Source organism: Nicotiana sylvestris, chromosome 10 (assembly GCF_000393655.2).
Source record: "Nicotiana sylvestris chromosome 10, ASM39365v2, whole genome shotgun sequence".
NCBI classification, from domain to species: domain Eukaryota; kingdom Viridiplantae; phylum Streptophyta; class Magnoliopsida; order Solanales; family Solanaceae; genus Nicotiana; species Nicotiana sylvestris.
In genome coordinates this window covers 109,259,188-109,331,276 of record NC_091066.1, presented here as the reverse complement: position 1 = coordinate 109,331,276, position 72,089 = coordinate 109,259,188, and the positions used below count along the sequence as shown (strand labels likewise).

The window sequence follows — 72,089 nt, the reverse complement described above, 5'->3', positions numbered from 1 at the left end:
GTTTATATATAGGGAACAGGTCTGGCAGAGAATTTCAGGTGTTGGAATTGGGTTCTGAGCTTATTGTATGGATAAAAGAGGATATCTGCAGATTTGATCAAACTAATGGGTCCATATGAGTTATGGTAGCACAGGAAGGTGCACGAGGTGTTAAACAGTGATTTCAGATAACTTAAGAGCAGTTCTTGGAACTTTCGAGGACGAACGTCTATTTAAGTGGGGGAGAATGTAACGACTCAATCGGTCATTTTGAGCTCTAGCGCGTCGTTCAGCAGTTGTAAGACATGAACAACTTCATTTCAGGTATATTGACTTGTACGTATGGTCAGAGTTGAATTTCGGGAAATTCGGAGTCAAATTGGAAAGAAACTTTTCATTATGGCAACCTTAAGTTGAAAAAAATGGCTAAGATTGGAATTTTGAGTAAAAAACCTCGGAATTGGGATCTGAAAGTTCCAGCATGTTCGTATGATGATTTCAGACTTGGGCGTGTGTCCGGATTTGGTTTTGGATAACCCGTGAGCATTTCGGCGTATATTGTGGAAGTTAGTATTTTAGAAGAATTTCATAAATTTGAGTTGGAAGGCATTTCAGAATTATAGATGTCCGTTTGGGATTCCGAGTCTGGGAATAGCTCTGTATGGTGATTCTGGAGTTGGGAGCACGATCGGAAGTGAATTCGGATGTCCGGAGGTCATTTTGAAGTCATTTGGCTAAATATAGAAATTTAAAGGTTTTTGAGAAAATTCGACCGGAAGTGGAAATTTTGATATCGGGTCGGAATGCGATTCCGAAAGTTGGTGCAAGTCCGTAATGTCGAATGTGACTTGTGTGCAAAATTTGAAGTCATTCGGACTAGTTTTGGTAAGGTTTGAGACACTTAGTCTCTTTTAAGGAAGCTTAAGTTGGAAAAGTCAACCGGATATTGACTTATGTGTTAGAGGGCTCGAAATGCGAATTTTATGGTTTGGATAGCTTCGTTAGGTGATTTGGGACTTAGGAGTGTGTCCGGAATATTTTTGTGATGACCGGTGTAGAATTAAGCTTGAATTGGCAAAGTTAGTATTTTGGCGAATTCCGATTGATCGGTGAGATTTTGATCCGAGGGTCGGAATGGAATTCCGAGAGTTGCTATAGCTTCGTTATGTCATTTTGTACTTGTCTGCAAAATTTGAGGTCATTTGGACGTGGTTTGGTTGGGTTTTTGATCAAAAATAGAATTTGGAAGTTTTTGAGATTCATAGGCTTGAATCCGATGATTATTTGATGTTTTGATGTTATTTTGGGTGTTCCGAAGGTTGGGATAAGTTTGAATGATATTGTGGGACATGTTGATATAATTGGTTAGGGTCCCGAGGGCCTCGGGTGGATTTCGAAAGGTTAACAAAATGGAATTCTGACCCAAAAAGAAAAGAAAAAGCTACTGCAATTTCTGCTGCTAAGCTGTCTTTGGACAGCAAATCTACAAGGAATTTTGAGATAATTCAAAAACAAAAGTTGTAGCCCTTCGTGTCTAGTTTCCAGAAAGCTATGGAAATCGTAATTTGAACATCTGTAGAGAAAGTTATGATCGATTGAAGATGACTGGTGGAGCAGTTTCTCCAGAATTTTCTGATTTCATGGAGCCGAATTTAGAAGCTCATATCTCGGGATATATAAAGCGTTATATGGTGTACAACCTATCAAATTAAAGATCTTCGAGTCTAGTTTCTAAATCTTCAAACCGTTTGTAATTTGGATATTTATACAAGACGTTATGGGTGTTTAAACAGAAGGTGTCCGACAAGGGAAAATTTTAATAGGATGTACAACTTGTATAAAACAAGTGAAAGGTACAACTCGACGAAGCACGGGCAGATTCTTTAAACACGGATTTGGCTTATTTATTTCATTTCTTTCATTTGGCTTGGATGATTTTGGAGAGAATTTCAAGGGAAATTTTATCAAGCATCAAAGGTGAGTTGTTTCTACTTATTTCCAAGTTAAATACAAGATTATATGTGAATTAGAACATGAAAATCAGTAGAAAAGTGGGGTTTTAGGGTTTGTGCTTTTGAGATTTTCTAGGGTCGATTTGAAGGGTCAAATGAGCTCCGATTTTTATGTAATTTATATGTACGGACTCGTGAGAGGACAAAGAACATTTTATTATAAAAATTTCTGAGTTTTGAGACGTGGGCCGGGGGCTCGGGTTTTGTCAAATTCGTGAATTTTGATATTTTTCGATTGCTTTCGATTGGATATTGTCCCTTTAGCATAACGCGACATATTCATTGTGATTTTGGGCAGATTCGACGCACGTGGAGGCCAATTCGAGGTGCAAAGGCGTCGCGAGCTAACGAAGTAGCCGGTTTGAGGTGAGTAATTGATGTAAATGATGTCCTGAGGGTTTGAAACACCGGAATTTCACATCGTAACGCTATATTAAGGTGACTTGCACGCCGGATAACGGGCGTGGGGTAGAGCACCATTGGGGATTGTGACTTAGTCCATCCCGAGAGATGTTTTTACCGTGTTTTCTACTTGAACTAAATTGAAAATCATCCTTACTTGGATTTAATTGTTACATTTGGGCTTCTTGCCAATTATTTGAATCCTTCAGGGATTGACATCACTGTTTTCGCATACATGCATATCATTTGATCTCAGTCCAAGGTTTTAAATACTGTTTTGCAAACTCAGCCATCTTTCTAAGATTTGAAAACTTAAATGATATTTCTAAATGATATTTCGGGCTGAGAACTACTGTTTTACAAATGCCCAAGGGGCTTATTATGATTTCTGGACTGAGCATGGATCGGGCTGCGCGCCGCAGCAGATTTGAAACAGTGGTAACAATGACACTGTATGATGTGACTTGAAACAGTGGTAACAATGGCATTGTGTGATATAAATTGGTTAGGTAACAATGACTGACCAGGACTTGATTGATGCCACGAGATGGCTTGTTATTGCACTTGGGCTGTAGGAGCCCCTCCGGAGTCTGTACACACCCCCAGTGAGCGCCGTCGACGATAAATAAATATGGATGGCTCGGGCTGCACGCCGCAGTGGGTACCAGAGGGTACCGTCATATGCATTGCATTGCACTCATGCATTTATTCCTCATCTGCATTATCCGCCATAATAATTATGTGCTCTTATTTCATTGACTGGTTGCTTCATACTGTTCTGAGCCTGAGGGGCTGATACTGTTCTGAGATACTGAGCCCGAGGGGCTGATACTGTTCTGAGATACTGAGCCCGAGGGGCAGATTTCTACTTATTCTTTTGATACTGAGCCCGAGGGGTAGATTTCTACTTGTTGTTTTGATATTAAGCCCGAGAGGAAGATTTCTACTCGTCATTTTACTGCCAAATTATCTTTTTTTTATGGTTTAAAAGAAATTTCACATGATGTTTCACTGAATTGTTATTTTAAATGATTTCACTGCTTCTGTATAGAGTATTGTGTGCCTTAACGTGTTTTCTTACCTTCAGTTATTATTTATATTTATTACCTACTGGGTCGGAGTACTCACATTACTCCCTGCACCATGTGTACAAGTACAGGTATTCCTAAGGCATAGAGCGAGTTTTCTGCTGTTCAGTTTTCATCGGAGTTATCGAGGTAGCTGCATGGCGTTCGCAGACCCGTTTTCTCCCTTATCTTCTGTATTTATGATATCTTCAGATGTCGTTCCTAATTCCATACTTTGTAGAATTTTAGTAAACTCTGTAGTAGCTCATGACTTGTGACACCCTAGTTAGGGCTGAGTTGGGTTGGATTTCCGTATTTTATCTATACTTCCGCTATTGGATATTATTAAACCATGTTTATACTATAATTGTGTTAATTAATTGTCTTAAAAGAATGAATTGGTTTGAATGGCTGGCCTTGTCTTCATGAGAGACACCATCACGCCCAGATCGGGAATTGGGTCGTGACAATAAATAATATCAAAATTTTGTTATTACATGCAATAATTAAAAAAAATTCATTTTATTTAAGTAAAATATGAAAATAAAATTAAAATGTACTTAATTCTTGTAATATAAGTTAAATATATTAAAATTCATTCAACAAATATAAAAGCATTCACCCCTAAAGTCACTATATATTAGAATATTTTTTAAAAATAAAAAGAAATATTTATAAATTAATATCCTAAGTATTAGGTTTAAGGGTTATTTTTGGTATATACTATATTTTGTTAAGGGTATTTTAGATAAGAAGAAAAGCCAAAATTGCTTCTGCTTCTGCTTTTGGAAAGAAGCTACTTTTTCCTGCTTCTCTGAGACTGCTTCTGCTTCTTCCCAAAAGCACTTTTTTCCCAAATAAGCTTGGCCAAACACCTCAAATTAGGGAAAAAAGTGCTCTTGGGAAAAAAAGCACTTTTTTTGTCTTGAGAAGCTTGGCCAAACAGGCTAATATTGTCCTTAACTTTTGGGCTTCTTAGCCTAAGTTCAGGACCTATTGTCTTTAACTTTTGAGCTTGTTAGTCTAAGTTCAGGAGTTCAGGACCTATTGTCCTTAACTTTTGAGCTTGTTAGTCTAAGTTCAGGACCTATTGTCCTTAACGTTTGGGCTTGTTAGTCTAAGTTCTGGACTTCAGGACCTATTGTCCTTAACTTTTGAGCTTGTCAGTCTAAGTTCAGGACCAAGTGTCCTTAACTTTTAAACTTGTAATTCTAAGATCAGGACCAAGTGTCCTTAACTTTTGAATCTGAAACTCGAAAATAATAATAATAATAATAATAATAATAATAATAATAATAATAATAATAATAATAATAATAATAATAATAATAATAATAATAATAATAATAATAATAATAATAATAATAATAATAATAATAATAATAATAATAATAATAATAATAATAATAATAATAATAATAATAATAATAATAATAATAATAATAATAATAATAATAATAATAATAATAATAATAATAATAATAATAATAATAATAATAATAATAATAATAATAATAATAATAATAATAATAATAATAATAATAATAATAATAATAATAATAATAATAATAATAATAATAAATACTTTTGCTCAGCATTAAAAATGTTTGATAAAAAGTAAATACCACTTTAAAAAGTGGATACCCCATGCCATTTCTACTATAATTTCACATTATCGCGGCTCACGCATAAGTGTCACGACCCAATTGAACATACACTGCTGGACACGGGGGATTTGCATCTACAATCGCTTTTTGGGTTGCGTTTTACTTGTGCCCGCTTTGCAAAACAAATTGCAAGCGTACCCACGTTTCGCGTAATTTCAGTATACATGGCTGAAGTAGCAAAGGCAATTACGCAAAACATCAGTATTCTAGTAGACAGGCCTGAAGTAGCAAGGGCAGTGCTGAAGTTGTTTTGTCCTGGATAAGATGTTGAAGTTATATAATTTATTTGTAAAAATTTAAGCACTAAAACAACTAAAGTTTTTTTGTCCTGGATTCATTAATTTTGTCATAAAAACTTTTTCAAAAACTTCAGCAGAAGATGCTGAAGTTATTTAGTTCATTTGTAAAAACTTCAGCACTAAATAAGCTGAAGTTTTTTTGTCCTAGATAAGCTTTTTCAAAAACTTCAGCAGAAGATGCTGAAGCTATTTAGTTCATTTGTAAAAAACTTCAGCACTATATAAGCTGAAGTAACATTTTGCAGGAAGAGTGAAATATAAATTGCAAAGCTTAAGTTGTTGGAAAGGAAGTATACGTCTTCCCTTGATCGTTCAAATGCAGTCAATTTTATAGGAACTATCAATCTCATTAATCAACTCTTTGAAAGGTTGTTGCTTGCCTCCTTCGCAGGAAATAAAGCTAGAGGAACTTACGAAAGAGATTCTTTGGAACTTCGTACGGGAAAAAATCACTTATTTTTGCTAAAATGGAAAAATTATTTCGAATAATGAAGCTGAATCAGGGTGGTGGATCTTTTAACTAAAAGTGAAGATTCTTTTAAATCTTGACGTCATTGCATTGTGGCCACTCAACAGAACTCACACTAGGCTGCAATAGGAATTTTTGTATTCTTGGGTTTTAGAACAATGTTAAAAACAAAATGAAAATTTCTCTTAAGATGGTGGTAGTATTAGAGAATTAATCATAGTGTCTTTCAGTTGTTAATAGAAGAAGAAGAAGAAGAAGAAGAAGAAGAAGAAGAAGAAGAAGAAGAAACGAAGGAGGAGAAGGAGGGGGAGAAAGGGGCTGAAGTTGTTTAAAAACTAGGTACAAGTTAAAACTTTTTTAAAAAATGGATATAGGTTAAATGAGGGCGACCAAATAGGACGCCCCGTGCAATTTTTACGCTGGACACCAATAGCAATAGTCTTAATGTCCATTTAAACACCCAAACGAAAAGCACTGCCCGTTAGAGTGAGGCCAGCAACCCAATTACGACTTGTAACCATTGATCATAGAATTTAGCCACTGTTCTATTACGAAATTAATAAATCATATCTGATTCCACGTTTTACGTGCTAGGAAAAGAAATTAAATACAATAATCATCAAAGTATCAAGGCTTGCATTCAAACTCTAAGCTAAATAAATTTCAGTGTTTACAACAATGGCCACTTCAACTATACTACTTGATAAAAATACATTCTCATCCAAAATAATATTACAGCCCAAACAGGAACATTTATACTTCTACTTAAGCGAGACGACCTACAATGGCTCTAAGCACTTCTAATATTCCATTTTGGCTTTGAAGTTTACAGATCTGACCAATCAGTGACCAGATCTATGAATTACAGCCATATTCATAGCAACAGTATCCCTTCCTCATCATTAATTACTACAACAAATCACTTAACAAATACAAGACATTACAAACACATCTGTGTCGAAGTTCATATCCAATCAGATCACGATATAGAAAAATTAATAACACAGGTTGCTAAACTTGACAAAGAAGAACATGATTTCACATTTTTACACACTATCATTCCGTAATAAGCATGTTTTTATTGATTCAATATGAAAGTTACATGATCAGGGTTGATACCTTGACTGTAATAATAAGATCCTAAAATAGCCAAATAAAAGCTAAAACAGCTACAGGTTGGAGCTCGGCTACGAATTGAAGGAAGCAACAACAAACATCAAGAAATCCAAGATATATCCATCTCGAAACCCAAAAACTGCAGAAGAATTTGTTTTCGAATCAACAGAAATCACTACGGCTCCCTTTTGTGGATATTTTGAGTGAAAAATGACCCAAAAACTATAACAACCTGGCTAGTAATTTTGAGTATTTTAGCCCCGATTCTGTAAGGCCCCGTAAAATCTTACCTAGAACCCGAAGTTTCGCGGTGACGAGGTACGCTAATGTGTTTGAGAGTTGTCGAACATGCCCACCTACTGTTTGATGAGATGCTTAAATGAGCTGAACCCACGAATATCTTCCTAATTATGGTTTGATGAGATGCTTAAATGAGCTAAACCCACGAATATCTTCCTAATTATGGTTCAATTTTGTTATGCTTCTAAATAGATTGAAGTTGCTAGGATTGCCAGAACATTGTACTCCCTGCGTTCCAATTTATGTGAACCTGTTTGACTGAGCACAGAGTTTAAGAAGAAATGAAGACTTTTGGAATTTGTGGTTCTAAACAAATCAAAAAGGGGCCCAGAGTATTTATGTGGTTATAAAAACTTCTTATTAAGGGCAGAAATGTAAGTTTAAGCTAAATTGTTACCAAATTTAGAAAGGAGTCATTCTTTTTGGAACGGACCAAAAAGGAAATAGGTTCAGATAAACTGGAGAGGGAGTAGTAACTTAAGAAAAGCTCAAAGAGAGGTATGTTAGTTAAACTCTTCTCCTAGAATCGAATCTCTCGGTATTCTTGTAAGTTTCAAGTATGAAGGGCCAAGCTCTTATTTCTTATGTTCCGAGATATTCCTTATAAACTTGACTATTTCGAATAAGCTTGTGTTGAAAGATATATACTACAAATCTGTGCCAAATACTCCTATCATATTGTTTTCTCCTTCGGGAATGTATTCAAACGTGACCAATGTGTCGGAATATAATGATTTCAATCATGTTTCAATTGCAACTTATTATGCCAAATTGTGGAAGAAAACTCAATGCACTTAAGACTATTATTGCTCATATGTATACTTAAAGTATTTATTAGAAATGCATGGTTGTTGGTAATCCATGATGATGTCTGAAAGTGAAAGGACTGAGGTTCCAAGAACAAAATTACACTTGTGGCCACTAGTGCCAATGCAATGAAAAGACGAGTGAAAACTATGAAATGAGCTATAAATCCCTTTTATAATAAATTTTTTTGGAGTATCATTTTAAACATATAAATATCTTTACAAAGGCCAAACGGCCTCAACAAAAAATACAGAAGTGCAAAAACAAAGAAAAATCTATAAGGCACCAAAGATTGATCTTTGTCGGAGCCCGCCTCATCACCGGGACCATCGGGGTCTTCTCCACCCTCGGATCCGCCAGAACCCTCGGAGCCTTCCTCGTCCTCGGGATATGCCAACTTCTTGGCCTCAGCCTCAAGCCTTTTAGCATTTTCAACCTTGGCCGATAGGTCAAAACCCCAAGGCTCTTCCTTTTTTCCCTTCGACAATTTTCAGGTTTGTTTCTTTTGCTTTTTCTTTACGATTGCAAAGATTTCGAACGCCTTAGCACGTAATAATAAGATCTTATTCATAGGTTCGAATAAAACTCGTTCTCGATGCAATTTTGCTTAAGACTCGTGGGGCTGTGTATGACCAGATGTTTTCCCTGAAGTACTTACTTAAAAGAAATTTAGATTATAATTTCACCAGAGTAGCCTTTGAACCAGTTCGTAAATTTTTATGGCCTTATGTTTTAGTAACGGGTTTTGGACCTCTCCGAGATGTTTTAGGATGGCCATAGCCTTTTAAGTTTGGGTTCTTCCCAATAGGCTTATTACCCCCGATTTCGATACCCGAGCCGTCTGGGCTTACCCAGGACGATAGTCCTTGAGTGGGGTTGGCCATTGCCTTTAAGGTTCGGGCACTGCCTAATAGGTTTTTATACCCCCGAGCTCCGACAACCCGAGCCATCAGAGTTTTTTTCGGACGACAGTCCCCGAGTGGAGGTGATCTCTTGGATCCGGATAGAAATGGCCCTCGGGCCGATGATCTTAAGGAAAAAAATGTAGTAGTTTTTAAGAGACAAAATATGTATCTGCAAGATAGAAACTTTCTTTTATTTCTGTGCGCAACATACAGGATTGTATATGTGTACAAGTGTCGTGTTATGGCTTAAGTGGTCTATGTGGGCACAGTTCATTTGACCGGTTGGCTCTTACAATAAATCCTATCCACCGAGCCTAGACTCTTCGAGTGCAAAGTTTCCTTCCTTGCTAAAACCAATATTCGAGGGTGATGGCCACCAGTATTTGAGGCCGATCGTAGAGAGGGTTCGGATACTATTGATGTGATCTTCGACTCTGGTGCATGAGCGGTCTTCAATTCTAAGTTTAGCATGATCCAATGTTGCCTCGTTAAAAACCTTGCCGGAAAACTGATTTGGGACAAAATTGATTCAAGGGAAAAAGAGTGAAACACGTGCTTTCATGCCTAAGAGTTGCATTATTCCTTAGCCATTACCCGCAAGCGTTAGTCCAATTCATAATATACGTAAAGAAAAGTAATGAATGGGGTCGTACCTTAGCAGTAGTATCATTTTAAGTAGGTTACGTTCCAATTGTTCGGTAGTCGCTCACCGTTCATCACTTCGAGTTGGTACGATCCTTTGCCGATGATCTCGATAATTCAATAGGACCTTCCTAATTCGGTCACAGTTTCCATTCGTTCGGGTTCTGGGTGTTCAATGTCACCTTTATTAACACGAAGTCCCCGATATTAAATTGTCAGAGGTTGGCTCTCCGATTGTAATACCTTTCAATCTCTTGCTTTTGGGCGGCCAACCGGATGAGGGCAGACTCGTGCCTTTCGTCCAACAGTTCTAGGCTCGCATTCATGGCCTCGTCATTTGACTCTTTGGTCGCATATCGGAACCCGAAACTTGGTTCTCCTACTTCGACCGGTATTAGCGCTTTGGCACCGTAGACAAATGAGAACGGGGTGACCCCGGTACTAGATTTTGAGGTCATACAATATGTCCATCGGACTTCGGGAAAAATTTCCTTCCATTTTCATTTGGCATCGGTCAACCTCTTCTTAAGGTTTTGGAGTACGGATTTGTTCTTAGACTCCGCCTGCCCGTTCCCACTAGGGTGATAGGGTGTTGATAGGATCCTTTGGATCTTATGATCCTTGAGAAATTTGCTCACCTTACTGCTGATGAACTTCTTCTCATTGTCTCACACGATCTTGGCCGGCATTCAGAATCGGCATATTATGTGGTCCCAAATGAAATGAATAACTTCTTTCTCCCTGACTTTCTCAAATTCTTGGGCTTCCACCCACTTAGAAAAATATTCAGTCATAAACAATATAAATTGAGCCTTACCAGGTGCTCATGGCAGAGTACCGATGATGTCCATTTCCCATTTCATGAATGGCCAGGGTGACAAGATCGAATATAGTAGCTCCTCGGGATGGTGGATCATCGGTGCGTGCCTCTGACATTCATCGCATTTTCATAGGAATGCCTGCACGTCTTTTTCCCTATCGATCCAGTAGTAGATGACTTTGATTTTCTTATGAACTAACGATTCGGCACCCGAGTGGTTCCCGCAGGTGCCTTCGTGAACTTCCCTCAAAACATATTCGGTATCTCCTAGTCCCGAACATATGACGAGCGGGCCATCAAACATTCTCCTGAATAAGGTGTTGTCTTCGGACATGCTAAACCTAGCCGCCTTTTGCGCAGAGCCCTCAATTCCTTAGGATCCGAGGGCAGCTTTCCGATCTTCAAGTAATCTATATGCTTGTTTCTCCAGTCCCAGGTTAAGCTTGTTGAGTTTATCTCGGCATGGCCTTCCTCCACTACCGATTTCATGAGTTGCACAACCGGTCCTGAGTTGAATTGGGGGTAAATTGTGATACCATATCATAGCTCCTTTGACAAGGTCTCTCCGAACTTTTTCAGTAGGATAAATTCAATCTCGTCATCTTCCAAGTCATTTCCTTTGATGGCGCATGTATAGGAGGTCACATGTTCATTTGGGTCAGTTGTTCCATTGTACTTAGGAATTTCGGGCATGCAAAACTTCTTTGGGATCGGCTTCGGAGCTGAGCTTGGAGGAAAAGGTTTTTGAACAAACTTTTTGGAATCTAGGCCTTTCAGTATCAGTGACGCTCCTGGGATTTGGTTGACCCTGGAGTTATAGGTCTCCACCTTTTTGTCGTTAGCTTCGATTTTTTTTCTCCTGTTTCTACCCATTTTATCAATTCCTCGAGCATCTTTATTATCTTAGGGTTGGTCCCGGATTCAGCCTCACTTGGCCTATCTGTGGCTAGTTCGTTTCTGCGAGTGTTTTCCCGAGATGGTTCAGGATCAACTCTACTGGGAGCACGACTTTGGTTCTGCAATTGGTCTATTGCTACTGTTGAGCCTGTAGCATCTCAAAGATCACCCGCAAGTTGATCCCGTATCTTTCACTGTCGTGTGTATTTTGGGCTACCAATCGAACTCCCCCACAGATGCTGTTCTCAGGATTGGTAGGCAAATTTGCGTTAATGGCAACATGTGAGTTGGCATCGATTTAGTCCGCAACTGGAACTCCGTTGGGATTGGAAGGGGGCACCTCGCTACTGTGTACCATATTATTGTTCCAGCTATGGTGTCCTGACTCAGCATCCATGTTTAGAGGGGTAGATTGAGAGTTCAACATTTTAAACTTTGACCTGAAATTAAAGACACTTCAAAGAACAAGTGTGAAGTAGGGTGTGTTATAGAAATTTGTATCAAATTGCCACTATTATTCTTAGCCCCACGGTGGGCGCCAAAATGTTTATCCTAAGAAACAGATAATAGTTAAATTTGTAAGTGGTTTTAAGGATACCTGGATTAATTCAATAGAAACGAAAAAGATTGCTAGAATGATCATATAAAAAATATAATAAATTGTCAAACCACTTGAAAATAAAGGGGGAATGATTCTGGACTCGAGGGCAGCCTCAATAAGGTATCTTCTTCGAGCCGGGCTCACAAAGACCAGCACTGATGAACAAAAGTAAGAACAAAGAAAATAGTAGTATATTGCCTTAGTATGCGTGTGTTACAATATTTTTAATGAATAATCAGATTCCCCTTTATATGGTAGGAGAGTTTTACCCTAAGTACAATTCTATAAAAGGTAAAAAATCTTATGTTCAACTAATCACCTATACGTGCCGAGATCCACGCCCTGATATCCGGCCGATCGCGGATATTACAACTTACTGATGGCCGTGCTTGGTTGCTTGACAACGTTCTCCGAAGCCTTTTAATACTTGGAACGATCATGGATCATGGCCCCGATATTACCGAGGACAGGCGTCATACTCCCGGACTTTGACTTGATGAAACCCTTGCCTCGATTCCGGTCACTTATCATCATGCCTCTAGTTCGGTTTATCTTATCGGAGGCCGGGGTGTATCATGAGCTCAGTTTTACCCGTATACAATTATGTAAGCTTTTCTAAAAGCTATACACAATATTTAAAATTATGCAATAAACTCTATAGAGGCTACCATTAAAAGAGCAGGGTTTAAATACGTCCAATTATTTTCTTAGAAAAAACATAAAGCTCAGTGTAGCCGTCATTACATTGTGCTTCTCTATAGGGTTCTTCAGCTAATACATAATCTATAATAAAGCATTTGATTAGTTTAGCCGGGAAGACTATTTTCTTTTAGTGAGTAACCTAAATACAACAACAACAACAACAACCCAGTGTAATCCCACTAGTGGGGTCTGGGGAGGGTAGTGTGTACGTAGACCTTACCCCTACCCCGAAGGAGTAGAGAGACTGTTTCCGAAAGACCCTCGGCTCAATAAGACAAAAGGACAAAAGTACAAAAGAACAAAAGAAAACAATATTAGTAACACCACAGAACAATATGAAAGAAATACATATATATATATATATATATGAAAAATAAGAACAACGTGAAATCAAGAGGCATGATACCAAACAAAAGCAAAATAGTATCCTTACCAAACTAGTCCCCCAAAGCTATGACATAAGACAATACTCAGCTACCTCCTAACCTACAACCTTAATACTCGACATCCACATATTCCTATCAAGTGCCACATATTCCACATATTTAGTGAGTAACCTAAATAGAATCGATATATATTATTTTTAAGAATTTATGCTATTTTAAAATTTGTATTTAATTACTTAATTATATTATTTAATGCCTTTATATAATTTTTAAAAAATTTATATTCATTAATATAGGACACTTCACTAGTATTAGTAATAAGATGTGAGGGGAGGAATAAATGGTAATTGACAGAAGCAAAGAAAGTGACAAATAAAGAAAAAGAAGGTGAACAAGTTGCAAAGAAAAAGACAGAAGTTTTGTTGGTGTTGATATCTCTCAATGGTCCAATGGCAGGGGCTGAAAGTCTGAAGTCTGAAAGCTGACAAAATGAAATCCGTAATTGAAGTGCCACTTATTTAGGAGGAAAATACTTCAGCCCAAGGTAACTGACAAAAACAATGGCTTAGTATGTAAATAAGAACAATTTGGAGGGGAAAGTCAGAGCAAATGTCATCGATAAGATATTGGTAAGCCCAGCAATAGATTAAAGAGAGAGAGGGGGGAGAAAGGGGTGTACTGTACATAAATATGGTGGGCAACAAGATGCGGAAATCTTTAAATATTCCAAGGCGATAATTAAGTAATGTCGATAATGGAGCTGCTCTTTGCAATGGCGACTTGTTGAGTCAAAACTGCTTTTCCACAAAATAGCTTGATGTTATCGTATACAGTTTCATATAGAAGATGAACGCGATTGGTGGATTAAGCGGAGTTGAAAAAGAGTACATAAAGAAGCATCACAGTCACGATCCTGCCGAGAATCAATGCACTTCTCTTTTGATCAAGCACATTAGAGCACCTCTTCCTCTTGTTCGTTAATCCTCCCTCCCTCCCTCCCTCCTGTCTATATTATTCTCCTTGCGGTTCTTTTCAACTAATTAAATGTTCTTGCCATGAACATCTCTATTCATAATTTGGTGTCAGTGCCTCTTCTTTAAATTAAGATCTTGTTTTTTTCTGAAATTATTGTTAGTTTTACTGTTTGCAAATAGGCCAATGTTACAAGGTTGTATAATTCTTCAATATTTAAATCAGGTTTGGTCGTTGGTTAGGAGATTTGATCAGCCAGAGAAGTACAAGCCCTTTGTCAGCAGGTGTATTTCACAAGGAAATCTTGAGATTGGTAGTCTTAGAGAAGTCGATGTCAGATCAGGCCTACCTGCAACAACTAGCACTGAAAGGTTGGAGCTTCTCAATGATGAAGACCACATCTTATGTGTCAGGATTGTTGGCGGGGATCACAGACTAAGGGTATTCATCTATTCTTTCTTATTCTGCTATCTCTTTCATCCTCCTATATGTTTTTTTTGGTCTATCAATTTAACCATTTTTCTTTCTATGAGAGGTTCTTGATAAGAAAACATTGACATATTTTGTTAATTTGTCCAACTCTAAAGTCTGAACTTGTATTGAGTAGATATAGATATTTTCATGATGCTTCTTGCCTACAAATTTAGTCTACCAATGTGAGGCTAGGCTGATAGGATTTAGTCTTAGACTGTTAGTGGTTAGTGTTGTGTTTACACTTCTCTTCTGTTTTCATAATGTCGGGCCTTATGTACTGGTCATTATTTCTGCTTTCCATCTATTCACTGGTTCTTGTGTTGTTGTTATTATTTCCATGATGATACTGATATATTGCCTCTTTTCTTCTTCTTGAGCCGATGGTCTATCGGAAACAGGCTAGGTCTGCATACACACTACCCTCCCCATACCCTACTAGTGGAATTATACTGGGTCATTGTTGTTTGTTGTTGTTCCTGACTACAAATCCTCCATCTCTGAATCCATAAATAATCAATAGAAAAGGGGGTTGCTACGATTTTAGTAGGTCAAAATTTGAGGTCATCTCTCTGTGTTCCTTGTAAGTTGATACTTTTTTGAATTCTTTCTGTCTTGTAAGGCATAGTCAGTGCATTTTTTACAGTTGTCGCTTTATTCTTTTAATGCTCTCTTTGACTTCTGTTTTGAAAAAATATTAGTTGTTAGACTTCTAGGGAACAAATAAATGTGAATACTTCTGATGTAAAGCTTCCTCAAAACCAACTCTGACTCGTATGAAACTACTTTATTGTATATATAGGTTAGGTGTAGAACTTAGTTTAAGGAGTTTGACCTGAAAAGCTTATGAACAACTCTAAAGTCTGATGTTTTTGTGTAAATGTGATCTCTGACAGTTTAACCTTTTAATTAAGTTGGTTCACACAACTAAACATGGTGTCAAAACAAGCAAATCCAAATCTCATTGCCACCCATCTATAGAATACTTTCGCGTGCTTGGCTCATGAAAATTAATCAGGCTTGCATGTGAATGGCCGTTGTTGTAGGCCAAAAATAAACTTATAAAAAGATATGTTCTCTGTCTAATAACTTCAGGTTTTAGATGAGGTGATTCACCCAATTCAGTGGTTATTAGTGCATCTGGAAACTAAATAATCTATACTTCAATATTTTTATATCTTTATCTCTTGAGTCTTGAGGTTACTGTTTTAGAGTGTTTGACTATGCGTATTTCAATTTTGACAATCTTGTTGGAAGGTCTCCCCAAAGGATGGAAATCACGTCAAATTACATCTTTGTCATGTTAAGTTTTGAGCATCTCACTAATTAGTGATAGAAGGATGAGATATGCTGTAGGCACAATAGGAGTGGTCTGTGATATTAAAACTTTAATTTATTTGAGCTTGGATTTTCATGTCATTTCTTTTTGGAACTAGATCTACTGAAAAACATTTACTGCACTAGAATTTGTGAGGTCATGTCCTGTAATGGTAAGTGCACTTACGTAATATTTGACGGGACCTGAACACATATTTTTAGTCCTTGTGATTGTGCTTCCCATAAATTATGTGCGTATTTAGGCTCTTATCTTCTTTCCCTTCATCTTTTTCAGAATTACTCGTCAATTATATCTCTCCATCCAGAGGTCATTGATGGAAGACCTGGGACACTAGTGATTGAATCGTTTGTGGTAGACGTGCCTGAAGGAAACACCAAAGATGAGACCTGTTATTTTGTTGAAGCTCTAATCAAATGCAACCTGAAATCGCTTGCTGATGTTTCTGAGCGGCTTGCTGTGCAGGATATGACAGAGCCAATTAATCCCATGTAAAGGTTCCAGAGGCTATATTCACCAAGGATGAAGCTTCCTCAAGGTTTTTGGTTCTCCGAGGCTTTGGAGGTGTACTGGATATAGCTGCTCCCTTCCATATTCCACATACATTCGGTGCTCTTTTCTTTTTGTGTGCTTAGTTTTCAAGCCATGTTACATTGTTTGTAACATCACATAAGCACAAATTTTAAAATGGATGAAAGAGGCTCTGATTGTTGAACTTCTAGAATTTTGACAGTGGTAGTTTGAATGTCAATTTGTCTCAGCCTAGTATCATAGAGGGAAGTATGTATTCTGTACTATTGCGTTTGTTAAGCTGCATTTTGGAGTGTTAGTTGCCTTAGAAGGTGAAATGCATCAGGGATAATGGTCTCTTTGTCAGCTCTATAACTAGTTAGAGTATTATGTGGGGTCATATATTCTGATCCGTGAACTTGTATTATAATCGTACATCAGTTCGAAATGTTTCTTAATGAATTATGCCGTAATAGGAAAAGGTGAAGACTAAGGTGCTTTAATTTCTAGCCACCTATAGAAATGCTCGAGTTTAGTATCAGAAGGATTATAATTGTGTTTGTTAAGCTAAAGTGAAATGCAGCAGGGGATGGTTTCTCTGTAAACTAGTTAAGCTATCAACATTGGGCTATATGTTCTTGCTTCTCGGTGTGATACTTGGGATTTTTACAATGTAATTTAACCTATTGCTGCAGGTTGCTTGCTTATTTTTCCGGTAACAGTTTTACTAGTGGCTGCGGAAGCTTGCCTTATTTTTCTGGTAGATAGTTTTACTTGAGGGTGAGTAATAATTAGTGGTTGTGGAAGCTGGTCTCGGGTCTAAACGCTGATAGCTGCCACTGCTGATTCATGGAACTAAATAACATGTGGATAGAAATTGCAACACAAGATTGTATGTATATCTGGTCTCGTAGTCTCTCCTATTGATTGTAAATCAATTTCTCGGGTCTAAACGCTGATAGCTGCCACTGCTGATTCATGGAACTAAATAACATGTGGATAGAAGTTGCAACACAAGATTGTATGTATATCTGGTCTCGTAGTCTCTCCTATTGATTGTAAATCAATTTCTTACGCCTACACCTTGTTTGCCCGTAAAACGGTACATTTGAATTTATACGTGGTTTATAGACAATTAAATCGATTTGATCCTAAAATAATAGATGAATTGGACAAAAATGCAAGACTTAGCCTTGAGATGGAGATAAATAGCAGAAATCGTAATTCCGCGAGCAGGGTTTCCGGGGACAATAATAACGACATAAATGAACAAGAAGATAAAATTTTATTGAGCCTTGAACTGAGTGTAGCATATGTTTGTTAGAAAATTCGTGTCCTTACAATGATAATAGAGCTCACTATTTATAATTACACCTAGGGAACAAAGTTTTATGATCAAGCCTCTTTAAATGATAATTATAAGGGCCATTGAAGAATGTGTAACGGTGGGCAGTGAATGCCATATTCTCTGTACCATGCACTTAATTCTATATAATATTCTTCATTAAATGCTACCAGGTGATAGACATTTATTTTGCCTTTATGAATATCATTCTCTCCGATGACAAGCGAAATCATTGCCCCCAGGTCCGACTATCTTCTGTCTTCGACTCCACGTGTCGCTTTCTTATGCGATCATTAAATATGAAAATATTTCACCCCATACAGATAGTCTCCATGCTTTACGGTGGCATAACTTTGTGTCACTGGGAAGTTGGCAGAGATACCTTTTTTGGCGAGAAATTGCCTGACCCCCTCTACAAAGTTCCTGACGGTTGATTAAACGCACGTCTCTCCGTATTTAATGTCCCAAACAAGCATTATCCCACGATTTAACATCACTTTTGCCGGTTATCGAGGTAATTATGTCCACGATTTTAGTTGCATATTCTCTTACTTATACGCATCAAACTTCGTCATTTACACTTCTTAATTCTCCAAACTTTCTCAAACTCTTTTTACTCAACTCGTACTTGCTCTAACCTTCTACTTTAGAGAAAACCTTTTCCTCTCTTCTGATAAAATTAGCTTCTTCTTCTAAAAACCTAGTTTCTCAAAGAACAAAAGAAAAGCTGATGATGCTGCTTCTCCTACGGTGAGCACCATCATCCTGAAAAGCCTTATCACAACTAAAGACTTCAAAGAGAAGTATCCTTCTGCTAAACCTCGTACGTGGGTTGTTGGCGGGTACCCTTCTTTCATTCGTCCTTCCAGTATTCTTATTGTGAAGAAAGACTTTCATTTCCAAGATTGAGACATCATCTCTCCTGATCTGGCGGAGCGGATAACCTTACCCAAGAATGGTTTTACGTATTTTTATACGTATTCCTTCACTTTGGGGCCGTTCTCTTTGAGTGGGGAGCTTGACTTCATTATTGTGCAGTTCTGCATCTGCTACCAGGTATGCCTGGCACAAGTAAGTACTTCTGTGTGGAGGACAATCGCTTATCTTCGGTGTTTGTGCCAGGAGAAAGGAGAGGAGCTAACCTTGGCTCGATTAATGAACCTTTATTCCCTCGGGATTTTCCGTGGGAGAATGATAAATTTCAGCAAGCGTGGCCACCATGCTCTGCTATCCAGCATGGATGATGACAACGGCCATGGGTGGATGGAATGGTTCGTTGCAGTTGCCACCAGTGACATCATTCCTACCATGACTTTATCCTTTTCGAAATTATGGAATCGCACTCGTAAGTTCACCATTTGTCTTTTCTTTCATTAAAGATCGCCCCATATCATTATTGACCCTTTTTCTTTCACTTATTTTAGCAATTCGGTGGGTACCACTAGGGTTGAAGGCTTGGACAAGTGGGTCCAAAAATTTTTGGACGTTACTGTGCCCGAGATCTACACGTGGATAGAATTGGCCCTTAAATACAGGTGGAAGGTCAAAAATTATGGTAAGTCAAACTCATCTTATTTTTACCTTTCGTATAAGGAAATCGATTAACCTTTCTCTCATGTTAAATTCAGGTCTACCCCAGGGCTCAATCTTCATCCCCGAGGAGGATGTTTTGGCTAATCCTACTGACACGGCGAGGCTGCTGCAAGAGGCTTTTACCCGAATAGGTGTCTCCGGGCTTGCTTCTGGTGCAAGTACTTCTTCTCGGAGTCCCCGGCTAGAGAATATGAAACTAAAAAGAAGACGCTCCTCCGCGGCTAGGGGAAAGGCAAAGAGTGTCGCACCCGAGTCGTCTCCAAAAGTTGTGATGATAAGCCCAGTTCCCGAGCCGGCTATATACACCGTGGTTATCGACACTGATGGAGAAGCCAACGAGGAAGGGGCTTCTCTAAATAGAAGACGACGACCTTCCTCAGATAAATAGAATGCTCAATCTATTGAGTCAGTTACACCAACCGAGGACGATGCCTCGACCCTCTGGGGGGAGTTTCATATGGTAGAAAATGCTAGCTCCTGTTTCCAAGTCCCAGTTACTGCGCCCGGTACCATGAGGATGAGTACCGAGTCCCTGCCATCTTCGGTTCATGAGCAACCAACAACCAGCATTGCATTTATTGTAGCTGCTTTGCCATCAACTTCATCTCTTTCTTCACCAACTATGCATTCGCCACCAGCAACCACTACATCATCTCCATCAGCCCCAAGTACCCGAGGAGATGATGTCCCTCTTCCCTAGTACCCAGTTCATGGGAACCTAGGGAAAATTTATGGTGTCCCCTCAGAAAATCCCAGAGGAGGAGAAGTGTTACTCCCTCGGTTTCTACCGAATGCCATCTGGTGTCCCAGCCAGTGGAACTTTCGATTCAATATATTTCTTAACACCCGGAAAATTATATGCCTCTATAGTAGCCTGCAATGGAGTGCAAACTATCTGAAGCCTTTGGCTCACAAAATGATAGGGAAAAATACAAATTCTCTTGGGAGAGTGTTTGTTGAACAATGTCATGCACAACGTAACAATGGTATAGTCTTTGTTCACTTTGTTTCTTCTATCTTTGTTATGGAATGGTTCTAAATTTGTATATTTTGTTTTGCATGCCAACTTTCTTGCTTCCGAGGGCCTTCAGAGGCAGATTTGCAATAAGGAGGAACTTACCTTTGAGCGGGATCAACTTTTGGCCGAGCGAGATCAGACTGCTGTTCGCCCATTAGAACTGGAAGCACGAGCTGCTGAGGCCATTGAGTTAGAGGCTCAATTACAGCAAAACGAGCAAGAAGTAGTGGCCCTTATCCAAGAGGTTTCCCCATTAAGGGCACAATTTGAAAAAACTAGGGCCAAATGGGTTGAAGTCCATAATGTCATTCTTGTTGTAACCGATCGTGAGGTTGCCTCTGCTGAAAGACTGAGTACTTTGGAGAAAGACCTAAACTTCAAAGCTTAAGAGCTTGCTGCTGCCGATGAAAAGTATGTCTGATTGGAAGAGAAGCATAAGAAGATCATAAAGCACAATAAAATCTACAGCTCTACTACTTATGATTTTGATGTCAGCCTCCGATTCATAAGATCCGCGAGGGATAACCTTTCTGCTGAGGTTGGCCAGCTTAAAGAAGAACTTTAGCGTCGAGCGACTTCCCTCATTATTGAAAAAATATATTCTATGTACAACAAGAGGATAAAAACCTTGGACGAGGCCAAAGCGGGTGTCATTGACTTTAATGCTGAAATCGCTAAGGCCGGTGAGCTAGAGTTAGCTGCAAAAATGGGCCTTCCGGCCCGGCCCGATACTACTGATTCTTTTGATTCTGTTCTGAGTTCTCAGGAACTAAAGAAGAACCAGAAAGTAATGATGATAAAGGCCAAAATGATGAAGGCCAAGATATCAAAACGGCGGCGAATCTACCCACTTCTCCTGGGGGCGTAGATTCTTCTCTTCTTCGGGTTACGGAGATGCAGTAACTTAGTTTTTGCTTTCTTTTTCACACTTTTGTACTAGTGCTGTTTGGCACATTTATTGTAAATAGAGACATTTTTTCGTTCAAGTATAAGTTTTTCTCTTTACGTCTTTTTGTTTAAGTATTTGCGCAAGTTTGCTCTTTGCGTCTTTTTTCGTTTAAGTGTTTGCGCAAGTTTGCTATTTCTATCTTTTTTCGTTTAAGTGTTTGCACAAGTTTTACTGTTTGCGTCTACTTGAGCAAGGCTTCAGATGTATTTTACCCCAAAAGCATTAAGATTTCGGGCATAAGTTCTTCCAAAATCAACCCTTTAACGTGAGGGTTTTCATAAGAAAGGGCACTCTTATGTTTACAGTGCTCTTGAATAGGATGTATCCTGTTTATTATGGCACTAGCATTTGAAGTACTTATTTAACTTTTAAATGATAAAATTAATTCTTCGTTCAGATAAGAAACAAGATAGAAATAATAGGACTTTACTTTATTCCTTCCATTTTTAAAAGTAATTAAGCATTCGTTGTGCTAAAAAGAAATTGCCATTTCTTGTGGCTAACTTCTACAACTTGTTTCTACGGGACTGGCCGCGCAGTCCCCAGTCCCGATGATATAATGATGTTTTCGATTTTCATATTCCGGTCGACGTGGTAGTCGTTGTTGTCGTATCCTCATATCATTCCCCCTAGTGTTCGAATGCGAAGAATGTGAATTTGAACACTGGAAGTTTTGTTCCTTCGAGGATTCCACTAGTGAATTGCTTGATAATCTTCAGTTCGATAGCAAACTTCATTTCCCCTTAGGAATTTATGTTATCGAGCCAAATATTATCTAACATTCCCCCCAGTGGCTTGCACTTGCGAATGGTCGGGTAATCTCTATTTGACATCAAACTTTACTTCCCGGTAGGAACTTTAATATTGAGCAAAAGGCTATCTAACCGCTCCGTAGTGGTTCTTTGCTTGTGTTCCTTTACATTTAGGTCTTATTGCTGCTACGAAGCTTCTTTCTTAGTATGCTTTCCGTTGCTGCCTCATTAAAAAACTTTCCAGAAAATTTCAATTGGGACAAAAACTAGATGAAAGGAAAAAGAGTGCAGCACATACTTTCAGTGCAGGCAATATTTATCAGGAATAATATCTCTTGAGGTGTGCCATGTTCCAGTTGCTTGGCAACTTTTCTCCATATTGATTTTCTAACTCCTATGACCCTTTTCCGGTGACAACTGAAACTCGGTAGGGGCCTTGCCATGTTGGACCTAACTTCCTCGCACTGAGCTCCCGGGTGTTCTGAGTTACTTTCCTTAAAACCAAGTCTGCTACTTCGAAATAACGGAAGTTGGCTCTTCGATTATAATGTCTCTCTATTCTATGCTTTTGGGTTGCAATCCTTTTATGCGCTAAGTCCCTGCGTTCATCGAACAACTCCAAATTGATTAACATTGATTTATTATTTGCTTTTTTATTTGCCCGAAAATACCTTAGGGTAGGCTCTCCTACTTCCACTGGGATCAAGGCTTCTAACTCGTACACAAGAGAGAAAGGAGTCTCCCCTGTGCTTGGTTTGGCCATTGTTCGGTACGCCCATAGTACACTTGGAAGCTCTTCGAACCATTTACCTTTAGCTGCTTCCAATATTTTTTTGAGATTTAGTATAATCACCTTGTTTGTTGATTCTGCTTGGCCGTTGGCACTCAGATGATAGGGTGATGATGTGATCCTTCTGATTTTCAAGTCTTCAAGAAACTTCTTGATCTTTGCACCGATAAATTGTGGCTCGTTTTCGCAAGCTATCTCTTTTGGTATCCCAAATTTGCAAATCATATTTTCCCACAAGAAATCTACCACTTCATGTTCGCCGATCTTCTGATAAGGACCTACTTCAACCTACTTAGAAAATTAGTCAGTTAAAATCAAAAGAAATCTTACCTTACTGAGGGCCGGTGGCAGTGGTCCGACGATATCCATTCCCCACTTCATGAATGGCCATGGTGAAAAAATTGAGTGCAATGGCTCTACCGGTTGATGTACCAATGGTGTGTGGCGTCGACATTTATCATATTTTTGAACATAAGCTTTGGCGTCCTGTTCCATCGGGGGCCAATAGTATCCTACCTTAATTTATTTTAATACTAAGGAATCAGCGCCTGAGTGATTTCCGTAGATCCCTTCGTGAACTTCTCGCATAACATAATTAGCTTCGGAGGCTCCCAAACATTGGGCCAACTGGCCTTGGAAAGATCTTCTGTACAATTGACCTCCCTTGAAGCTGTATTGAGTTGCTTTAGTGCATAGTGCCCGAGATGCCTTAGGATCTTTAGGCAATTTTCCGTGCTCGAGATAGTCAATAATCTCGTTTCTCCAGTCCCAGTCCAAATTAGTCACGTTTACCTCGTAATAGCTATACGCGTCCAATACCGAATGCATATATTATACTACCGTATCAGAGTCTGATCCTTTAATCTCTGCGGACAATCCAAGGTTGGCTAGCACATCCTCTTCTACATTCTCCTCCCTTAGGATATGCGTAATTGACCACTCCCGGAACCGAGTGAGCAGAGCCTGGATCTTCATTACGTATTATTGCATGCATTCCTCTTTGGCTTCGAATATCCCATAGACCTGATTGACCAGAAACTGGGAGTTGCATTTGATTTCTATGACCTCAGAATCCAGTCCCGTGGCTAATTCGAGCCTGCAATCAAAGCTTCATACTCCGCTTCATTGTTAGTCATAGGAACAGTTCTTATGGCCTACCTTAGGGTTTCTCCTGAGGGAATGATTAATAATATGAAGAGCCTGGACCCTTTCATATTGGAAGCTCTGTCCATGAACAACGTCCAAACTCCTGATGTCTATTCCGAAACCATTACTGTTTCTTTGGTAGCCAAAACGTGTGACTTAATGACGGCTCACTTGGCCAGCCTACCTGAGATTTCAGGTTTGATAGATCTTAAATGCTCTTGCCTGATGTTTTGATGATCTAACAAACTTATGACTAAGAACCAGATAGGGAACCTGACATACTTGGATTACTGAAAGCGTTAACAGATTTCAGCTAAAGATGAATTGCTACAACTTCAGGAACTAGGAACCAAACAAAGACCTGATGCTTTTGTGGTCTCTGTCACACCTCCTTTTTCCTACACCGGAAGGGCATAAGGGAATTTTTCCAATTAAAATGACAATCGAAACGGAATTATTTTATTGAGAAATCAGAGTCGCCACTTGGGATAATTTATGGTGTCCCAAGTCACCGGTTCAAATCCCGAATCGAGGAAAATTGACTCTGTTTTACAGTCCGCAAATACAGAAATCTGGGTAAGGAAGTCTGTTAACCCGGGAGAAGGTGTTAGGCATTCGCGAGTTCCGTGGTTTTAGCACGGTCGCTCAACTGTTAATATTGGCTTATTTATCTGATTAATCACATGTTTAAAACCTATTGTTCATTCTATCTATTCAAACCACTTTTAATTATTTTAAAACGCTTTTAAGAAGATTCAATGTCATTTTAAACATGCCTTGAACCACGCCACATGAAATGCACCCGCGGTTCGCGACATGTTCTATTTAACGTTGTTAAGAATTGAAATTGGGTCACATGAAATGTACACCCGAAGTTAATAATTAAAGAAAATCAATTTAAATAGCGCGCCTAAAGCAACTACGAAATTTCAAATTAATAACTAGTTTGCGAGGGCCATGGAAAATTCAATTGATGACACACCCCGAGTTTTAGAGAGTTAGTACTAATTACATGAGGTCCATGGGTTATAAATTTGTTTGGCACGGCACGCCTCAAATTATTCTTAAAAAAGATTTCTTGATCTAATCTTCGAGGGCCATAAATTATAGGTTTTGCTAATACAACGCACCTCGATCTAATTAAAGGAGTCTAATTAATTGATTAAAAGACTAAGGGAATTCTAATTTATTTTTTAAGCTAATGTTCAAACTAAACCTAATAATTAAAGGATTGGTGTTGAAAGAAATCGGGCATTTGGTTGTTTGAAGGGCCCAAGCTGGCAGCAGGCCCAATTGCCTTTTGAAAGTTTACATGTCAAAACACGAAAGGGGAATCAGGCTCGCATGAAGCCCAGAATGCTCAAATGAACGTCAAAGAGGCATTGGGCACAACTGGGCCAACGACAAAGGCCCAGTTACGTGATTCAGTACAATCAATTGAGCAAAATTACAATCCTTCATGAAAACTTGAGATTAAGATGACTACTGACAAACTCTTGCAAATTTAAAACAGATGCAAAGCATATTTTTAATGCCAAGTCACATTCTATAATAAAATGCAACCCTTAATGTTATAATAACTCATACACAATTATCTCATCATTTAAAATCTAATAGAATTCAGGACTTCAAACCAAACACTAGCATGGTCCAAATAAAGAATACATTTATTAATATAGGCTCAGCTCTGTCTACTTTCAAACATCGGATCCAATTCCAAATAACCTTAAACAAGTATTGAATTGCCAAATGCATATATTCAACTACCCATAACAACATTTGACTTCTAATATAACATATTTGGACAGTATTTATGCAGTCATATGAAATGTCTTCCATAATACAGACAACATGGGCCGAAAACTCATCCTTCAAAATGACAAACAAACCTCAAAGCCATTACAAATGTTCAGATCCTCCTTTCAATGAATAATAAACAATGAGCTGATTGTACTATGACTTTAAACAAGACTGCTATATAAACTCACTACTCTCAGCATGCTATTTTGAACATATACCACAGAACAAACTCTATTCACAAAAGAAACATCACATCAAACTTAAACATAATAAACAAAGAGATGGACAAGGGAAAATGGGATAAAATCTAAATAGCCTAAAAGAGATATGGAAAATAAAACCCCAAAACAAAAGGATCCTCATTAACTTCAGCAGAATACGTATCTTCCATACAACACATATTCAAGCTTCATTTGCCATTCATGGTTCAAAATAATTCCTGGAATAATAAGAACAAATAACAGAGTTTCTCAGCAAAGCAATAATAGTAGCCATGACATTCAATTAGCAGTAAAAAAACAAATTTAAACAGCTAATGCCATCGTTTGAACCCAAGAGAATAGCAGTATGATTGAACTTTTAAAATTCCCAGAAATATGAAAAGGCAAACCTATAATGGAACAGTGATTGTGAGATTTTCTCCTTTATTTCTAATTTTCAAAGCTTTTTTTTAGTGAGTAACTATCTTTCCGCCGTTTCTAAATTTTCTGATTTTTTAATCTCTAAAAATATCCCTTGGCTATGAAGGAACACGCTTTTTATAGAAAGCCTCTAGGGCAGCATAATTGGTTCTGCCATTTAACCATTACCCCTTCCCCAATTTCCAATTTGTTCACTTTAGACCCTAATTTTCTAGTTTGCTTGCTAAGTCAGTCCCAATCCCCACTTTCCTAGAAGTTTCCCAATCAGTTAATGAAGATTCCCTTATACAAACTCCCCAAATTACCCCTCGAATTCCCATTATTAACCTTCTTATAGCCTGTTTGTCCAAGCTGTAAAAATCAGCTAATTTTGAGAAGTGCTTTTTTTTTCAAAAGTGCTTTTCTCAAAAGTACTTTTAGTGAGAAGCAGTTTGTGTTTGGCTAATTAGTTTGAAAAGCACTTCTGAGCAGCAATTAGTGTTTGGCCAAGCTTTAAAAAACTGCTTCTAAGTGTATTTTTCACAAAAGTGTTTCTCAAAAAAGTGCTTTTGGAGAGAAACTACTTTTTTTTGCTTCTCCAAAACTGCTTCTACATCTCCTCAAAAGCATTTTTTTCCTTCCAGAAGCTTGGCCAAACACCTCAAATTGAGGCCAAAAGTTCTTTTGGCAAAAAAAAACATTTTTGCCCAAAAATAAGCTTGGCCAAACAGGCTATTAGTCTGAAACAAAGTAGGTTACCTGAATCTCAATCCTGGGCCTAAACCAATGGGCTCTAATGCCCCAGGTTTGGACCACCATAAACCCCAAACATGATCCCAAATCAGTAAGGTAATGAAACAAATCGAGTAAAACCCAAAAAGATCAAAATAATCTGTAGAACCCAACGTGATGAACCCAAACCCAATGACTAATTCAGCCAGAAAGAAAAAGAAGAGAAAAGAAGCATAGTAGAATTGGGCATACTGGTACCATTTACAGACTTAACGGAACTCTGATTTAAACAAAGAAAACAAGAGGAACTTGACCTACTAATTTGAATAAACCGTGGCAGAAATAAATGAATGAAGGAATGGTAAGAAGAAGAGGTGAAATCAGAAGTGGGAGGCAAACAAGTTAAAGAAGAAAAGGGTATACAATCAAAAAGAGAAAACATGTACTATCTTACCAGAAACACATGAGTGAGGTTTGCTTTGGAAAGATTTGCCAGTCTTTGGACTTGCATGAGGCTTGTGGACTTTGAAACAAGTTGAAATCCATGCTAATCGCTCATCCTTGAAGAGAATAATCGACTGGCATAGGTCTCGACTCATTATCGACCCAGGAAAACTGCTTCAACTTGGAAAAGGGGGCAAAATAAGGTTTCAAATTTGGGCATCAGATTTGGGATTTGAGGTTAAGAGTGGGGATTTTGGGGATATTAGTGTTAGATTCGTTTTCCATGGGGTGTTGGGATTGTGTGGTTAAGTTTTGAGAGGATTTGGAAGCCGCCACCGGCCAGAGATGGTGAAGGATTTCAAGGGCGGCGCTAGGGTTAGAGGTCTGATGAGGAAGATGAAGTGGAAATGACCGGGTCCTAGGTTGTTCGGACATTTTTAAATTAATTCAATGAGGCTTCTCTAGCCGTTGGATGATGGAAGACGAAGGGCCAGGATCTGTTAAAACCAAACAAAATCAAAACAACGTCGTTTGGTTAAGCTGTGAAGACTGGACCGGGTAAAGGCGTGGGTTTGGGCCGAATTTTGAACGGGTCTTGGGGAATTTTAATTGGGTTGGTTGAATTGGCCCAAAAATCAACCTTCTTATTTGAATCTTTTCTTTTTCTTTTATTTTTTAATTTTCCTTTTCTTTTCCAAATTAATTTAAAACCTAAATTAACTCTTAAAACTAAATTATTTTACCAAATTAAGCTAATTACTAGTCATAGTATTTACAAAAATTAAATAACTCCTAAATTAAAAAAAACTATAAACTCAAAATTAAAAAGTTAAAATGCAAAGTGAGTTATTTTTTTGAGATTTTTCATTTTTCTATAAAACAAATGATTACTGATTAATTCAAAAAATGTAAAAAAAAAATCCTAAATGCAATGCATGATATTTTTTGGTACTTATTTTTATGGTTTAGATAATAATTAAACATGCGCAGAAGTTCAAATAATTAAGAAAATTCTACAAAAATTCCTAAAATGGCAAATAATTAACAGAAATCCAATTTTCTCGAGATTTTATAGGAGTAATTCATATAGGGCAAAAATCACGTGCTCACAATCTCCTCGTAGCAGTACAAAGTTATTTGGACACAACTGGAAATGAAGCGACCGACAACACTGTTTCTGCCGCACTGCACCACACTGTCAGCCCACTCACTCTCTAACCAAACAAAGTACTCACATCATTTCAAGTCATGTGATCAAGATGTACAAAATGTGCTTTTATAAAAAAACATCACTGGAAGGTTTCTATTTCTCATTCAAGCCTCTTGCAAAAAATAGAAAAATCATCCTCTCAAGCTTGAAGAACAAGGTTGATCGCCATTACGGACCAGTTCCTAAAAGATTGATGCTTGCTGTCCTAGTTGAGTTGTAACCTTGTTATTGTACTTACCATATCTACTAAATCACTTATCTAGAAGCATACTGATTAGGAATCCTATTGTAAATCTGTAAACTCGTTGAGTTTATGTTGTGACTAGATTTAGTCATAAGGAAAAGTCTTTGTAACCGGAGAATTACAAAGGGGCTTGTGGTGATAGCACTACAAGTTAGAAAAAGCCTTTGTAACTAGGATAGTCACAAAGTGGCTTGTTTTAAAGGTACCACAAATTAGTTGAGTAAATTTTTTGCAATAGGTAGTATTGTAAAGTGGCTTGTAATAGGTAAGATTACAAGTTAGTGAAGTTAAAAGCCTACAAGGTAGATCGTATTTTTTTAATCCCCTTGTGTGGGATTTTTTCACGTAAAAAATCCTATGCCTCATTTACTTACTACTTTACTAAGTGCTCTCAGCAGTATCTTGTAGAGGACCAGGTACTCTACGATTTGGTGGATCCATACAATCTAACAATTGGAATTAGAGCAGGTTCCTCCTATCAAGCTAACACCTAGGAAGGATCCTCATGGCGGCTCCACTAAATTTTGAAGAAGGTCAATCCATATACCACCCACCCAAGTTTGATGGAAAATGTTATTGGTGGTGGAAAGCTAGAATGCATGATTTCATCATGGCTGAGGATTGTGAGCTTTGGGATGTCATCTATGATAGTCCGTTTGTTCCAATCAAGGTACTAAATGAATTTCCATTTTCAATAAAAAACAACAAAGAATACACTGAAGCAGATAAGAAAGCGGTGGAAAAGAACTTTCGTGCCAAGAAAATTCTGGTATATGGTTTGGGACCTAAAGAGTACGACAGAATCTCTACATGCGATGCTGCCAAGGAAATATAGGAGGCTTTGCAAATAGTTTATGAGGGAACTACACAAGTAAAACAAGATAAATCTGATACTGATGATAGTTCCACGATGGCAGTTGAAGGCGAGGAGATTGGATATGACTCAACGCTTGCTTTGATGGCTCAATCAGATAATGATGAAGACAATGTAAACGAAGAGGTAAACTTTAGGGATGTTCAGAAAAATCTGAAATCCTATTCTCCAAAATAACTCATGTGTTTAGCTGATGTTTTATTTACTGCCTTTTGTAGTCTTGTGGAGGATAGGGATTCCCTGTTCTTAGAGTTAGAATGACAAAACAGCATCACCCAACTTTGTTATGACGAAAAATAAAAATTTTGACACATTTTGTTTTGTTATGAGGGTTGCCTACGTATCCCACACCTTGTGAGAATCAAACCGGCGTATTTCGGGCGAATTAACTAACTATATTTTAAACACAAGGCCCCTTTTTTTTTCATTTTCCATGGCAAGACAAACTATTTTTCCTTTTCTATATTTTTTTTAAAATCAAGACGAAGTAACGACTCTTTTTTTCATTTTCAGTAAACAACCTATTTTTCCCAGACTAAAATAAAGACTCTTTTCTTTTTCTTTTCAACAAACAATTTTCCAAAATAAAAGACTTATTTTTTCTATTTTCTTTTGCCTTTAGTAAAACAGACTGTTAAAATAAAGCATTTTTCTTTTTTGTTTTCTCAAAATTTCAGCAGAGTTTCGACAGTGTCTGGGCATTGGGTTTTTCTAAAATAATCAATTAATCCCCCTAACTGTTATTTCTCTCTTTTTCTCTTTTTTTTTTCAATTTTCCAACGTTCCCGAGATTCAGAAACCGGTCAACATACAGGTTCAGAACAAATAAATGCACAACACAAGAGAATGCATTAGGATGGTCTTTTCATTTCAGGTTGCTAGTCCTAGACGGACCCAACCCCTGTGTTGAGTCCCCTAAGTCAAATGCAACGTGATGAAAATAAGCGTTCCTACTAGGATCCGACATGAAGTCATGTTATTCTATGTTCAAAACCTGAGTCGGTGTTCTAGACTGTGTACCCGAGCGGACAACTCGAGTCGAGGAGGGGGCAACTTACCGGGAACCAAAAGGCCATCCGGCTTCGTAACTTGTCCGGCCTCTTTCTTATTTCAAGGTATGACACTAACAGAAAAGGGAGTCTCAACCAGTAAGCACATCCCGGAGGTGAAGAGAGAAGGGTGTCGGCACAGTTTATATACAGTTCAGATAATATCAAAGCGGTAACATTTAGCACATTCAACACAAAACATGTAGGAAAATCAGATACAATCAAATACAACAATTTATCTAAGCTCGAATTCTGAACCCTGAACCAGAGATTCTGAGTTCGGTCCCCAGCAGAGTCGCCAGAGCTGTTACACCTCCTTTTTCTACCTACACCCCCAGAAGGGCGTAAAGGAGTTTTTCCAATTAAAGGACAATCGGAACAGGATTTAATTATTAATTATTCAGAGTCGCCACTTGGGATATTAATGGTGTCCCAAGTCACCGGTTGAATCCCGAACCGAGGAAATTTATGACTCTATTACAGTCTGCGAACCAGAAATCCAAGTAAGGAATTCTGTTAACCCCGGAGAAGGTGTTAAGCATTCCCAAGTTCCGTGGTTCTAGCACGGTCGCTTAACTGTTGTATTTGATTTTATCTAATTTTAATACACGTTCTAGCTTATGTGCTTTTTAATTTTAAAACCGCTTTTATTGTTATTATTATTTTTAATAAGAATTGCAACGTTGTGAAAAATATGTCTCGGACCACGTCGCAATCAATGCACCCGTGATTGTCAACACATTTCGATTTCGTCGAGATTTGGATTTGGGTCGCATCAATGCGCACCCGAGTTTAAGAAGGTAATTTAATTAAAATCGTGCCTAAAGATTCTGACGTAATATTATTTTGGGGAAGAGCCGTGAAGTTCGCTAAATGGCCCTCCCAAATTATAATCATTTTTAAATAACCAATTATTGAGGGTCCGCAATTTATTTTATTCGGCGAGGCTTGTCTCATCAATTCTTGTTAAAAGAGACAACCTAAAAAATGACGACAATTTTCTACAACCTAAAAAACGTACAACCGGTCTTGGGCCTCAAAGGGCCCAGCACAATTGGGAAGAAAACTATTGTGAATGCAAACGTTGGGCCTGGAGTGGCCCATAGCAGTTGAGCTCGCAGAGGTCTGGGGGTCGATCCCCTGGATTGACAAACCACCAATTGGACCCATCTCCTAATTAAACCCATATCACATACCCTCATTGAACTAACATGCTTTTAGACCACAAATGACGAACTGCGGGCAATCATTTAACTATTCAATTATTGAGTTACCTTAAGCATTATCAAAGTGATAAATTAAGCCAAATGTAATCCTGAACTTGTCATACTTATTATGTCACTAAGGTACTAGAACTCACAAACTAATCATTAACAAACACCTGTTGACATTAACAATTGCAACAGAGACATTGTTTAAAAATACTACTGTTTCGATGCCTCATTTCTGTTTTCTGTAAACCACAATATACTATACTGACAACATTTATTCTAAAACTAAAGTTAACCACCATGATGACTCAGTTACACTACATCATGTCTATATGTCATATATCAATTATACAGTTATACAGCCTAGTTAGAGGTATTGTATATACAATTCAATTAAGACAACTGTGAGTATCAAACAAACATGGAAATATCTAAACTTAATCCTTTTTGTATTGCAATTCTAGGGCAATAATTGTATTCCATGTTCACATTACATCAAATAGACTGAGAGCGTGTACCTGAGTTTTGAAAGGAAATAAAAGAAAAATGGATCAGAAGCTGCAATGCAACAATGTAGCTCAGGAGCAAATTCAGCAATCCAAATAGAGGAAACAACAACCCAGCAACTCAGAATCCGAAATTTGGACACAACACTGAAATTTAAACAGCCAGGACATCCCAAACTCGAAAATTCAACAAATGGAACCAAAACAGGCTCACTGAAACTCCAATATTCTTGAACCAACCAGAAATTGCTCTGACCACTCAAATCACCAGAAAAGGAACTGAAATTTGTAATTTAGCTACTAAAACTAGAAAATCAATTTCATAGTCGAATGAAACAGTACATGTTTTTGAAATTTTTTATCTATTTGCTTTCTGGTAGTTAAATTTCTAACTTCTACTTGGCATGTGGAACTAGAAAGGAAAATTTCTGGAAAAAAAAACTAAACCAGCTATGAAATAGTGAACTTTTTTTTGAAAAGGACCCCTTCCTCAAGGCATTTGATGCCATTTTATAGGTGCTACCAAAAGGGTTAATAAGATTTTGGTTTTCTTTTTAGTCTTTCCCCTATTTTCAGTTTAGTCCCCCATTTCTTGACTTGTTTCCCAAGCTAATCTCCTAAGTTGGCTGAAATCTACACTAAAATACCCTTCTAGAAGGCCCTAGGGTGCTCTTTTACCCCTAAAATACCTATACTACCCTTACCCCTATTTTGAAATTACTATCCCCAAAGAAACTGCCCTTTTCTATCCCTAAAATGCCCTTCTACTAGTTTGGAATTTACAGCCTAATGCTAACTGATCCCAACCCTTTTAACCCTAGCTAAAATCTAACTAAAGTTAACTAAAAACCAAAGATTTGCTCAGCTATAACCAACCGGGTCCAACTCTAAGGCAGAATATCAATAATACAACTTATCCTAATGCATATTCTAACAATTTGTTAACCAAACGAGAGCAATCGTCAACATTTAAACTAATCGTCTAAACCCAGAATCATTAAACAATCAGAAAAAGAAGAATAGGTTGATTAAAACAGTGTATCCACATGAGCTAACATTAATATTAACCAATTAAATTAATAACTATTATTATCTATGAATGACATTTAAATATGATCGATAAACAACCAATCCAACTAACCAAATAAGGGAATATGAGACTATATAAATAAAAAAACGACTCAGAGAGTTGAAGAAAAACTTACCAACGGAGCTAAACCTCCGACTAATCACTTCTTGCTCAAATCTTTTCCAAATTTTTGACTTGTAACATCCCTAACCATGTATTCTCACAATAAACACATGGTTAAGGATAGTACGGTCCAAAATCACAAGATTTTGTGTTAGGTTTTGACCGAAAATTTTCAGATTTGAAATCCGAGCTACTTCACTAGGATTCGAAGGAAAATAGTCATGGATTTGGGTTGAGGGAAGTCTGGGGATTGTGGGGTATGATTTTGGATGGGTTTGGACCAACTTGCGACTTGGCCGGAAACTTCAATCGGAGATTCGACGAGCTCCGGCCATATTCGAGAGAAACCAATGGTGGGAATGGAAGAGGAGAGTGAGGAGGACGAGGGGTGTAAATTTGGGGGTGATTAGCGTCGGCGCCGCCACCGATGATCTAGGGTTTTCAGGGCGGCGCGGCTAGGGTTGTGGGGGGTTGAGGAGGACGATGATGAGTGGGGTGGGGGGGACCTTCGGACAGACTTATAGGACGCCTACCCCGCCTCTGAGCCATTGATCTTGCTAACCTCGACGGTTTGGATTAATCGACGCCAAACGGCGTCGTTTTGATCTTATCGAATTGGACCGGATGGGAAGAGGGTTCTGGACCTGGGTCGGAAGCTGATATGGGATGCAGTTTGTGTTTAGATAAACCCAATTTGTTCTTGTTTATTTTCTTCTTTATCATTTTGTGTTTTTATTATATTTTTTTTTATTTTATACAATTGCAACAATTAAAATAAAGTCCTGATATATTTCAAAACTAAACTAATTAAATTCTAAAATTATTAAAAACCTATTTTACGCCAAATTTACGATTAAAACAATTAAAATGCGAAAGCGAGCTATTTTGTAATTTTTCATTTTTGGTTCTAAAACAAACTAACCCCTAATCGGTCCTAAAAATATAAAATTATATCCTAAATGCAACTGCATATTTTTTGTGTTTTATATGAATTAACATGCACAAATAAAATGCAACCATTAGTAGAAAATGATACCAAAATGCACAAAAAATTGTAAAAATAAGAAAAAATTATTTTATTGGAATTTTGGGAATGATTCATATATAGGGCAAAAATCACGTGCTCACATAAGTAACCACACCGACCCCGTTTGAAGTTGAAGTAACAATGCCCTCAGCTACACCAACTCTGTTTGAGGTGGACGTGATCACTCCCTTCACCATGATAGTAGCACCTACACCATCTTTAAGTCCATTGCCATACCTTGGGAGTATGCTATAGAGGCGAGAAGGAAAGGAAAAGGGAAAATGGAGGAAACAGGTGCAACACAAGCTATGACCAGGACTGGTAGAGTTTACACGCCCGAGCATTTGGGAGGAACAAGTAAATAAGCCGCTCCCAAGCAGCCTATCATTGAAACTGGCCGAGATGATCTTTGGAGAAAGGTGAAAGCAAGAGAGTATTATGTGGTTGATCATCTAAACAAACCCCTGCTCAGATATCTATTCTATCACTACTATAGAATTCTAAGGCCCATAGGAATGCATTGATGAAAGTGTTGAACGAAGCTTATGTACCCAATAACATCACTAGTGGAGAAATGGCCAACATGGTGGGACAAGTGTTGGAAATCCACAAGATCACTTTTCACGAAGACGAGTTGCCATCAGAAGGACTGAGTCACAATAGGGCACTATATATCACAGTGCAATTTCAGGACAAATTCATCGTTAGGGTCCTGATAGATGTGGGTTCAAGTTTTAACATATGTCCATTGACTACTTTGAAGAGATTGGGTAAAGGTTTGCATGAAATACGAGGAGGAACTATGAACATGAAAGCATTCGATAGGTCCCAAAGAGCCACAATTGATGATAAAAACCTTTGTTTGCAGATGGGCCCGACTTGGTTTGATGTTGAATTTTAAGTATTGGACATATCTGCCACATACAATCTGCTGTGGGGACGGTCGTGGATACATGTTGCTGGGGCCAGAGTGTCACGACCCAAACCGATGGGCCGCGACGGGCACTCAGTACCTTACTTGACTGAGTACCAACGTAATGTACCTTTATTATTACATCATTATATACATGTGACATATGGGCCTAATAGGCTAACATAATCATTTATAAACACAAACATAGGCCGACAGGGCCGTACAATCTTCCACGTACACGATATATGTCTACAAGCCTCTAAGAGTACATAAGTGTCACAAAGGTAGGAACAGAGTCCCGCCATACCAAACAATAGACGTCTAAATCATACTAACCAAATACGCAGCTCCGAAGCAAATGGAGCGCACCAACATCTTCTGCTGAGCTGATAGCCTACTTGGAAGGCTCTCGACCTATCTATCAGGACCTGCGGGCATGAAACGCAGTGTCCCCAGGCAAAAGGGACGTCAGTACGAATAATGTACCGAGTATGTAAGGCACATAAATAAATACATAGGAGACATGGAAGACATATGGAGTACATGACTCAACCCGTACGTCTGAATAACTTTGTAAATCATAAATTACTTTCAGCGTCATGCATATGCGTATGAATGTCATGTCGTGCATAGGTATATGTTTCATAACATCATCAGCCTCTGAGGGCATCCCATCATATCATATCGGCCACTGTGGGCAAAATCATCATCGTATACCAGCTGATCAGGTGGTGGTGTGTATATAATGCCATAACCTTTCCCATATCCCATATACATATATATACCTACATATATACGCGTATATAACGCCGTTTGAATACATACATATATATGCGTATATAACGCCGTTTGAATCGTATTTCAGCCACTGTGGGCAACAACATCATCATATACTAGCTGACCAGGTGGTGGTGCGTATATAACGCCATAACCTTTTCCCATATCCCATATACATATATTTACATATATACGCATATATAACGCCATCTAGTCATGGGTCAGTGCACATGAATGCAGTGCATAAAAAGTACGTCAATAAAATTATTCGGAATGTCATAAGACCATTTTGCCTCTGAGTAATATCATAAAGTAAACTCTTTTCAACTTTCATATTTTTCTAAGACTCATGAACAGATGATAAAATATTATGACACATGCAAATTAAAGAACATAGATATTTCTATTACTTCTATGAGTAGAGTCACTTATGGAATTTGTGCATTTGTACGTTTCGTTCATATCTTATGGATAATGCCAAAAGAAAGAAGGGATAGCCTTAACATACCTGTAGTAGAAAATAATCCGTGTGATATTCTTGAGAAAAATTACACTGTACTTTTTTTTAAAATTGCAAAGGAACACAGTTCATGTTCATCAGTGCGATACTTCAAGCTCTAGAAGGATCGGTCATTTCCCAATTCAAAGACGTCCATTTGAAGCCACTCACTAAATAAATAACCAACCAAATGTAAATTCCCAAGCACACCTCCAAAGTAGTATTGTCCATCCATTTTTGGCATTGGATTAAAGTTGGAATTTTTCTGTAAGAAGTCATGTTATTTGGAAAAGCTCATGTTTTGATTTTGTATTCAAATTTTAAAAGAGAATGTCTTGTATATAGATTGTTAAGTTGCCAGCTAATTAACAAAGGCTAAGAGTCATACAGATGTGTAGTGGCTTGCTGCCACGTTTTGATTTAATACTTATCCAAACATTTGGATTAATTAGGTAATATCCTCGTACCCGGTAATTAATCAATTACCCGCATAATTTAAAAATTATCTCAACTTAATTAAATACTACTCTCTTTAACATACCTTTAATACCTTACTATCATGTCCATTTAGTGCTTTGTATGGTACTAGTCCATAAATACTGGGTATTTTAGCTTTTGCCCTATTTTATCCCAAAATGCCAAACTTTGACCAAATTCGTTTTTCTTAGACTTGCTCCCTCTTTCACCTTCATGAGTTTACTAATCACTTGTGAAATAGCATAATTCCTTATAATCCCCAAATAATCTTTTACTTGGACTGATGTTAATTACCTTACGACAAATTCAACGTAAAATACTACAGGGCGCAACATTATCGTAACTTAATACTGCAAAGCATAACATCACCGTAATGTAATACTGCAGAATGTAATATCATCATAATATACTACTGCAGAGGGTAACATCATCGTATTATAGTATTGTAGAGCATAACGTCGACGTAATACTGCGGGGTGTAACATTATTCCCCCCTTTGGAACATTCGTCCTCGAATGTTGACTGATGCACTTATCATTTTTATAACTTATATCTTCCGAATACTTTTAGAACTTCCATTGGCATCTAGGCGATTGTTCTGTGAATAAGTCCAATGTCTAAGGCATTCCTCCTTTAGGCCTCCTTCTCATACCACAACTTGTAGTCAGAATCCTTTCAATCTCGTAACTATTGCTACCTTTCATCATGCAGCCTCTATGATACTGACCTTGTAAGTGTGCCTATGCGACTCTCCTCTCATTTTCCTCCGTCTTTTAGCCAATCTCTAGGCGTTACTTTGTAAATATAGACAAGGCTTAATAGGATGCCCCTCTGGGAATTTATAGGTGTACTGAAGTCCTTCACTCGGTACTTTGTTGAACTTACGAATATTGCTATACCTGTTTTCATATATCCATTTATCCATCCATATGACTTTACTACATCAAGATAGGTCATATTATACCGTAAATCTTACCTCGATTTCTCGTTACTGAGGTCTCTACCAAATTCTAGGTTACTTTCATTACTTATCCAATACGTATAAATTTATGTCCTTTAATGCTTCCACATTATTGTCCATCTTAAGAATGACGACCTACTCTCATCTCATACTTTATAACTTTTATCCATCCATTGTTGATTCACCTTAATATTGATCTATAATCTACCCCTGATAACATAACCTTTTATGTAAAACTATGCTAGGGTTCATGTTTCATTGGGGAACATCTGAAATAATTAGACTGATCCACCTAGGGGATACCATGCTTTCATAACCGTATCTCACAGTATCCCAATGTTATTCACCTTGCGTGGGTATTTTAATCCTGTCCAATTCATGATATCTCTTTCTTTTCTTCGTCAGATCATTACTCAATCGAAGGCCCAAATTATACCCTCATTTTATTACCAGGGCAGCATTCCATCTCTTCTAAATGCCATGAGTCTTAGACTCTTTTGAGCTCATTCAGGCTATGTTGAGTTTTTTATAACTTAGAGGAACCATCAACTCCTTTGTTTTCACGGGCTTAATCCCAAAGGTTTATCCATTTTCATCACCCTCTCCATTGCCTTCTTCTTATCCTTACTCTTTTCTTTCTAAAACCTTGTCATTCTATCATACTTTAGCTTGCGATCGATTCCCTTAGGCTTTTCTGGGACATCAAGAGAGACATCGCATCGTCTCTAACTCTTCTTTTACTCTCTAATTAGACCTTTCGGTACTTAGAAACCATAGGCTGGAAGGTATGCTATTGATGACGCTGCTATCATCCCTGGATACTGAATCCCAGTGCTTCTAATCTTTTACCTGAAGTATGGACCACTCTCATCCTTCTATACTTGGTATTTCGTACGTTGTGCACCTTTATCTTACTTACTTTAAAGTACTACCTTACATTCTTCTATATTTGTTTCATAACCTCCCTCCCACATAGGTATAAATCACATTCACCATTTGAAGCTCTATTATAATACTTGCACCTCTGGTGCCTATACAATCCGGTGGGAGCTCCATACTAACTTCTTATGAGGCTGGTACTTCTTCTAACTAGCTTTATCGTAGAGCTGTTATAGAATATAGTTGTTGTGCTATCTCTCTTGCACCTCTAATATTAAGAGTGATTATGATATGCTCTTAATCATGATTCCTATCACTTCTAGTTCCAATAATCGAATTCCTGATTTACTTCGTTGATGTAACTCTTTAGTTTCATCCTTTTCCTGATCGGCCTTTATGTCGACTTAAGTTAACTCCAGATTGGGATTCATGGTATTAGTTATTTTGTTTAGCCTCATGGGTGCTGATGAATATGCATGATACAATCCTTTAACAATTTAATCCCTCGTTTATGTCATGGGTTCAATTCTTTCTTTTAACATATACCAAAATCTTCTACGGCTTTATATGCTGCATGCATAAAACTCCAAACCCTCAATAGCATCCATAACATAACCAATTCTAGATCATTGATCGAATAATTTCTTTCATTCCATCTTATTTTTCTTTCAACGTAAGCTATTTTATGGTATTTCTGCCCCATTGTTGCGTCCATACTTAGCTTATCTTAGTGCCCACACATGCCAGAGTTTTTGTGCAACTCATATGGGCTCGGATATTACTTTTAATATTACTTCCCGTTCATTAGCCACGGTAGGAATACCACTTTCCTTTGGACTGCTTACAATGTTGTTGTGAGACTATTGTTACACGACCATTTCCTCTTTAGGTCCTTGTGCTTAGGTTGAAACATTCTCCCTTATTTCCCCAGCTAGTCTTTTGTTGTAGTACTTAGGGAGAACCCTTGAATCTTGTAAAAGATGTGAGCTTATTACAGACCTTTTGATGTCCTTCCTTGCCTATAATTATCCGTAGTTGCTTACTTCCATGCCCTTGTGCTTGTATGGTTGCTTCTGAACTGATATTTTGACTACCTTCCCAGTGGCATTTTCTTTTATCCCTGTAACACTCATACGGTACCTTTAACTATCCCGACTCTTGTTTGGATATATCTCGAGTATTATAATGACATCCTTCGAGGCTGAATTCTTCATGTTGGGTTCTACTATGTTTATCTTACACGATCTGATGAATCGTCTATAACCTCATGTTTAGCCATAACTGAGATCTTCCTGGCCAATTACTAACTACTCATTGGCCCATTCTCATATCAATATTCCTCTTAATCTTTCTTGGGTTATTTACTTTGTTTTAACTTATGTCTCGCACTGGTTGGTTATTTATTAATAACAGCTCGGGCATGAACCTTTACTTCCTCTCCTTGACATCATGCTTGCACAATATTCTTGAATTGTAGCGTATCTGTAAGATTTGGATAAGTGCCATCTCATTCCTATTTCATTTATTGCATTCTTCCTTTACCATTCCATAGTCACTAGAACCTCTTAATTCTAACTTAATGCCACATCACTCCATATTCCCCCCTTTAGGGGTGTACTAAGACTCGGAGCTATGACGACCTACCTATAGATGTTTTTCCTCTTCTTCTTTGGCGTCCTTTCATATTATCAATGACCATTACTCGCCTTGCGGTAATCCTTCTAGACCAAGGATAACTAAATCCCTCGCTCGTGATGGTGACACTTAGTGTAACTGACACATACAGTATCTTAGGCTTAACTTTGCTCACCTTGCTTGCTTTAGGGAAGCGTCTCCCTGAATGACCATTCTCTTAATTTCTCATGAATCTTCTTTTGTCGTCCATTCTATTATTGGCGGAACAAAATCTGAAGTTCTTATGATGGAGACTATTACCAGTCACTCAGTCCCTAATTCATGTTTAATTTATCTTGTTCACCAATCTATACTGGTTCTATTACTCTGGGGTCTAACTTTTCCTCTTGGTAATCACGCTAGAGTTGCGAATTTATTTCTTGAAATAAGGACATGATTGTATGGCCCATACTTTTTTTGTTGTCCTAAGGCCTGTCACTTCTCGTTTCTTCCTTCACTTGACTATAAATTTTGTAATATTGTCATCTTTTGATATACCGTTGTCATCCATGTATCACATCATACTCATAATGCTTTATTAACTCTTTTCTTATTTTCCGCTAACATTTATGCCTATCACTTTATTCTGAAAACTTGAACAAGACATTCTTTTGCTCTTAGCTTTCCTTTGCTTTATCCAATGGCTCTTCAAGTTGCTTAACGTTCTCGCTTTACTAGGGATGCGAGCCACACTAAGGTAATATTTATCCTTTCAAGGCTTATAGTGCATGTCTTTGTAGTATTCATATCTGGCTGCACTATTTCAGAGTGCACCATCTGGTGTCTCATAAAGAGATCTATTAGCATATTTGCAATATCCTTCGGAAATGTCAACTGACGCAAACAATTCATCCATCATATCTTCTTATAGTACTTCTGCTAATCCCCATAGGGAATATCTAGAATGGATGCAACCAATTGTATATATCTTTGTTACTGTTGAATATAACTCGAAAATCTTATGTTCCTCTGCCTTATTATAAACGTTGTTAACCTTCATTAACTGGGTGTTTCGTACCCTTCTTCATCTTGCTTCTTTTACTTGTTGAAACTTGTATTTATATTCTTAATCTCTCGTTGTTTTTCACCATAAAGATGGATAGACACTCTTGCCCTAAGGCTTCTTATCAAGAAGCTTACACCTTTCAGTACACCCATGATTTGCTAGAGACCTCATATTTACTTATCGTAGGCATCATATAGAAATTCAATTCCTCTAACTCATCTCTTCCGCAAACATCTCTCTTTCCAACCTTCTTTCCGGATTTAGGTATCGTCTTATCACGAATAAAATAGAATTTCGAAATTTAAATTCTTATAAATGAGCTCTACCACACGATCTAGAGTAAGAAGAAAGAGTGGCAATCCTAAATGCCTTGTAGCCTCCTGCTTATAAGTGTGGTGCACAACACACCCATAAAGAAGACTCTACTAGACAGGGCTTGTAGACTCCCTAGGACAAAATTGCTCTGATACCACTTTTGTCACGACCCAAACCGATGGGCCGCGACGGGCACTCAGTACCTTACTTGACTGAGTACCAACGTAATGTACCTTTATTATTACATCATTATATACATGTGACATATGGGCCTAATAGGCTAACATAATCATTTATAAACTCAAACATAGGCCGACAGGGCCATACAATCTTCCACGTACACGAAATATGTCTACAAGCCTCTAAGAGTACATAAGTGTCACAAAGGTCGGAACAGAGTCCCGCCATACCAAACAATAGACGTCTAGATCATACTAACCAAATACACAGCTCCGAAGCAAATGGAGCACACCAACATCTTCCGCTGAGCTGATAGCCTGCTTGGAAGGCTTTCGACCTATCTATCAGGACCAGCGGGCATGAAACGCAGTGTCCCCAGGCAAAAGGGACGTCAGTACGAATAATGTACCGAGTATGTAAGGCACATAAATAAATACATAGGAGACATGGAAAACATATGGAGTACATGACTCAACCCGTACGTCTGGATAACTTTGAAAATCATAAATTACTTTCAGCATCATGCATATGCGTATGAATGGCATGTCATGCATAGGTATATGTTTCATAACATCATCAGCCTCTAAGGGCATCCCATCATATCATATCGGCCACTGTGGGCAAAATCATCATCGTATACCAGCTGATCAGGTGGTGGTGCGTATATAACGCCATAACCTTTCCCATATCCCATATACATATATATACCTACATATATATGCGTATATAATGTCGTTTGAATACATACATATATATGCTTATATAACTCCATTTGAATACATACCCATATATGCGTATATAACGCCGTTTGAATCATATTTATGCCATTGTGGGCAACAACATCATCATATACCAGCTGACCAGGTGGTGGTACGTATATAACGCCATAACCTTTTCCCATATCCCATATACATATATTTACATATATACGCGTATATAACGCCATCTGGTCATGAGTCAGTGCACATGAATGCAGTGCATAAAAAGTACGTCAATAAAATTATTCGGAATGTCATAAGACCATTTTGCCTCTGAGTAATATCATAAAGTAAACTCTTTTCAACTTTCATATTTTTCTAAGACTCATGAACAGATGATAAAATATTATGACACATGCGAATTAAAGAACATAGATATTTCTATTACTTCTATGAGTAGAGTCACTTATGGAATTTGTGCATTTGCACGTTTCGTTCATATTGTATGGATCATGCCAAAAGAAAGAAGGGATAGCCTTAACATACCTATAGTAGGAAATAATCCGTGTGATATTCTTGAGAAGAATTACACTGTACTTTTTTTTAAAATTGCAAAGGAACAGTGTTCATATTCATCAGTGCGATACTTCAAGCTCTAGGAGGATCGGTCATTTCCCAATTCAAAGACATCCATTTGAAGCCACTCACTGAATAAATAACCAACCAAATGTAAATTCCCAAGCACACCTCCAAAGTAGTATTGTCCATCCATTTTTGGCATTGGATTAAAGTTGGAATTTTTCTGTAAGAAGTCATGTTATTTGGAAAAGCTCATGTTTTGATTTTGTATTCAAATTTTAAAAGAGAATGTCTTGTATATAGATTGTTAAGTTGCCAGCTAATTAACAAAGGCTAAGAGTCGTACAGATGTGTAGTGGCTTGCTGCCACGTTTTGATTTAATACTTATCCAAACATTTGGATTAATTAGGTAATATCCTCGTACCCGGTAATTAATCAATTACCCGCATAATTTAAAAATTATCTCAACTTAATTAAATACTACTTTCTTTTAACATACCTTTAATACCTTACTATCATGGCCATGTAGTGCTTTGTATGGTACTAGTCCATAAATACCGGGTATTTTAGCTTTTGCCATATTTTATCCCAAAATGCCAAACTTTGACCAAATTCGTTTTTCGTAGACTTGCTCCCCCTTTCACCTTCATGAATTTACTAATCACTTGTGAAATAGCATAATTCCTTATAATCCCCAAATAATCTTTTCCTTGGATTGATGTTAATTACCTTACGACAAATTCAACGTAAAATACTACAGGGCGCAACATTGTCGTAACTTAATACTGCAAAGCATAACATCACCGTAATGTAATACTGCAGAATGTAATATCATCGTAATATACTACTGTAGAGGGTAACATCATCGTATTATAGTATTGTAGAGCATAACGTCGACGTAATACTGCAGGGTGTAACACGTAGCCTCTACTCTATACCAGGCCGTGAAGTTCGAATGGAATCATAAGGAAGTAATCATCCACAGGGATGGAAGTAATCCCATTTACACCAATCAAACTGTTTTGGTTGTCAAGAATAGAAGGAAGTTGGGTGGAGAGACGTACCATCGCATCGAGTACATCAATGCAATTGAGAAAGACAAATGATGGAGTAATAAGATTGAAAGCATACTATTATGGATATGAACCAGGCAATGATCTCGGCAAGAATCTCCAAGGGATCACCAAATCGATGTAGCTAAAGTGTCACGACACGACTTTTGGGCTTGGGTATGAATACACTTGGCACGAGTATCAGAATTGGTTGCCATGATGGCATGGTCCTTATTACCCTCTTGAACAGCCAATACCACACTTGCACCAGACATTTCAACAAACTGACAAGATATAGGAATCTGAAGAAGAGGAAGCTTTAGCTGGCTTGAGGAATCTATTTCTGGACGATGAAGACATGGATTGCAATGCAATAGTTGAGAAGGAGGCAGAGTAAGACCTTACAATTCCGACCATGGGAAAAGGAGTTGTTCTCAAGATTTGGATTGCCACACTGTCCCCGGCCCGTCGAGTTCCTTGGTAACCTCGCAATTAGCACGATCTATTTTAAAAGCAATTTCAAGCGTTTAAGACATTTTCAATATTTTGTTTTTAACGAATCTTGTTTTGAAAATAATTGCTCGAGTCATCGAGCTGTAGTTGTTTTAATGTTTTCAAAATCTATCTAATGCATTGCTATTTTAGTATTCATTATTATCCTTTACATTTCTCAACAGCATTATTATTACTTATCCTGATGAACCAACAACTATGACATATAATGAGACAATGCAACCTAAGGATAGTGATTTAGAGGAAATAAAAGAAGAACACATAATACCTGAGGAAATTGTTAGAGAAGTGGAAAATTTTGAGAATAAGCCTAAGTCCAATTTGGACGAAACCAAGATAGTCAATCTGGGATATTTCAAAACAATCAAAGAAACTCACATAAGCATTCACCTATCACCGTCAGAGAAAGAAGAGTACACCCATTTCCTGAAAGAGTATGAAGATATTTTTGCATGGTTTTATGATGATATGACTGGTTTGAGAATGTATATAGTGGCTCATAAACTACCCACCAATCTGATGTGTCCACCTATAAAGCAGAAGCTCAGAAAGTTCAAGCAAGATATGGGTCTAAGAATAAAAGAGGAAGTCACCAAGCAGATCAAAGCTAAGGTTCTTAGAGTGGTCGAATACCCTACCTGGTTGGCTAACATCGTGCCAGTTGCGAAGAAGGATGGGAAGGTCAGAGTATGTGTCGGCTATCGGGATTTAAATAGAGCAAGTCCCAAAGATGATTTCCCGTTACCCAACATACACATACTAATCGACAAATGTGCCAAGCATGAACTCCAATCCTTTGTAGATTTCTTTGTGGGATATCATCATATATGGATGGATGAAGAAGATGCCGAGAAGACAACCTTTATTACACCATGAGGAGTGTATTGCTATCAAATGATGCCATTTGGTCTAAAGAATGTTAGGTCCACTTATATGAGAGCCATGACAACCATTTTCCACGACATGATACAATAGGAGATAGAAGTATATGTGGACGACGTCATCAACAAATCCAAGAAGGGCATAGATCATATAGTAGATTTGAGAAAGTTCTTTGATTGGCTTCAAAGGTATAATCTAAAACTGAATCACACAAAATGTGCCTTTGGAGTCCCTGCTGTAAAGTTGTTAGGATTCATCATCAGCCATCGAGGAATTAAGCTAGACCCGTCAAAGGTCAAGGCTATCCAGGATTTGCCACCGCCAAAGAACAGGAAAGATGTGATGAGCTTCTTGGGGCGTCTCAATTGCATCAGCCGTTTCATAGCACAATCAACCATGTTCTGTGAGCCGAATTTCAAAATGATAATGAAGGATGCCGCAACAAGTTGGACTGAAGACTGTTAGAAAGCATTTGACAAAATCAAGGAATATTTGTCCACACCACTAGTCCTGGTCCTGCTAGAGCCTGGGAGACCTTTGATACTCTATTTGTCCGTACTAGAATGGGCTTTCGGTTGTGTCTTGGGACAACACGACGAGACGGGGAAAAAAGAGCAGGCCATATACTATCTGAGTAAGAAGTTCACACCCTATGAAGCTTGGTATTCTTTTCCGGAATGCACATGTTGTGCCCTGATGTGGATAGCTCAGAAATTAAGGCACTACTTCTATGCGTACACTACATATCTCATATCAAGGATGGATCCTCTAAAATACATTTTCCAATAGAGCTGAAAGACAATTCTGATGAACAGTAGGCAAAAAGTAGAGAGGATATTCTTTACTCAATGATTAGATGGTGTTACAAATGATTGGGGTCCCCTTTATATAATAGGGAAACCCCTAAATAAGATATATTTCTATTTACAGTAAGGAGTATTCTTGGTAGAACTATCTAACCGCTTAGTACAGAATCATAAAATCTTATTTCAGGATTTGCACCACGATCTTGGGGACGTGGTAGGAATCTAACTCATTCTGTTACAAATCCATAATGGTACTATTTCAGGGTCGAGCATACTCATCTTCGGTAATCCTCAAATGCCCATCTCCGTTCATTGCATTCTATCTTCGATCTCGAGTCTGGCCCATCGGGTTCAAACTTGACCTCGCTCGGACTCGAGCTTAGGAAGGGCCCTCGAGCCTATAAGTCGGAGGCATACAATTTTGACCGCATATAGATAGTCCCCACGTTTCTTAGAGTAGGTCGATAAGAAAAGATTTGATCTTCAACGCTCGATGCCTTGATCCTGATGCCAATCTCATGACATCAATGGCTGAAGTGACTGAAAGGTTGCTTTTTGTGCGGTTCCCAAAGTCATTAATTGAAGGCGACTAACGGTCGGCTTTTTGGCGTCCTCAATACGCTTAAGTGACTTTTATAAATAGATCAACTCCACAACTTTGCAAACTTTATTCTCACATTGTTCTCGAAATCTCATTAGCCATTTCAACTTTTTGAGTTCTACCTTCTCTTATATTTGCCCTTACATCATCATCAACCTTCTTTATTTCCTTTGAATTTTTGCATCATAATGGCTAAAACATATAAATCCGTTCCCCAAAAAGAAAAGGCTTCTTCATCGTCGAGACCGGCCAAAAGTAAAACGGTATTTCCACCTCGTATCGAGGAATGAATTCCCTCATCGTGTGAAACAACATCCGACATCAAAATTGAAAAACTTGTATCGACAACAGGCCGATGCGAGCCTATGTACCGATACATCTGTTTGAGAACCGAGGATGAGCTCAAGCAGGTGAAGAAGGATTGCAATTGGGAGGAAAAAGAATTAGTGATCCATTCCCCTAAAGAGGATATCACTACATATAAAGCGGGGTACTTGAGCATGTATACCTACCCATTCACGATGGGCCCCGCAAATCCAGCTCTAAGTCCCATAGATCCAGTTATTCTTGACTTCTGCCAACAATACCAAGTGACGCTTGGCCAGATCTATCCTTCATTCTGGCGAATCGTTCATTTGATCAGATTCTTCTCGAGCTAGGTCGAGGGGATGCCTTTCACCCTCGATAATCTAATTAGGGTATACAGTCCTCGACTTTTACCGAGGTGGCTTGATAAAATTTCAATGCCTATCCTCGAAATCTCTATTCTCCAGCATCAATAAGGACAAATACCGAGGGTGGATGAGCCAGTTTGTCCGAGTCAGGACCTCTGACCTGATTCCTGCTGAGATGATGCCATTCCCCGAGGAATGGAACATCAAACTTAACTACAAAGTAACTTTACACCTTGCTTCCCTTTTTCTTTTATGATTTTATCTTTTTCTCGATATAACCTCTTTCCGATGGTGCATCTATTGCTTGGTTTCCTAGTACGGTCCCAGACCTCAAAGGTCAAGTTCGAAAACTGGCCTCCACTTCCTCATACTCGGAGTGCTGTTGGCGTGATCTGGCCAAGGGCCAATGGGAGGCTAAAAACTATGGTGAGTTCTTTTGTCTGTTTACTTGTGTTTCTCAATGAAATAATTACTTTTGTGTTTACACAGGCCTCAGAGATGTCGTTACTATGCGACCGCTCCCGTCTAGTGAAGAAAAAATCCCAAAGCCTCCCAAGGAAAAGAAGAGAAAGAGGGGGTCGCTTGTAAATACACCAAGCGAAAGAAGAGCACGACTCAAAAGCCTAAGGCTGATACTGTCGCCTTATCTCTAGGAACGGACCAATGCCTTCGGGACCAAGAATAAGAAGAAGATGACGACTGCCTATTGGTAGCTCGTAAAATAGGAAGCACTGGTGCTTCGAAGTCTGCCAAGTCGATGGTGGCAGATGCAGTTCATACTAAAACCAAAAGAATCTGTGAGGGGAGCTCGAGTAAAGTCCCCGAGCCATCGGGCAGCAAAAGAGCACCTCATTTTGGGGGTTATTTGGAAGGTGAGACAGAGGGGCCTGGTTTTGAGCCCCTTCAAATATAAGAGAATGCCCCGAGTGGATCACTTGGGGTAATTAATGTGGATGATTCGCTGCCTAGCCTTGAGTTCTCCGAAGGGAAATTCTGACATGCTCAGAACATGAGAACTCCGATATGGGGGCGAGCCACGAAGGGCATGACATCTTTCGAGAATGATTTGCAGGGATCGAGGATGGCCCTGACCCAGATGCTTCTTTTATTTTCGATGAGGCCCGATGGCTCTTCAAACAAGTAGATTTTTGTTTTTTGAAATTACATTTGTGCTTTATCCTTGTTGTTCTGAGTCTAACCTATCTCTTTTTGCGAAGGCCGTCATGCTCTATAAGAAGGCATTCTCCAAATCTCAAACTGAGCTTGCTCGATGTGAGGCCGAGCTTAAGAAAATCTCAGAAGAGAGGAATGCTCTTAAACCCTCTATGTTAAGAAAGAGGAGGAGATCAGCGCTCTTCAAGCTGACCTGGCAAAGGCTTGCCAAGAACGAACCGAGCTTACCAAAAATGTAATATTCTCTCCGAAGCTTTATTACGAATTTTCCCGATTGGTCTTCTAACACTTTTACTTTGCAGTTTCAACAAAAGAGGGAGCTGGTGGAGCAGATTCAAGAGGAGCTCAAGATAAAGGAGGTCGAGACCCTCGGGTGGAGGCAAGGCATGGACAGTCTCGCTTATGAGAAAGAAACTCTTCGGGAGCAGCTGGCTTCACTGGAATATCAGCTTAAAAATGTGAAGGAGGAGAGCCTGGTTCGAGGCCACGAAATTAATGAGCTTAAAGCTAAGTCTGCTACTGAGCTTGCCAAAGCCAAATCTGATGTTGAGGCAATTATATCTTCGCACCGAGCTGATGCTGAAGCGGCTAATGCCCGTGCAAAGGAGATATCTTCTACGGTCGAAATTAAGTTATCAAGTGCACTTGACCATGCTAGGCAGTAGTCCCGAAGGGAAACCCTCAAAGAGGTACATGCTCGCAGCTTTAACCTTTCAGCCGATATTGAAAGGGCAAAGATTTTGGAAGAAGTGGCTGTCGCTTTGCTTTCTGATGAGGATGATTCAGCCAGTGGCTTCGAGAGCGGGGGAGACGAAGATGAAGTCCCCGAGGAGGAGGCTCCCGAAGATGCAGCTACTGAAAATGTGACCCAAAAGTAGCTTTAGGTTTCTTTATTTTGTGTTTTATGCAAGTACCCTTTGTGTAAATATTTTTTGTAATCATCTTTTGGAAATACAAAAGGACCTCTTTGTCTCTTTTTCGACTTGTGTCGAATTTCATTTTGTCCTTATTTGTGGAAAGTTTGATTGCATAACTCAATTGATTAGCTCGAGTTCTGGTTCAGACCCAGAGCATAATAAACCCTTAGGTTTTTATTGATCAATATATACCCCTTAAGGGTTTGTTAATCCTTGAGCTAAGTTTGAATTGGTTTGATGCGAGCTCGAGATGTTGGGGCTCTTGAGTCCGAGTTTAGTGAGAACGAGGTCTCGTACTCTACATGTTTTATTCCTTAAGCTCTTTTTAAGTTGGCACTTAGACTCTTACATATCGGCCCTTAGGCTATTACATATCGGCCCTTAGGCTCTTTAAGTTAGACCGACTCGGCCTCTAAAGTGTCTATACTTTTCCCTCTTTTCAGCTAAAAGACTTAGTAAAATTTTGTATGCCTTAGCATGTGTTTTTTGTACCCGTTGGGTTTTTCGAGGTTCGACGTATCGGAACATTATTGGTAATTTGTTTGTGTAATGATAATTGAATACCTCTTGAGGTTTTTTCAAAGGCCGATGTTATCGAAGCCTTTAAATTATTCGAGGGCTGAATTGATCGAAGCCCTTTATATTTTGCTTTTGCCGAGGGTAGCCATATTTAACCGATTTTTCAAAATGTTTAAAGGCCTTTTTTACACGACCGTAGTCTTTAATATAGTTATAGCCTTCGGGTATGTCACTTGGACTTATTTCCCGACAACTTTTCGAACTTGTTTGAAAAGTTAGTTCCCGAGTATATTTGCCTTGGCTTTTGTTTTGAGGGGATGTCTCTTTGAGGTCTTATGAGTCCGAGTTTTCGACGACTCGGATCTGCTGACTGTCAATGATGTTCCCCGAGTATTTTGGGATGCATTTGCATTTTGGCTCTTGAGTTGCTTCCCGTAGGATTGTAAGTGTAGAGCTGGTATAATAGCAAGCTTTTTTGAGACACAAAGTGTTTTTGATATATACAGAATGCTTCTTCAAATAATTGATACATATGTACATGTTTTGTCGTCGGGGCTCGACCATTCTATATGGACATGGTTCATTTGACTGTTTGGCCCATTACAAAGTTCTCCTATCGAGGCCCTCTTAGGCGTGAAGTATTTTCCTTGAAAATATAACCTCCAAGGGTGATGCCCCCAGTATTTGAGTTTGATTAAAAAGAAGTCTTGGATACTATTGAGTTTTCCTTGGGTAGTACATAGTTGTTGCCTCGTTAAAAACCTTGCCGGTAAAACCCATTTGGGACAAAATCTGATCTAAGGGAAAAAGAGTGCAACACATGCTTTAAAACCTAAGGCCTTCATGTAAAAAAGGGTGTCTTCGAGATCGCGTGCCTTCGATCTGTAATAAGTTAGTTTTAAACTCAGATGTTCAAAAGGATAAAGTTACACCTTAGCAGTAGTATCATTTGAGTAATGATATGTTCCAATTGTTTGGCAGTTGTTCACCTTCCATTGTGCTAAGTTTGTAATATTCCTTACCAACAACTCCGAGGACTCGATGCGGTCCTTCCCAATTCGGGATCAGTTTCCCTTCATTCGGGTCTCAAGTATTGAGGGTGACCTTTCGTAGAACTAAGTCCCCGATTCCAAAATGTCGAAGGTTGGTTCTTCTACTGTAGTATCTTTTGATTCTTTGCTTCTGCGCGACCATCCGAACAAGCGTCGCTTCTCGCTTTTCTTCTAATAACTCGAGGCTTGCATTCATGGACTTGAGATTTGACTCATCCGATGTATGTCAAAACTTGACGCTGGGTTCTCCGGCCTCGATGGGGATGAGGGCCTCAGAGCCATATACTAGAGAAAACGGGGTGTCCCCGGTGCTAAACTTCGATATTGTCCGATATGCCCAAAGGACCTTGGGTAAAACTTCTCTCCATTTTCCCTTTGCATCGTCTAACCTTTTCTTTAGGTTTTGAATGATAGTTTTGTTTGTTGACTCGGCCTGTCCATTTCTAGTCAGTTGGTATGGTGTCGATAAAATCCTCTTTATTTTATGTGCTTCGAGGAACTCCATTACCTTGATGCCGATGAATTGCATTCCATTATCACATACAATCTCCGTAGGTATCCCGAATCGGCATATGATGTGGTCCCAGATAAAGTCAATAACCTTTTTTTCTCGGACCTTCTCGAAGGCCTGTGCTTCCACCCACTTAAAAAAATAATCAGTCATAAATAAAATAAATTTAGCTTTACTCGGGACCATTGGTAGAGGACCGACTGTATCCATTCCCCATTTCATGAAAGGCCACAAGGACCGAATGGAGTTGTTCTCCGGGCTGATGGATCATCGGTGCAAATCGTTAACACTTATCACATTTTTGACAAATTCCTTATTATCCTTTTCCATGCTATCCTAGTAGTAACCTGCTCTGATAATTTTGTGGACCAAAGATTCGGCACCGGAATGGTTCCCACAAGTGCCTTCGTGGATTTCTCATAGAACATAATTGGTCTCCCTTGGCCCCAAGCATACCACCAATGGTCCATAGAATGTTCTTCGGTACAATGTTCCATCTTCATCTAATGCGAACCTAGCGGCCTTGGCTTGTAAGGCCCTTGATTCTTTGTGGTCCAATGATAGTTTTCCACTCTTCAAATAGTCGATATACTTATTCCTCTAGTCCCGTGCCCACATTAAACTTGTTGAATTTATCTTGGCATGACCCTCTTCAACCAGAAATCTTGATAATTGGACGATAGTCCCCGGGATGATGTCATCTTCGTTGATCGAGGATCCTAGATTAGCAAGTGGATCGACCTCACTATTTTGTTCTAGAGGCACATGATCCAGAGTCCACTCCTTGAAGCAGTGCAAAGTTACCTATAGTTTATCCAACTACTGTTGCATTCTATCCTCTCGAACCTCAAAACTTTTGTTCACTTGGTTTACCACCATTAGAGAATCGCACTTGGCCTCGATGACTTCTACTCCCAAGCTTTTAGCTAGTTCGAGACCTGCAATCATTGCCTCATTGCTAGTTAATCTAGAAGTTTTGATAGATTGCCTAATGGTATCACCCATGGGTGGTTTTAAGACGATTTGAATCCCAGCCCCTTTTATATTTGAGGCACCATCCGTGAAAAGGGTCCATACCCCCGATGATGTACCCAAACTCAACAGGAGTTCTTTTTCTACTTTGGGTATGAGGGTCGGTGCAAAATCGACCACGAAGTCAGTTAGGATTTGAGACTTTATGGCTGTATGGGGTTGATATTTGATATCGTACCCACTGAGCTCGACGACCCATTTGGCCAATCGGCCTGATAATTCGGGCTTATGCAAAACATTCCGAAGGGGGTAAGTGGTTAACACACATATGGGAAGACATTGAAAATAGGGCTTTAGTTTCCTAGATGCACTTATCAATGCAAGTGCCAATTTTTCTAAGTGAGGGTATCTAGTTTCAGCATCTCCTAGAGTTTGGCTTACATAATAAATAGGGAATTGCGTACCTTTTTCTTCTCGAACTAGCACCCCACTTACCGCTATCTCAGATACTGCCAAATATAGGTAAATTTTTTCATCTACCTTCGGGGTGTGAAGCAAAGGTAGGCTCGATAAATATCGCTTCAATTCTTCTAAGGCTTGTTGGCATTCCGAGGTCCATGCAAAATCTTTTTTCTTTTTTAGCAAGGAAAAGAATCGGTGACTCCAATCTAACAACCTCGAAATGAATCGACCCAAGGCAGCTATTCGCGATGTTAGCCTTTGCATGGCTTTCACACTATCCACGATCATGATGTCCTTGATAGCCTTGATCTTATCAGGGTGGATTTCGATATCCCGACTTGACACCATGAAGCCGAGGAACTTACCCGAGCCAACTCCAAAGGCACATTTCTCCAGGTTAAGCTTCATGTTGTATTGCCTCAAAATTTTGAATGTTTCCTGCAAATGAACTAAATGGTCCTCTGCGTGCAGGGACTTAACCAACATATCATCAATATAAACTTCCATTGTTTTGCCTATTTGTTCTTCGAACATTTTGTTCACTAGGCGTTGTTATGTAGCTCCTGCATTCTTTAGCCCAAACGGAATTACGTTGTAACAATAAGTTCCAAACTTATTAATGAAGTTTTTTCCTGGTCCTCCGGGTTCATCTGAATCTGATTGTACCCGGAGTAGGCATCGAGAAAAGTTAGGGTCGCATGGCCAGCCGTGGCATCAATCATACGATCGATGTTTGGCAAAGGGAAAGAATCTTTTGGACATGCTTTGTTCAATTCCTTATTATCTATGCACATTCTAAGTTTGTTTCCTTTTTTAGGAACTACAACTACATTGGCTAACCATTCGAGGTACTTCACCTCCCGAATAGACCCTATTTTAAGAAGTTTGGTTACCTCGTCCTTTATGAACGCATGTTTCACCTCGGACTAGGCCTCCTTTTTTGCTTCACCAGTTTAAACCTGGGGTCGATGCTTAACCGATGTGTGGTGATTTTTGGTGGAATCCCTGTCATATCTAAATGGGACCAAGCAAAGCAATACATATTATTAATAAGAAATTGAATGAGTTTTTTCCTGAGTTGGGAAGTTAATCCTGTTCCCAGGTATACATTTCTCTCGGGCATGTATTTAATTAGTATGACCTGCTTCAGTTCCTCGATCGTTGACTTAGTTGCATCCGACTCTTCGGGAACGATGAAGGTTCGAGGAGTAAATAAATACTCATTTTCATCTTCGATTACCTATTGCTCTGATTTCGTCGAGGCTGGAGGTGGTGATTTCTATTTGGCCGCTTGTTTACCTTTGATGCTCGATTTCTCTGAGTTTGAAGGCTCTGGAGTCGGTACCACTTCCTCGATTGCGATTTGCAGCATGTTGCTCTTCATAGACTGGTTTCACTCCTTCCTATGTTGGGAACTTCACCATCTGATGAACAGTTGAAGGCACTGCCCTCATGTTGTGTATCTATGGTCTCCCGAGGAGTGCGTTATACCTCATGTCACCTTCGATGACATGGAACTTCGTGTATTGTATGGTCCCGACTATGTTTACTAGCAGGATAATTTCTCCCTTTGTTATTTAGCTTGCCATGTTGAAGCCATTAAGGACCTGGGATGTTGGTACAATCGGATCTTGTAGGCCGAGTTGTTCCAAATCCTCGATCTGATTATGTTTGCTGAGCTACCTGGATCCACTAAAACACGTTTAACTTGAGTTTTATTTAAAAGGATAGAGACTACTAGGGCATTGTTGTGAGGCTGAGATATGCCTTCTGCTTCCCCGTCACAGAATGATAAGACGTCCTCGGGCACATAGCTCCGAGTCCATTTTTCTTTAATGATTGATACTTTGGTGCGTTTGAATACAGGTCATTGAGGGACATCGACTCCGCCAATGATCATGTGGATTACATGTTGTGGTTCTTCTTGCTCATTTTTCCTTGCATCTCTATCCCTGAAGTGATTCTTAACCCGATCACTTAGGAATTCTCGAAGGTGGCCCTCGTTAAACAAACGAGCCACTTCTTCCCTTAGCTGTCTGGAATCTTCTGTTCTATGACCATGTGTGCCATGATACTTACACATCAAGTTCGAGTTTCTTTGAGAAGGATCGTTCTGTATAGGTCTGGGCCACGTGGTGTGTTTCATTCTCCTAATAGCTGAGACAATCCCCGACGTATCTATACTGAAGTTGTACTCTGATAATAGAGGAGTCTCTGTGGGGTTGGTATGTTTATCAAACCCGCTTTTACTCATGAGTCCTCGAGAACTTTGACCTCGATTGTTTCTCCAATCGCTCCGAGAAGTGTTATGGCTCAGGCCGCTATTTCTTCGATCGACATATGGCTGATACCGTTCTTTGTTAAATCTCAATTCCTAGTTTGTGTCCCTTGGGGGCTTGGTTGCGAATCAGTTAGGATGAACTAAACCCGAGGGGGATCCTAATTGGTCGTCCAAAACCCTGATTTTTGACTAGTAACGATTGTGCGCATCTGACCATGTCACAGCTGGATATTCGATCAAGTTCTGCTTTAACTATCGAGATGCAATCAAACTTCACTCATTCAAGCCCTACATAAAGGCCTGTACTGCCCAGTCATCGGAGACCGACAGTAATTCCATTCTTTCCATCTGAAACTGGACACAAACTCCCTTAACATCTTGTCGTTCCTTTATTTTATTTTGAAGATGTCCCATTTTCTCGTGGCCACCTTTATGGACCCGACGTGTGCTTTTACGAAGGCATCTGCTAACATAGCAAACGAATCAATAGAGTTAGGAGCTAAGTTGTGATACCATATCATAGCTCCTTTCGACAACATTTCTCCAAACATTTTTAACAAGACCGATTCGATCTCATCGTCATTCAAATCATTTCCTTTGATCCCGCAAGTGTATGAAGTAATATTCTCATTAGGGTTTGTACCATTGTATTTAGGTATATCGGGCATGCGAAACTTCTTGGGAATGGGCATCAGAGCCACACTCGGGGGGAATGGTTTTTGTATGAACTTTTTGGCATCTAAACCTTTCAAGATCGGAGGTGCCCCCGGTGTTTGATAAACACAGGAGTTGTAAGTCTCCACCTTTTTGTCATTTTATTCATTCTTATTTTCCCTAGACTCGATCCTCTTAGTGAACTCTTCGAGCATTCTTATAATGGTGGGGTCAGTCCCTGAGTCGTTTCCGTTTGACCTCTCTTGTGTCGGTTCAGCAAGCCGAGTGTTTTCTAGCTCAGCTATACTCGGAGTCTTATTCTGACTTTGAATTGAGCGATGGCGATTTGCGGAGCTTGAAGCATCTCAAATATCATTTGGAGGCTGATTCCCCCATCTCCCATTCCTTGCGTTTTTTGGCCACCAGACCAGGTTTCGCTATGTATATTTCCTTCGGGTCCGCGCCTAGATCTGCATTCAAAGTAATGTGCGAACTAATATCAACAAGTTCCACATTTGCCACTTCCCCTAGGTTTATCGGTGGTACAACGACCCCTGCATTGTTGTTTTCTCCAAGACTATCATTGTCATGAATGGGTGTGTTTTGTAAGCTAGACATGTTTCAGCTCGAGAATCAAAAAATCTTGACAAGAAAAAGTGTAAAAGCAAGGTGTGTAACGAGAATCCCTAAAGAAATAATCACTATTATCTTTATCCCGATGGTGGGTGCCAAACTGTTTGCCTCGAAAATACGAGTAACAATTAAATTTCATTTGTGGTTTTAAAGATATGTGATTTAGTTCAATACTAATTAATACTCAAGAAATATGAGATAGAAATTAAAGAAGTAAGTAGATCAAACCAATGTAACTCAACAGCGGTGACCTTGAGCTCAATGACCTCGAGGTAGGCTTAGAATAGTTAGAACAATTAAGCAAGAAAAGTAAAGAAAGAACAGTAGAGCTGAAGGACAATTCTGATGAACAACAGGCAAAAAGTAGAGAGGATATTCTTTACTCAATGATTAGATGGTGTTACAAATGATAGGGTCCCCTTTATATAATAGGGAACCCCTAAATAAGGTATATTTCTACTTACAGTAAGGAATATTCTTGGTACAACTGTCTAACCGCCTAGTACGGAATCGTACTATACTATTCTGTGATTTGTGCCACGATCTTAGGGACGTAATAGGAATCTAGCTCATTATGTTAGAAATCCATAACAATACTATTTCGGGGTCGAGCATACTCATCTTCGTTACTCCTCGTGCTCCTATCTCAGGTCCTTGCATTCTATCTTCAATCTCGAATCTGGCCCATCATGTTCGAACTCGAACTCGTCCGGAATCGGGCTTAGGAAGGACCCTCGAGCCTATAAATTGGAGGTATACGATTTTGACTGTACATAGAGCGTTAATAGGAAGAGCACTCATACTCACAGAAATGGATGGAGAAATTTGGCTAAAGCCTATCAATTCAGACGCAGTCAAAAGATACTATGTTTAGATTGTTTGTATTTTTTCATCTGATATAACTAAACTACACTTGGCCTAATTCCCATTTAAAAGGGGATGCGTAGGCAGCCCTGTGGTTTCGGTCACATCTTAATAAAATCTTCATTTTACCATGGTCAGAAAAAGGGGTAGAATTTTTAGGAGGACCCTCAAAATTCTGGAGCAAGTCCAGCCAATTTCATCATATGCGGAACGGCTAAAGAGTCGCTTTCAAATTGGGACAGAATTTTGAGGAAGACCCTCAAAATTCTAAAGCAAGGAGGTTGCAATTTCTCTAAAGTTTCATAGTCATTGGTTCATCTAATTTTCTTGATAGTGCATACTACGATGTATTTGAATAACTACATTCATCAAATGCACACATATTTTTTCGAAAACATTTTTTTTTTACAAATAGCCAGATGCTGCCCAAGATAACTTGAACAGGATTCCAATACAGGGCAAAAGTAGATCCAAGCAAAAGCAATGCGAGAAGGCGAAAGCGCGAACCAACCTTACCCCCAAAACTCATGATTTTTTTTGGATGCAGGCACAATGAACATAACAGTAGTATTCGCAAATACACACATATCAAAATTACTATCTTCATAACGACAAATTGCCAAACGCAAATATGTCTCCAGAAAAGAAATACTCTGCTATCACTCATTGTCTTTTTTTTGCATCGAGACTAAGCATTGTCTTCTCTTCTTGCATGAGGCTAAGCATTGCCTCCCTAATTGCACTAGTCTAAGCACTGCCTTTCCTTGCATCAAGACTAGGCATTGTATCCTCTTCTTGCATGAGGCTAAGCATCTTCTTCGTGTATGAGGCTAAGCATTGCCTCCCTAATTGCATAAGGCTAAGCACTGTCTTTCCTTGCATCGAGACTAAGCATTGTCTCATCTTCTTGCATGAGGCTAAGCATTTTGCATAAGGTTAAGCACTGCCTTTTCCTTCATCAAGACTAAGCATTGTCTCCTTTTCTTGCATGAGGCTAAGCATTGCCTCCCTAATTGCATAAGGTTAAGCACTGCCTTTCCTTGCATCGAGACTAAGCATTGTCTCATCTTCTTGCATGAGGCTAAGCATTGCTTCTCTAATTTCATAAGGCTAAGCACTGCATTTCCTTGCATCGATACTAAGCATAGTCTCCTCTTCTTGCATGAGGCTAAGCATTGCCTCCTCAATTGCATAAGGCTAAGCTCTGCCTTTCCTTACATAATACCGAATGCTATGCTACTTGAAATCTAGCACTATTTTTCCTTCCTGGGGCTAAGCTCTATCATAATCTTATGCAAGACTAAGCTCTATCTTGTTCCGCTTCTTATATGACCAAGCATCATGTCTTTGCATCTCATGGGATGAAATATCGCCATTTTATCCAAAGGCGTCATAGTCCAAAGACATCATCCTCATAGCCTGAAGACACCATGTCATGGACTGAGGATTTCTCAATATTGCACATCATTATTCAAAAGTGCCATAGATTAGAGGCACCATTTTCATGGCCCAAGAACATCATTTCATGGCCAGCGAATTCTTTATCTCACAATTCATAGCCCATGACGTCATGGTCCAAGGACATCATCCTTACCATCAAAAGACAACCTTCATGGTCCAAAGGGAATTTGCATCATGTTTAAATTCGTGCAGTAACCCATATATATATATTTGCATGCATCGTGTTTTATGCTTTGCAGGTAATCCAGGAAGTAACCGTTCTTCGAATGGGAAAAATCTTTGCTCCGGTTTTCGTTCATAACGTTCATATCTTGCAATTGTTTCAAATGTAACCAACCATCAGTTATCCACTCTTACTCGATTACCATTCAGATACCTGCCCTGTGATACACCCATAACGTCTCAAATTCACTCATGATTTCGCATAAATTCATCCGATATTATCCTACCCCAAAAGAACCTTTTCCAAAACATACAACCATACCAATAACAACTCTATCGATTCGTTCACCGTTGGATCCAGAACTACACGCAGCCTGATTCCCGTAACATCATGGATACGTAGGCAACTCAGAAATCGGAGTTCGTCCTCTACTTTTAAAATCATCCCACTCGGTCAAAATCGGTCATCATTTCTTTACCCGACAACTCTTTCATCATTCCCGGTAAAGAGAGGCAGTTGTTAATACCCAATTTTTCTCTCGTATTTTAGAAAATATACATATATTTTCAAAATACTATATTTGCATCATTATTTAGTTTACAAACCTATATAAGCATTTTCTATATTTTTTCAGAATTTTAAACCTCAAAATTGATTGCTTTTAGATTTTTTTATTATATAAATATCTAATAATTATCCATCAAATTGTTTTGTGATGACTTAGCTACCTAATATAATTATTTTTTCACCTATAATATATGTTTCAAATATTTTATTTCCTTACATATAATTACATTAGCATTTTTAAAGTTATTTGCACAATTTTGCAGTAATAGCCTATACTCATATAGAAATACTCTTTTGTTATATCAAAATAGCATTTTATATTTTTATAATATTAAGTTATTATTTTTAAGTATTTTAGTGTATAAATAATATTTTTACTTATTTATCAAGCATTTTTATAAATTATTTTTGTGTATTTAAATAATAGCCTAGCTTTAAACTAATTTTTGAACCAAATTGGCCCAATATCCTTAGCCCAATAGACCCCAAGTCCAAACTAGGAGACCCATCTATCTAACCCGGTCGGTACCTGTCTTAGACCCGCCCCGCCTTCTTTTTAAAATCCTAGCCGTTGATCTCTTAAGATCAACGACCCATGATTAAGTCCACACTTTAATTACTCCCCCCACCTAAACCCTAGAGACTCACTCGTCTCTTTACAGCTGCCTCTATATTCTCTCGAACCTTCCTCCTTCTTCTCCAAACCCTAGTATCCATTGCATGATTCTCTCCGATTCCGACCTAAAAATGGATTCCACCTGCTATCTACTTACCTTATTAGCCCTATCTCGCTATAGGTCGTTCATTTATGGTATCACATAGGTAAGTTTTGGATAGGCCACAGAGTGAAATTGGACTTAGGAAAGATTGTTGGTATCTTGTATTTTTGCCGAGGCCTCTGATCTCGCAATTGCGAGACCAGACTTCGCAATTGCGAAGTTCTCAGACTTGGTAATTTCGACTCAGGCATCGCAAATGCGAACCAAGCCTGGGCAGGCCTTGATCGCAAATGCGACCCTTTTATCACAACTGCAAAAAGGGCAGAGTCGCAAATGCAAAGACAGCAGGTTCCAAAGGGGTTCGCAATTGCGAACCCTGGTCGTAATTACGACATCTAAGACCTGCTAAATGAAATTTTGACGGGATTTCGTTCATTTTTACAAGTCTTCAAACCCTAAAAACATCTTGGGCAATTTTTCAAAGGCATCAACTTCTCCAAATCATTACTAAGTCATTTCCAACTCATTTGTTTTCAATCCGTAACATCTTTTCACATGATTTCAATTCAAAATCAAGAGTTTTTCATGGGAAATAGGGTGATTTTGGGTAAAACTTAGGATTTTCAATTTTGGGGGATTTGGAACTCGATTTGAGGTCCGATTTTAGAACAAATTATATATTTGAGTTCGTGGGTGATCGGGTTTTGGTTTGAATCTCGGGATTTGACCATGTGGGCCAGGGGTCGATTTTTGACTTTTTGGGGAAATCATTAAAAAACCTATTTTCATGCATTAGAATTGATTCATTTAGCATTTATTGATATCTTTAAGTAAATTGTGGCTAGATACAAGCGAATTAGTGGTGGAATCGAGGGGTAATGTGATAACCTTTGGGTCATCACTTGTTTTAAAAATAAATTCAGTGTTCTGAGGCCTAAAAACCTCCTTTTACCTCACCTTGATTTGCCTGCGTGGTCCGGACCTATATCCGAAAAGACTTCTATGTGAAAAGATGAGAAATAGAAAATTTCTAGAGTTAAAAATTTAATTTTAGTTGACTTTGGTCAACATTTTCAGAAAACGGACCTGGATTCGTGTTTCGACTATCCCGTGAGGTCCGTAGTGAAATATAGGGCTTGGGCGTATGCCCGGAAATGAATTTCGAGGTCCCAAGCCTTATGAATCAGTTTTTGAAAGAAATTGTTTTGTTGAATTATCTAAGAAATGAAGAAAAGAATTAATGTTTGAAACCATTGGTATCGGGCCCATATTTTGGTTCCAGTGACGACCCGCCAGTCGTCTCATGAGTTACCGCTCCGTTTCCCCCATTTCAGCTTCTTTACGCTTCGTTATCCATGTTTTATGTGATCGAGTTGATTAGTTCGAGTTCGGAGAGGATTTGGCAAGAAATGAGACACTTAGTCTCTTTTAAGAAGGCTTAAGTTAGAAAAGTCAACCGGGTGTTGACTTATGTATTAGAAGGCTCGGAAGTGAGTTCCGATGGTTCGGTTAGCTTCGGGAGGTGATTTGTGACTTAGGAGCGCGATCGGAATGGGTTTTGGAGTTGTAGAGAAGATTTAGGCTTGAATTGGCGAAATTGATATTTTGAAAAATTCCAGTTGATAGGCGAGATTTTGATATAGGGGTCGGAATGGAATTCTGAGAGTTGCAGTAGCTTCATTGTGTCATTTGGGATGTGTGTGCAAAATTTCAGGCCATTTGGACGAGATTTGATAGGCCTTTTGATCAAAAGCATAATTTAAGAGTTCTTAGAGTTCTTAGGCTTGAATTCTATGTTAAATTGGTGATTTGATGTTGTTGTGAGCGTTCCGAAGTTTTGAGCAAGTTTGAACGATGTCATGGGATGTGTTGGTACAATTGGTTTGAAGTTCCGGGAGTTCCGGGATGTTTTAGTGCAAAAATTATAGCTGTAGCAGGTCTACAGGGGTTGCAGGCCCCGGAACTCACTCACGCGGTCCGCACAAAAATAAGTGCGCCCGCGGTGAGTGCTGTGCGGACAGCACAAAAGCGGCCACGGCCGCGGTAGGTGTCGCGCGGACCGCAAAAAAGTGGGCGCGGCCGCGGTGAAGAACCTTCTCGCTGGTCCAACTTCGGAAGCTCATATCTTTTGATCCACAAGGAATTTTGAGGTGATTCAAAAACAAAAGTTGTAGCCCTTCGTATCTAGTTTCCATAAAGGTAAATATATCGCAATTTGGACATCTGTAACAAAGGTTATGGCCAAAATACGAAAGCATATCACTGTAGAGGAAGGCCTGTGCGGCCGCGGTTGTGTTTGCGTGGACCGCACTGGCTTGTGCGGACCGCGGTCGTTTTGGTGTGGACCGCGGTATCTGAAACCTGAGGGGTACCTTTAAATATGAGGTTTTGGGTTTTATTTAATATTTTAACCAAGAGAGCTCGGATTTTGGCGATTTTTCGAAGGTTTTTCAAGAAATTCATCGGGGTAAGTGATTTTAACCCAGATTTGGCTAGAATATGAATCTATCACTGAATTCATCATTTAATTCGTGATTTGAGATGGAATTTGGGAAGAAAATTGTGAAACCTTTCAAAAAATGTAAAATGATGATTTGAAAGACCAAATGGTATCGGAATTGGATAATTTTGGTATGGTTAGACTCGTGGGGGTATGAGGATTCGAAAAATGTAAATTTTACCCGATTCCGAGATGTGGGCCCGGGGCTCGAGTTTTGCTAATTTCGAGATTTTTGATATTTTTTGAATGTTTTCGCTTGGGCTTTGTTCCCTTAGCATATTGTGACGTATTCGTTCTGATTTTGGATAGATTCGACGCGCGTGGAGGCCAATTCGAGGGGCAAAGGTGTCACGAGCTAGAGAATTAGCCAGTTCGAGGTGAGTAATGGTTGTAAATGATGTCCTGAGGGTTTGAAACCCCGGATTGCACATCGTAGTGCTATATTGAGACAAGATACGCGCTGGATGATGAGCGTGGGGTCTTTCACTACTGGGGATTGTGACTTGGTCCATCCCGATTGATGATTTTACCAAATATTTGACTGAAATTCAATTGTTATCATCATGATTTGGGTTGATTGCCATATTTGGGCTTCGTGCCTACTATTTGAACCCTTCGGGGATTTTTATCACTGTTTGCTCATTGCTTGGCTTATTATTTGAACTCAGTCCTGTTGATATATACTATTTTACAAACTAAGCCACTTTTTTTGAAACTTAAATGATATTCTACATCATATTTTGGGCTGAGAACTACTGTTTTACTAATGCCCAAGTGGGCTTGTGATGATTTTTGGACTGAGTGAGGCCGAGGGCCATATGTGAGGATATGCTGAGTGATATGAGGCCGAGGGCCTGAGATACCTTATATGCCACGAGGTGGCTTAAGTGATGTGAGGCCGAGTGCCGAGTGATGTGAGGTCAAGTGCCGAGTGATGATGCCACGAGGTGGCTTGATATAGCGCTTGGGCTATAAAGGGCCCTTCCGGAGTCTGCACACCCACAGTGAGCGCGGGTACCCATTGTTCTAAGTGATTGATGTTATGCCCGAGGGGCTGATATGAGTGATTGTGAGGTAGCCCTAGGGGCTGATACTATTCTGAGAGTGAGCCCGAGGGGCTGATACTATACTGAGAGTGAGCCCGATGGGCTGATACTATGCTGAGCGATTGATACTGTGCCCGAGGGGCGGATTTCTACTTCTTAATTACCTGTTAAATTACCGGTTTTACTTGTTTTAAAAGGAATATCATTTGATTTTTTCACTGATTTACTGCTTTAAGTGATTTTTACTGCTTGATATGGAATTGCTTTGTGCCTTTATGTGTTTTCATACTTTCAGCCATTATTATAATTATTACTCACTGAGTCGGAGTCCTCACATTACTCCCTACACCGTGTGTGCAGATTCAGGCATAGCAGAGTCCGCACCTGAGCGCTGATTCCGTCCAGGCTAGGCAGTGATTTGGAGTTACGAGGTAGCTGTTGACGTCCGCAACCCCTTGTCTCTCTTATCCTCTATCATTTATGTTTTCTTCAAACTGTTGTATCGGATTCCGTACTTTGTAGACCTATAGCAGATTCTGTAGTAGCTCATGACTTGTGACACCCTGGTTTGGGCTATGTCGGGATGGTTCCTACTGTTGTTAACGTTAAAATTCTGCAATTTATCAGTATTATATTATATGTTATTACTGTTTATGATGATTACCTGTTTAAAAGAGGTGTTCTGTTTTGGTCTGGCTGGCCTTGTCTTAACGAGAGGCGTCATTACGACCGGGTTAGGGGATTTTGGGTCGTGAAAAAGTTGGTATCAGAGCCTAGGTTACATAGGTCTCGCAAGTCATGAGCCGGTTTAGTAGAGTCTCACGGATCAGTACGGAGACGTCTGTATTTATCCTCGAGAGGCTGCAGAACCTTTAGGAAAAACTTCACATTCTTGAAATTCTTGTCGTGCGATTTTGTTGATTCGAGAACTAAACTTCTGTATTCCATTCTCTCACAGCTGGTGAGAACACAAGCTACCGGATGAGGTGGACGACCACCAGTGCCACCAACTGAGACCACCAGAGGTTGTGGGCGTGGTCGTGGCAGGGGCAGAGCAGCGAGGGCAGCACCTACAGAACTACCAACTGCCCTAGCTCCGGATCAGTCTCCAGTTATGGATGCTCCAACAGCACCAGTTTAGGCACCAGTTCTGCCCATCTTGATTCCGGGTCTTCAGGAGGCCTTTGCCTAGATTTTATCAGTTTGCACTGGCCTGGCTCATGCAGTTTTAGCCACTACCGCAGCAGCTACCTCACAGGCCGGGGGAGGCAATCAGACCCCCATTGCTCGCACACCTGAGCAGGTAGTGCAAGGACGACAGACGCCGGGGGCACCTCCAGCTCAGCCGGTTGTACCAGTTCAGGAGTTCGTAGTACCAGCTATGCCGGACGATGAGCAGCGTCGTTTTGAGAGGTTTGGTAGACTCCACCCTCCGTCATTCAGTGGTACCGAGGGCGAGGATGCCCAGGGTTTTCTTGATAAGTGTCAGCGGATGCTCCGTACAGCAGGGATTCTTGAGACTAGTGATGTGGCATTCACCACCTTTCAATTTACTGGGGCTGCCTTCACATGGTGGGAGGCGTATGAGAGGCGTAGGCCGGTTGGAGCAGCACCCCTTACTTGGCAGCAGTTCTCCACTCTCTTCTTGGAGAAGTATGTGCCGCAATCCTGCAGAAAGGAGCTGCGTAGACAGTTCGAGTGGTTGCGACAGGGGGATATGACTGTGTCACAGTGTGAATCGAGGTTTTCTGAGTTGGCTCGTCATGCCATTTGGATGGTTCTGACATATCGTGAGAGGATAAGGAGATTTGTTGATGGCCTTAACTATCACCACCGTATTCTTATGACCCGAGAGAGGGTGTTGGGTGCTACATTCGTGGAGGTGGTCGATATCGCTCGTGAGATTGAGACGGTTCGCCGTCAAGATCGAGAGGAGAGGGAGGCCAAGAGGCCTCGAGGATCTGGCAGTTATAGTGGTGCTTCTTCGAGGGGCCAGTCTCAACATGGTAGAGGCTATTCTTTCAGGCATGCTCAGTCAGCCTGCCCAGAGTATCGCGGGGCATCTTTGGGTCATGGTCATCATGGATCTCAGTGGGGCCAGTCATCACTCAGTGCCCTTCCAGCCTAGAGTTCATCTCATGCCTCGTCAGCTTAGGGTTCTTCTATGCCTAGTGCATTAGTTGGTCACTCCGGTGCGAGGGGTTCCCTTCGGTCCCCTTCTCCAGCACCTGGGAGTTGTTTTGAGTGTGGAGAGTTTGGACATGTATGGAGGCAGTTTCCTCGTCGTGTTGCTAGTTTGTCCCAGCAGAGGGGTCAGCCCTCGACTTCTGCTCCAGTTACTTCACCACCCGCCCAGCCAGCTAGGGGTGGAGGTTAGGCAGCTAGGGGTCGCCCCAGATGGGGAGGTCGATCAGGGGGCAGTCAGGCCCGTTTCTATGCACTCCTAGGGAGACCCGATGCCATTGCTTCGGATACTGTCATTACAGGTATTGTTTCAGTCTACCACAGAGATGCCTTTGTATTATTTGATCCCGGTTCCACCTTTTCTTATGTGTTATCATACTTTGCCCATTATTTGGGTACGCCCCGTGAGTTTCTTGCTTTACCTGTTTAGGTATCTACCCCGATGGGTGATACTGTTGTTATAGACCGTGTGTACCGGTCATGTGTGGTGACTATTGGGGGTCTGGAGACCCGAGTAAATCTATTGCTATTGAGCATGGTGGATTTTGATGTCATTTTGGGCATGATGGCTATCTCCATGTCATGCTATTCTAGGCTGTCATGCTAAGACAGTCACTTTGGCTATGTCGGGTATACCGCGGATCGAGTGGCGTGGTGTGACTGATTATGTTCCTAGTAGAGTGATATCCTTCTTGAAGGCCCAACGTATGGTTAGGAAGGGTTGCCTTTCATATCTAGTGTTTGTGAGGGATGTTGGAGCTGAGACTCCTAGTATTGATTTTGTTTCAGTTGTGAGGGATTTTCCCGATGTTTTTCCTGCAGACCTGCTGGGCATGCCACCAGACAGGGATATTGATTTTGGTATTGACCTGGTGTCGGGCACTCAGCCCATTTCTATTCCGCCATATCGTATGGCACCAGCAGAGTTGAAATAATTGAAAGAACAGCTTTAGGAACTCCTAGATAAGGGGTTTATTCGGCCTAGTGTGTCCCCTTGGGGTACACCGGGTTTATTTGTGAAGAAGAAGGATGGCACGATGAGAATTTGCATTGATTATAGGCAATTAAACAAAGTAACAATTAAGAACAAGCATCCTTTGTCTCGCATTGATGATTTATTTGATCAGCTTCAGGGAGCGAGGGTATTTTCCAAAATTGATCTCCATTCGGGTTATCACCAGTTGAATATCAGGGATTCAGATATTCTTAAAACTGCTTTCAGGACCAGATATGGTCATTATGAGTTTCTTGTTATGTCTTTCGGGCTAACCAATGCCCCAGCATCATTCATGCATTTGATGAACAGCATGTTCCGGCCTTATCTTGATTCATTTGTTATAGTATTCATTGATGATATCCTAGTGTACTCGCGTAGTTAGGAGGAGCACGTGGAGCATTTGAGAGTTGTGTTGAAGAGATTGAGGGAAGAGAAGCTTTATGCAAAGTTCTCCAAGTGTTAGTTTTGGCTCAGTACAATGGCTTTCTTGGGACACGTGGTGTCCAGCGAGGGTATTCAGGTTGATCCAAAGAAGATAGAGGCGGTTCAGAGTTGGCCTAAACCGTCCTCAGCCACAGAGATTCGTAGCTTTCTCGGTTTAGCAGGCTATTATCGCCGGTTTGTTCAGGGATTTTCATCTATCGCAGTGCCCTTGACCAAGCTGTCTCAGAAGGGTGTTTCATTTGTATGGTCGGACGAGTGTGAGAAGAGCTTTCGGAAGCTCAAGACAGCGTTGATCACAGCTCCAGTATTGGTTCTACCATCAGCTTCAGGTTCATATACTATGTATTGTGATGCTTCGAGAGTTGGGATTGGTTGTGTGTTGATGCAGGAGGGTAGAGTTATTGCTTATGCTTCTCATCAGTTAAAGCCCCATGAGAAAAACTACCCCGTTCATGATTTGGAGTTGGCTGCAATAGTTCATGCATTGAAGATTTGGAGGCACTACTTGTATGGCGTATCTTGTGAGGTGTTCACTGATCATCGCAGTCTTCAGCATTTGTTCAAGCAAAAGGATCTTAATTTGAGGCAGCGGAGATGGTTGGAGTTGCTTAAGGATTATGATATCACTATTCTGTATCATCCGGGAAAGGCCAATGTAGTGGCCGATGCTTTGAGCCAAAAGGCAGTGAGTATGGGGAGTTTGGCATATATTCCAGTTGGGGAGAGACCCCTTGCAGTTGATGTTCAGGCCTTGGCCAATCGGTTCGTGAGATTGGATATTTCGGAGCCTAGTAGGGTGTTGGCATGTGTGGTTTCTCGGTCTTCCTTATGTGATCGTATCAGAGAGCGCCAGTATGATGATCCGCATTTGGTTATCCTTAAGGACAAAGTCCAGCATGATGATGCCAGAGATGTGACCGTCAGTGATGATGGTGTGTTGAGGATGCAGGGCCGGATTTGTGTGCCCAATGTGGATGGGCTTAGAGAGTTGATTCTGGAGGAGGCCCATAGCTCGCGGTATTCCATTCATCCCGGTGCCGCGAAGATGTATCAGGATTTGAGGCAACACTATTGGTGGAGAAGAATGAAGAAAGATATCGTGGGATTTGTAGCTCGGTGTCTCAATTGTTAGCAGGTGAAATATGAGCATCAGAGACCGGGTGGCTTGCTTCAGCAGATGGTTATTCCCGAGTGGAAGTGGGAGAGGGTCACCATGGATTTTGTGAGTGGTCTTCCTCGGACTTTGAAGAAGTTCGATGCTATTTGGGTGATTGTGGATTAGCTGACCAAGTCTGCGTACTTCATCCCTGTGTGTACTACCTATTCTTCAGAGCGATTGGCAGGGATTTATATCCGGGAGATTGTTCGGTTGCATGGTGTTCCGGTCTCCATCATCTCAGATAGAGGTACTCAGTTTACTTCGCAGTTTAGGAGAGCCGTGCAGAGAGATTTGGGTACTCAGGTAGAGTTGAGCATAGCGTTTCATCCTCAGACGGACGAACAGTCCGAGCGTACTATTCAGATATTGGAGGACATATTGCGTGCTTGTGTTATTGACTTTGGAGGTTCATGGGATAAGTTTCTACCACTTGCAGAGTTTGCTTACAACAACAGCTACCAGTCGAGTAATCAGATGGCTCCGTATGAGGCTTTGTACGGGAGGCGGTGTAGATCTCTGGTTGGTTGGTTCGAGCCCGACGAGGCTAGACTATTGGGTACAGATTTGGTTTAGTATGCCTTAGAGAAGGTGAGATGATTTAGGAGAGGCTTCGTACAGCGCAGTCGCGTCAGAAGAGTTATGCCGACCGGAAGGTTCGAGATGTGTCCTACATGATCGGTAAGAAGGTCTTGCTGAAGGTTTCGCCCATGAAGGGTGTTATGAGGTTTGGGAAGAAAGGCAAGTTGAGTCCTCGGTTCGTTGGCCTTTTGAGGTGCTTCGGAGGATTGGGGAGGTGGCTTATGAGCTTGCTTTTGCCACCCAGCCTGTCGAGTGTGCATCCGGTATTTCATGTTTCTATGCTCCGGAAGTATATTGGGGATCCGTCTCATGTTTTGGACTTCAGCACGGTTCAGTTGGATGATGATTTGACCTTTGATGTGGAGCCAGTAGCTATTTTGGGTCGCCAGGTTTGGAAGTTGAGGTCAAAGGATATGGATTTAGTGAAAGTGCAGTGTAGAGGTCGGTCCGTGGAGGAGGCTACCTGGGAGACCGAGCAGGAGATACAGAGCAAATATCCTCATCTGTTTGAGGTTTCAGGTATGTTTCTTGACTCGTTCGAGGACAAACGTTTGTTTTAGTTAGGGAGGATGTGACGACCTGGCCAGTCATCTCATGAGTTACCGCTCCGTTTCCCCCATTTCAGCTTCTTTACGCTTCGTTATCCATGTTTTATGTGATCGAGTTGATTAGTTCGAGTTCGGAGAGGATTTGGTAAGAAATGAGACACTTAGTCTCTTTTAAGAAGGCTTAAGTTGGAAAAGTCAGCCGGGTGTTGACTTATGTGTTAGAAAGCTCGGAAGTGAGTTCTGATGGTTCGGTTAGCTTCGGGAGGTAATTTGTGACTTAGGAGCGCGATCGGAATGGGTTTTGGAGTTGTAGAGAAGATTTAGGCTTGAATTGGCGAAATTGATATTTCGGCAAATTCGGGTTGATAGGCGAGATTTTGATATAGGGGTCGGAATGGAATTCCGAGAGTTGCAGTAGCTTCATTGTGTCATTTGGGATGTGTGTGCAAAATTTCAGGCCATTCGGACGAGATTTGATAGGCCTTTGGATCGAAAGCATAATTTAAGAGTTCTTGGAGTTCTTAGGCTTGAATTCTATGTTAAATTGGTGATTTGATGTTGTTGTGAGCGTTCCGAAGTTTTGAGCAAGTTTGAACGATGTCATGGGATGTGTCGGTACAATTGGTTTGAAGTTCCGGGAGTTCTGGGTAGGTTCCGGGATGTTTTAGTGCAAAAATCATAGTTGTAGCAGGTCTACAGGGGTTGCAGGCCCCGGAACTCACTCACGTGGTCCACACAAAAATAAGTGCGCCCGCGGTGAGTGCTGTGCTGACCGCACAAAAGCGGCCGCGGCCGCGGTAGGTGTCGCACGGACCGCACAAAAGTGGGCAAGGCCGCGGTGAAGAACCTTCTCGCTGGTCCAACTTCAGAAGCTCATATCTTTTGATCTACAAGGAATTTTGAGTTGATTCAAAAACAAAAGTTGTAGCACTTTGTATCTAGTTTCCAAAAACATAAATATATCGCAATTTGGACATCTATAACAAAGGTTATGGCCAAAATACTAAAGCCTGTCACTGCAGAGGAGGGCCTGTGAGGCCGTGGTTGCGTTTGCGCGGACCGCACTGGCTTGTGCGGACCGCGGTCGTTTTGGTGTGGCCCGCGATAGCTGAAACCTAAGGGGTACCTTTAAATATGAGGTTTTGGATTTTATTTAATATTTTAACCTAGAGAGCTCGGATTTTGGCAATTTTTCGAAGGTTTTTCAAGAAATTCATCGGGGTAAGTGATTTTAACTCAGATTTGGCTAGAATACATGAATCTATCACTGAATTCATCATTTAATTCATGATTTGAGATGGAATTTGGGAAGAAAATTGTGAAACCTTTCAAAAA

The 72,089-nt window shown here is 39.7% G+C and overlaps 2 protein-coding genes across 2 annotated transcripts; both read left to right on the top strand.

Annotated features, from left to right (window-relative positions):
- The first annotated feature begins 13,719 nt into the window (after positions 1 to 13,719).
- LOC104234538 (abscisic acid receptor PYL8-like) lies at positions 13,720 to 16,841 on the top strand. The gene is made up of 3 exons (XM_009788111.2): positions 13,720 to 14,043; positions 14,269 to 14,484; positions 16,127 to 16,841. The coding sequence occupies exons 1-3, from the start codon at positions 13,918 to 13,920 to the stop codon at positions 16,343 to 16,345; spliced, it is 561 nt and encodes a 186-aa protein (XP_009786413.1). The 5' UTR covers positions 13,720 to 13,917; the 3' UTR covers positions 16,346 to 16,841.
- Positions 16,842 to 29,913: 13,072 nt separating this feature from the next.
- On the top strand, positions 29,914 to 50,400 carry LOC138879793 (uncharacterized). Its single transcript, XM_070159427.1, has 6 exons — positions 29,914 to 30,003; positions 45,172 to 45,266; positions 45,551 to 46,067; positions 46,362 to 46,607; positions 49,825 to 50,183; positions 50,253 to 50,400. Exons 1-6 carry the CDS (start codon positions 29,914 to 29,916, stop codon positions 50,398 to 50,400), a joined length of 1,455 nt encoding a protein of 484 aa, XP_070015528.1.
- The last annotated feature ends 21,689 nt before the right edge of the window (positions 50,401 to 72,089 follow it).

What these genes read in the sequence shown, in the direction of transcription:
- LOC104234538 (XM_009788111.2), top strand. Translation starts at nt 13,918, where the DNA reads ATGAACGCGATTGGTGGATTAAGCGGAGTTGAAAAAGAGTACATAAAG. An exon ending in TTAGAGCACCTCTTCCTCTT is followed by an intron (nt 14,044 to 14,268) that starts GTTCGTTAATCC and finishes TATTTAAATCAG; the next exon opens with GTTTGGTCGTTGGTTAGGAG. An exon ending in GCGGGGATCACAGACTAAGG is followed by an intron (nt 14,485 to 16,126) that starts GTATTCATCTAT and finishes CATCTTTTTCAG; the next exon opens with AATTACTCGTCAATTATATC.
- LOC138879793 (XM_070159427.1), top strand. Translation starts at nt 29,914, where the DNA reads ATGGCAGTTGAAGGCGAGGAGATTGGATATGACTCAACGCTTGCTTTG. An exon ending in AAGACAATGTAAACGAAGAG is followed by an intron (nt 30,004 to 45,171) that starts GTAAACTTTAGG and finishes GACAAGATATAG; the next exon opens with GAATCTGAAGAAGAGGAAGC. An exon ending in ATAGTTGAGAAGGAGGCAGA is followed by an intron (nt 45,267 to 45,550) that starts GTAAGACCTTAC and finishes ATTTCTCAACAG; the next exon opens with CATTATTATTACTTATCCTG.